The sequence below is a fragment of the Simochromis diagramma genome, unplaced genomic scaffold (assembly GCF_900408965.1).
Source record: "Simochromis diagramma unplaced genomic scaffold, fSimDia1.1 OVJJ01000680.1, whole genome shotgun sequence".
Classification (NCBI taxonomy): Eukaryota; Metazoa; Chordata; class Actinopteri; order Cichliformes; family Cichlidae; genus Simochromis; species Simochromis diagramma.
In genome coordinates this window covers 166515-238603 of record NW_024387470.1, presented here as the reverse complement: position 1 = coordinate 238603, position 72089 = coordinate 166515, and the positions used below count along the sequence as shown (strand labels likewise).

At 40.4% G+C, this 72089-nt stretch overlaps 2 protein-coding genes across 4 annotated transcripts; both read left to right on the top strand.

The window, feature by feature from the left end:
• The first annotated feature begins 2628 nt into the window (after positions 1 to 2628).
• Positions 2629 to 10176, top strand: lig4 (ligase IV, DNA, ATP-dependent). 3 transcript variants are annotated; one of them, XM_040014987.1, is made up of 4 exons: positions 2642 to 2771; positions 2941 to 3031; positions 4502 to 6572; positions 7674 to 10176. In XM_040014987.1, the coding sequence occupies exons 3-4, from the start codon at positions 4510 to 4512 to the stop codon at positions 8341 to 8343; spliced, it is 2733 nt and encodes a 910-aa protein (XP_039870921.1). In that variant the 5' UTR covers positions 2642 to 2771; positions 2941 to 3031; positions 4502 to 4509; the 3' UTR covers positions 8344 to 10176. The 3 variants fall into 3 exon arrangements, with proteins under 3 accessions (XP_039870922.1, XP_039870921.1, XP_039870920.1); XM_040014988.1 differs by lacking the exon at positions 2941 to 3031 and having other exon boundaries at positions 2629 to 2720; XM_040014986.1 differs by lacking the exon at positions 2941 to 3031.
• Positions 10177 to 15937: 5761 nt separating this feature from the next.
• On the top strand, positions 15938 to 70744 carry LOC120723490 (transmembrane protein FAM155A-like). Its single transcript, XM_040014964.1, has 3 exons — positions 15938 to 16844; positions 62768 to 62939; positions 67252 to 70744. The coding sequence occupies exons 1-3, from the start codon at positions 16158 to 16160 to the stop codon at positions 67548 to 67550; spliced, it is 1158 nt and encodes a 385-aa protein (XP_039870898.1). The 5' UTR covers positions 15938 to 16157; the 3' UTR covers positions 67551 to 70744.
• The last annotated feature ends 1345 nt before the right edge of the window (positions 70745 to 72089 follow it).

Genomic DNA, 72089 nt, shown 5'->3' with positions numbered 1-72089 from the left:
GCAGGAAAATCAGAGCACTCAAGTTTAGGCTTTTTAATCAGACAGTGAATCTGTGTATGATAACCAGGGAGGTTATGACAATTCATTAAAACTTCCCTTGCATCCATCAAGGTCCTCAAGGTCAATTTAATGATTTCTTAGTTGAAAATTGACAAAAGGTCTTACAAGTTTGGTGTGTATAGTTGACATATAGAAACTACCACATAAAGATTTTAAATATCACATCACATTTGATCAATGACCTCATTTTTACAGCTGTAAAAATCCTTTGAAGTAAAAACAACAACAACAACAACAACAACAACAAGGAAAACAAAATGAATATATAGAAAATAGAATTGGAGGTGGAGGTTTGTATTCTCAGAGTGCTTCTTGTTATATTATACTGTGAAATGTCATTTACAGCTAAATGAATCATAATAAATAAAACTGGGTTTTGAGTATTGTAATAAAGTTCACAGTGCTGGAGGGCAACTACCTGGTGCAGGGCAAATTGTGGTATTCAGGGATTGGTTATGGGTTAGGTTGAATTTAAGATCATGAAGCTCTTTAGTATCATCTTTTCTTGCTTTACACTGGATAGGGGTTGTGAAGCAGCCATTCTGGCTAATGTTATATCTTCTTATTTACTGCAGAATGCTGTTGGGAAAATCCACAAAGAGCAGTAAATCTCAGAGCAGCAGCAGAAGTGCAGGTCACCTGATCACAGCGTGTACACAAAGAAAACTAATCTTAGCTTACTAAGTTTACAGCTCAAATTGTTCTGTGAGTCGTTTCCACATGCATGCTGCACCGCTACATGGTTCTCCCAGTGTTCTTAGAGCCAGCCCAGTCATAATTTAACCCCTACATTCTGTATGTGTTAGGAGGTGCTTAGAATAAAGAGGAGGCAAGGCTTTCAGTTTTTGCAGAATTCTGCAGAACACGGCCTCAACACGGCAGATTACTGATCAACAACTTGTTGTTGTTGTTAATACCTGGCAAAGTTTTGCAGTAGGGCTAAAAGTGCTTCCTTGTTCTGATATTGTTTGCACTACAACCACCAAAGTACAATGAATCACACTTCTCCCACTTACATGTGCTGCACGTGACACCTGACATGCCAGGTAAAGATAAGACCATACAGATTCCGCACAGTGGAAAAAGACAATAACACCATTTATCTTGGAAAGCTTCCAGGGGCTTTTATTTATTTTCTATTTATATAGCTGGGACTCTGGAAAGTACTGCACTCTCTGAGTAAACACTGGTAAATCCCAAATACTGTAAACTGAAACTTGAGAACACTGCACGTAGTTACAATCTATTAAATTATCAGAAAACATAAACATTCCTCCTTCCGGTGGACTCTGGTCAGTGATTACACAAACTCTATAGTGAGGAGAATGGCCTCATGGTTACCAGTAAGTATGAATGCATAATTACCTTTTACTTTTGCTTCGGACTCAGCTGCCCCAAGATCAGAGTAGTAAACAACCTCCACCTGTACCTCCATCAGCACTGCAGCGTTTCATTTCTGCCCTCTGCTGGTGAATACAGGAAAAAGAAAATGATATCGAGGGAAATTTAAAGGAGAAGATGTTTATGTCAAATAAAAATAAGAACATGTCCACAGTTTGATAATCACATTAACTAAGATAGCAACAAATGTTATAAGCAGCCCTGTAGTTATGAAAAAAGCATTCCTAATACTGAAACTATTCATGTGTTTAATGTTTAAACCAACCTCTTGATCAAATGAGTCACACAAAGATCCTTTAATTTATTTGAATCTTTAATTGCAATGGAGGAAGGGTTATCCTGTGTGGTATATATGGTGCATTCACTGGATTTAACCAAAACCTGCTGTTCAAATATAGAAAAATGATTTTGGCTTTATTTTATTTTATTTTTACAATACAACATCATATGATACTATATCCTTTGTCTCTTTAGCCAAATTTGTTGAGCATTAAAAGAAAGGACAAAAACCATATTTTTTTCTTGTGTTTTTAAAGCAGACGTTAATCTGCAATCACAAACAAGAAACAAATCACCGCTGAGCCCAATATAAAAAAATAAAACTTGAACTGAGGAAGAGTTATCGGTGAAGAAAAACCACAAACCAGGTCAAATAATAATAATAACAATAATAATAATAATAATAATAATAATAATAATAATAATAATAAAACAAATAAATACATACATACATTAGATAACAAAGCACAATAAAGAATCAAAACAAAGATAAAGAGTAGAAATGATTACCAATCCAAATAAAAGCCAGGAGGACTACCCCTTCTGTTCTGACCTCTGTTTTTCACGCGTTGTTAGGTTCGTCACGTATGCACAAACACAGCTTTTCACCCAATGACTCATCCCATGAATACAGTGTCTGAACAGCAGTGACTTTAAATACAGGACGGAGACACTTTTCGACAAAAGTCGGTTTGATGAATGAATACGTCTTATTATTGACATGGCGTTTCACGTTTTCAGAAATAATTCACGTCTCTCAGTTTCTTGCACTACCAAGAGAACAAACTTTTGATGCACTTCCTGTCCTGTTTGAATGCTAAACCTGTGGGTTTTTAGCAAATTTGTAATTATTTTTCATAATTCTTTCAAAGGCAGGAAACATTGTCTCTAGGAACCAAGTTTCCATTTCGGTTTCTATGGGAAGGGTTTCCTTGAAGCTCCCCACCTAAAGTTTGAGGAAGCGTAAACATGTATTTGTGGTGAGGAAAATCAGTCTTTTACTGCCGTTTTTGAGGATATAAGCAAACACGGTAAATCTTTAACCTTTTATTTTTCACTATTTTTGCTAATATGTGTCATTACTCTCTCAAACGGAACCGGCATTACAGTGTTTGCTGCGCTTAGTTCACGTTTAGCTTTGTGTGAACGGAATATTTCACTCAGATAATTAAAACACAAAATGACTCGTATCTGTTTTAGCTTTTGTCACTAAGGGTCTTGAACTCATTGTGAGCAGACATGCCCCGACGAACACAAATGTGAAACGACAACAGTACTTTTATTTTGAAACGTAAGCGGAATTACTTCTTTTTTCAAACACTTTAAAAGGCTTTTCTTTATTGTACCAGACATCAAGTTCTCAGTATATATAGCTATTATTAACTAAATACTTACAAGGTAGGTAGGTAAAGACAGTTTTCCGGTTATGTAGGAGTGTCTGCTGCTTAACTAGTTTATAGTCAGTGTGAGACATGTCAGAGCATGTTTGATCTGTGTGGAACAATAATCAGCGATTGTGCAGCTGTAAACTTACAGTAGCAGTTAAGTCATTTTAAAATTTCTTTTTACCCACAAGTATTTAGCAGTGGTTTAAGTTGATTGCTTATTTCTGAATTAAGTTTTATTTTGTAGTTGAGCTAAAAAAAAAAAACTACAAAAAACAAGTTGTTAAAAACAAGTTGTTCTATTGAAAGTGAGAGAGAACAAATTATTATTATTAGCAGTAATATTATTATCATTATTATTACAAATGTGTTGATTTTATTTCAGCAATGTATTGCGTTTTTATAGTCATGCTTTATTCCAACTTATACCTTGGCTTTATATATTTGCTGATTTCAAGTACCAGTTAATACCGCTATCACATTAACATACTATTTCTCACTGTGATGAGAAGATGTGCAATCATTTTTTTTATCACATGGTAGCAAGTGCATTTAGGCATGCACACATGGTCAAGGTGACCTGCTGGAATTGAAACCAAGCATGGTAGGGTTAGAATTTGGTGAGGCCATGAATTCATCCTGCCTTGTACCAGTGGTTCAAGCTGGAGCTGATGGTGTAATAATGTAGGGGATATTTTCATGGCCCACTTTAGGCCCCATTGTTTAAACTCCACAGCTTATCTGAGTGTTATCACTGACCATGTCCATCCCTTTATGACCACAATGTATCAATCTTCTGAATGCTGAATGCATCATCTCCAACTACTCAAATTGCCTTCATAGTCATCAGTCCCATCCTGGATGTGCAGCCAAGAATTCTGTGATGCTATCAAGTCTAAACATGTTATCATAGCAAGTGCAAAAGATCTTTTAACTTTTGATCTTTTACTTTAATGACGAGTGGTGTAGTAAACATGGAATACCACAGGATGAAATGGAACAGTTTGGCTCATTATCACTGACATTCAGTGTTTTTTTTGTGTGTGTGTTGGACTTGTCAACATCTAGTCTAGATACTGGATTGTTGCGCTCCTGAGCATGTCAAGTCTTGGCTTCATCTTGTTTTGTCTGAATGTCTAAAAATATATATTCAGCTTCACACAAAATGGGGAAAGCATTAAGTCCTCACATGTGGTACCAGATTTAATTCCCTCTTTTAAAGTTGTATTATTAAAAGAATCTGTTTCTTTTGTTGTTGTTGTTGAATAACTAATTTCTCAAATGACTCATTTTATTTGTTAAATGCTGGTAAATAGAGGAATTCAAGGAAGGGCTAAACTGAGCAGACTTTTTCTTTCTTTTAACTGGTCTTACAGATTTCACCATGGACAGCACTTCCAAAACTGATGCTTCCAGTCAGTTATCTGTTGCTTCTCAGGTTCCTTTCCTTCACTTGTGTACCACATTAGAAAAAATTCAAAAGTCCAAACTCCGTCCAGAGAAATCCAAGATCCTTGGGTACTTCGTTGAGAAATGGCGGGAATTTCATTCTGCCCTCCACAAAGACAACTCCAAAACTACAGACTCTTTCTATCCTGCCATGCGCCTCATAGTCCCGCCTTTTGAACGAGAGCGAGTGGCATATGGCATCAAAGAGAGCATGCTGGCTAAACTCTACATTGATGTATTAGGCCTCCCAAAGAATGGCCCTGAGGCTAATAAGCTGTTGAATTACCGTGCACCGACCACGTCCCAAGGAGAAGCTGGAGACTTTGCTGGCATGGCGTATTTTGTGCTGAAGAAACGATGCACCAGCCAAGGAAATCTCAGTATTAAAGAGGTCAACGACTTCCTGGATTCAGTAGCCACCAGCAATGCCACCAAGCAGAAAGATCTTGTCAAAAAGAGTCTGCTGCACCTCATCACCCAGAGCTCAGCTCTTGAGCAAAAGTGGCTCATTAGAATGATTCTGAAGGACATGAAGCTCGGGATCAGCAAAGAAACCGTTCTCCAAGTTTTCCACCCAGATGCTGCTGAGCTCTACAACGTCAACACAGACTTGAACAAGGTGTGCCAGCAGTTACACAATCCAGCCGTGTCCTTAAGTGAAGTCTCTATTGGACTTTTTTCTGCTTTCAAACCTATGCTGGCAGCTGTGGCTAACATCCGCAACGTGGAGAAACAGATGGGAAACAGCACTTTTTACATTGAGACAAAGCTGGATGGAGAGCGCATTCAGCTGCACAAAGATGGGGATGTGTACAAGTACTTCAGCCGAAATGCTTTTGAGTACACGCAGCAGTTTGGAGGATCCCCGTTGGAAGGATCACTGACGCCTTATATCCACAATGTTTTTAAAAGCAATGTGGTGAACTGCATTCTTGATGGTGAGATGATGGCATACAACCCGGCAGCAGACACCTTCATGCAGAAAGGGAGCAAATTTGACATCAAGAGGCTGATGGATGACTCAGAGTTGCAGACATGCTTCTGTGTGTTTGACGTGCTTTTAATAAATGATCAGAAGTTAGGCAAAGAAACTCTCAAGAAGCGACATGAGATTCTTCAGACAGTTTTCACTCCAGCCAAGGGAAGGCTGCATCTGGTGCCAAAGGCTGAAGCCAGAACCATGCAGGAGGTGGTGAATGCTCTCAACGATGCTATTGACAGCAGAGAAGAGGGGATCATGGTGAAGGATCCTTTATCCATCTACAAACCTGACAAGCGAGGGGAAGGCTGGCTGAAGATAAAACCAGAATATGTGGATGGCTTGATGGATGAGCTTGACCTGCTGATTGTTGGTGGCTACTGGGGAAAAGGGAGAAGGGGTGGCATGATGTCCCATTTCTTATGTGCTGTGGCCGAAGCTCCAGAGCCTGGCGAGAAACCTTCAGTTTTCCATACCCTTTGCCGCATTGGCTCCGGCTACACCATGAAAGAATTGTATGACCTTGGTTTAAAGCTCACCAAACACTGGAAGGTCTACCGGAAAAACAACCCACCAGCATCCATCCTGTGTGGAACAGAGAAACCGGAAGTCTACATTGAACCCTGCAACTCCGTTATCATCCAGGTTAAAGCGGCTGAGATAGTCGGAAGCGACATGTATAAAACCAACTGTACTCTGCGCTTCCCCAGGATTGAGAAGATTCGAGATGACAAAGAATGGTACCAGTGCATGACACTGGCAGAGCTGGATCAGTTCCGCAGCAAGGCGTCTGGGAAACTTGCCTCTCGGCACCTTCACATTGACAACGATGAACCGCAAAAGAAGAAGCGCAAGCTGCCAGTCAAACCCAAGAAAGTGATCGGCGTCATTGACCAATTTAAGCCCCAGGACCTTTCCGGGGTGACCAAGGAAACAGATATGTTTGAGGACGTGGAGTTCTGCATCCTGAATGGCACCGAAGATCATCCCAAGTCTGAACTGGAAAAGGGTGTGGCCAGGTAACAGAAGTTTTTTTTTTTTTTCTAGTAAAGTAAATGTTAGTTTGGTATTTTAGTTAAAGAAAAAAATGTGACTGAATTAGAAATTTTGGGCAGACAACATTTTTCTTACGTATTTAGTATTTTAATGAAATTTTTATGATTAAGTCAATTCTATCTTAAAGTAAAGCGCTGATATCGTGGCTGAGTTCTCACTTTAATAAAGTTGTTAATAAATACATTTTATAATGTGTCTACAGGATGAAGACACATTGTAAGAAAATGTAAATGGATAAACTTTTAATAAATGTAAACATGTGACAGCCCTGGCAGAGATACAGCTTTACTGCTTTAGCTAACAGTAGGGACTTTAATGGTGTGTTAGCCAAGCCCTGTGAAGAAACAGGGAACATCTGTTTCAACTTTTGTTATTATGATCACTTTTTCTGTGTTTATGTTTGAGTAAACAACATCTGGATAAGTAGAACTGTGGTGGTGCAAGTGGCACTGGCATTCAGGAGGCACTCCCTCGCTTTCTTAAATGAATTGTAATTCCAAAAGGTTCTCAACCAGTTAGAGGACTCCAATTCGACTATCTTGGACTATAGCTGGAAACAATATTATTTGTTCTGCTCTACAGCCATGGTAAGCTATAGCATAGCAGCACTAGCTTTCCATGTGTTTTAAGTTTGGTTAGAGAGGCAACAACAGGACAAGGACTTTCATTATCCACTGGATTCCAAGAGTTGGAGTCTATCCAGCTGTTGGAGGAAAGTCTCAAATGTTCTCTTTATATAGCGCTATATCACAACAATAATCACCTCAAGGCACTTTAACCCTTTCACGCATAGGGGTCACTCTTTTTTTCATGCCTAAAGATGAATAAAAATACTCAAGAAAAAAATCCTGATTGTGGTTGTCATAATTCATGCATGAAAGGGTTAATTTGGAAGCCAAAGACCCTATAATACAGAGAATAGTGAGAACCCCGACGACCCCTTGTGAGCAAGCGATTGGTAAAACTGGTAAGGAAAAACTCCTTTTTAACAGGAAGAAACTTCAGGTGGTGGTTATGACTGAGTGTCTAATAATTAATAATTTCTTATGTAATTCCCACTTTAGGTGTGGAGGTTTTGTAGTTCAGAACCCTGGACGGGACACCTACTGCGTGGTTGCCGGTGTGGAGAACATGCGCGTGAAGAACCTGATTTCATCCAACCAGCATGACATAGTTTGGGCCACCTGGCTGCTGGAGTGCCTGGACCAGAAGGAGGTGGTTCCATGGCAACCCCGCCACATGATCCACATGTCGCCTTCCACCAGGGAGCACTTTGCCAAGGAGTACGACAACTATGGTGACAGCTACTTTGTTGACACAGACGAGCAGCAGCTGCGGGAAGTGTTCAACAGGATCAGCAGCGCAGACGCAGCAAACGAGGTGAATGTCACGCAGGTGGAGGGACGCTACGGCTGGGATGACCTTCCAACCAGCATGTTCAGACCGTTCACAGCATATATGGACAGATTTGCTGACATAGGAGACCCTAAAAGTGCCATACCTGCCACCTGCCTGGACACCAGGGCATTGGAGTTTTGTTACCATGGAGGAAAAGTGGTGGAAGAGCTGGAGGAAGGCGTTTCACATGTTATTATTGCAGAGGCAACAAGACTTCTGGATTTGAGAACTCTGAGGCGCTGCTTTAGGAGGAAGTTTAAGATAGTAAAAGAGACATGGGTGACTGATTCAATCAAAGCAGGGCACGTGATGAATGACACTGAATATCTGGCTTGAAGAGGCTCTAGTACATTTAAATGGACACTCAGCATTTTTAATTTGTTCCTAATACGATTAGGAATAAACTCTTTAATAAAATCTACAGCATGAAAACTCCAACGACACTAATTCTCAGGGTTTTCAGTTTCTGTGAGTTTTGTCTTTTGTGTTCTTAACGAGACAGCTTATTATTAATTTTAAATGAATAGGCTGCTGACTGGTTTTTCAATTTTCAAACTCAGAATCATTATGAAGGGTTCAGATGCTTTTTGGGGGAATGGGGGTGGGGGTCGGTCCTTCCTTCCTTTCAGATTTTTAGCCAAGCAGTTATTAAAACAGTTTCTGCAGCAGAAAGGAGACTTGCCAATTAACCAGAAATGGAAGGTTTAATTCTGACAGTAATTTCGGTGAATGATCCACATTAGAGAGCAGCAGCAAGGGAATGCTCTGCCATAATAATCTGTCCATTGTGAAGGGGCGCTCCAGTGGTTTCATGTTTCACTTTAGCTAAGCTGACGGACTTGTGAGAGAGAGATTAAGAAAATAATGGTTCAAATTGAACCTGGAAAAACTGACTCGTGTTTCCCATGATTCCACAGTGTATTTGATTTGATCGACCTTAGCCTCTAAATATCCATTTTCTCCAAACCCATTGGGAAAACATCAAATCTGAGGTTGTTTAGCCAGTTAAGTTTGGAGCCTTCCCTCCAGAGCCTAAGAAGACACTCAACGTGATCATAGACTGTAAATGAAAGATGTGCATGGCCACTGTGATTTTTACTCATTGGTATCTAAAGTTCACAGCAAGCCACATTATTTTCCAGATAATAATATTGCTCCAAAAGGAACCAGCAGCAGGATTCTTTCAGTTACATACATGAATGAAGTTTTTGGCGATAGCTATATGTGTCACGTCTTACCCATATCCAGGCTAGTGAGTTACTGAAACATTTACCTCCTGTTCAGTTGTCATAGAGGGAAAGAGTATCCATAGTAGACCCAAACACTTTGTGCACCAGGATGAAAGCATGATTTTTAATAATGTAGAGTTATAAATTTTAGATTTGAAGTTTATGGCGAGTTACCAAGAGGCAAAATCCAGGGTTTAAAGATTAAGCTGGAGTGAAAATGCCGAAAACTACAGTTCATCTAATGGCCATTTGACGCTGGCTCCAAAAGTCCACACTGACGCCCATGTTAAAATGCCCAACTTTACAGAATTACCACAGCCTAGTAGAAAAATTTTATATAAATTTAATATAATCAATTCATTTGGATACTTGAATTAGAGGTGTCCAGATACAAGCCATCTGCTACCGTCTCGCTTTCATTAATTGGACTTGTGTTTGCGTGTTACTGTCTGTGCCCTTTGTAATAGAAAGATATGACAGGTAATACAACCTGCTCTGTGGTGCAAACTATCAAAGTTTGTGCTTCGGTTTTATTAGCCTGCTACTTGTGTGTTTGTGAATACAGCCGGTTAACTAAGCCTGCTACCATTAGCTAAAAACGTCTTCCTTTTGTCCAAGTACAGTAACTTCTGGCTCCACAAAAGTGATAGCCAGATGCTAATGTTGAGGCATCACAGCAGCTATATTCATCTTTGGGATTGATTTGCTTTTGGAACAAGTCCCACGTGGCTTTAGAGGAACTGTAGTTTTTGGCACTTTCACATGGCCTTCAATTTTCACCCTGGAGGTCGTTGCGTGTTCATGACAAGTGAAGACAATTTCACGTGGTGTCCTTTAATGTAAGAAAAATGTCTTGAACTGTTCCTTTTTTTTGTGCTCTTGTGTCATTATGTATGAAGTACGACTCTAATAAATAATCCTGAAGGGGTTTGAAATACAATTTGTTAATAATTTTCTTAAAGACAACATCTGTGTGAAGTGATGGCCTTTGCCTCAGCTCTTCAACAAGGGACCACACGGGGGGTACGTTAAAATTGGCTCAGCTCAAGGCCCTCCAACAAAGATGTGGCCATGTTTTCCTGCCTTCAAAAATGTCACTGATGAGTCTTGGGAGTCTTTGATATGTTCTAACCTTCATTAGCATCATCTCTAAGGTGCAGGCAGCTGCCTGTGGCGCCCTGGGCTTTGTTATGTGTAAATGCCGCATGAATACATTTTTAAAGTATAAGTGATGAGACACCTCTTCCTAATCATATACTGTGAATAATGGCCTGTTGTTAACACGTTGTTAGATTCCCTGTAGAGTTGTTGCATAGTTTTGCGATTAAAATTCTATGCTTAAGATATTGATAAAGATTAAGGCATGTTTTTCAGCAGTCTTCTGCCAAATTTGTCAAAATAAGAGATAAAAACTGTCTTCATTAGTAGTTAAAAAAATATTATGTACTTCAATGTGCACTCTGTAACCCAACGCCCACTCGGCACTATTTCCAGGTGATGCTGAGTGAGCGTTTGAGTGACAAGCTTTAATTAGAGGTACTCAACCAGCTCTTTTTCCCTGTGCAGTTTTGTGAGTACGAAGTGCTGCCGTTGGTCCCCTAAAAGGACTCACAGGAGCAGATTATCAGTCCCGACGATCTGGAGATGCAAACATCTGCTGTAAATCCAGCATTGCTGAAATATGATGTCCCTAATGGGATAAATGCTCTCATTAGGCTGGCTGCAGCTTTTGGAGAGCTGCTACCAGCAGCAGCACCCAGGACAGAAGCAGAAGACAAATGGTTTGGAAGCAACTCCTGGACCACCAGCACTGCACGCACTCAGGGGAAGTTAATGAGCTAGTAATAAGACCATACACAGGTTCACGGCTGCAGGGAGGGTTTGTATGAGTCTGCAATTAGTACGGCCTGCCCTCAGTGAAAGTAACAGCCAAACACGGCAGTAAATCAAACTTGGGTTGGTGCTTCCTAAGGATGGCATTTGACTGCTAGTAGGTAAATTAGGAGACACAAATGCCTTGTGTCTGGACAAAGCATCCAGTGTAAAAGTCTGCCCAATCAAATGTGCACTGTGGTGAATCCTTGTGAATAAGGGAGCAGCCAAAATAGGTTTGGGTAAATACAAACTATAGAGCACAGAGTAATGTGTGGTTTGATTAAGAAGAAAAAAATTGTAGACACATGCGTATGATGTCATAGAAAGCAGATCCCTAATATGGTCAGGTCAAGCACACATACAGCTACAGCTGTGAGCACAGACGGTTTGCTGTTCTGACCAGGGCTGGACTGGGACAAAAAATCGGCCCGGGCATTTTGACTAGAGACCAGCCCACCAGGAATATTATAGGAAAAGCCATAAAGCCTTTGAATGAAAACAGACGCTGTTGTGACAGTCATGTACACTGTCTTGTTGGTATATGTATGATTTCTATACATTTTATGTCAGATAAAAACTTTGGTTGTAAGATTCAGATAATTATTTAATAAAAGGTAGACATTTTAAATGAGAATAAGAAAGAAAAGTATTTCTTTATGCCCTCCTTTCGCTGTTAATGCCCTACTTGACCCCCTGACAGAACTTTGCTAGACCCGCCCCTGCACAGTTACCAGCTGTCAGCTACACCGAAAAGGATCCTGGTGTTATTTCTCAGAAACCGTTCATAACTTCCCTTCAACTCATTCAAACCACCTAAAAAGGTAAACCTGTTTCTCCATCACCTGTTCAGCTCTGATGATTCAGTAACGACATCTCCTGGTTTCATCTTCATGTTTCCCTCTCACCACATATCCAAACTGATACCATGACCAGCAGCTTTTACAGCTGTGGCTCCAGCAAACATCAGCTGATACTAGAAATTAATATTAAATAAATTCTAACAACAGCTGATCAAGCTTAAACGTGCTGCTGTTGTTTAACGCGACATCCACTGGTTTCCTCTTTCTGGCGCAAAGTGGGCGATAAACAAAAAAGAGAGACGGGAGTTGCGACAGAAAAGCCGATCAGCTGATCATTGATCAGTTTCATGATTGAAGTAGCAACAGGAGAGGGAGGGAGAGAGAATGAGAGAAGAAAAAAAAGCTGACAGCGTAAAGACAGAATAACTCCAGCTTTGTGTCTTTTTCCATTCTAGCTGAAGTCCGGGACAAACTGTGTTCCTTTTCACCTCAATACGAAACCCGTAATATTTTCTCTGAATACAGGACGATTCCATTTTTTAAGGGACGGTTGGCAACTCTACTAACTAACCTTATGAATGAAATAAAGTTCACTATCAGTAACATCATTGCACCCACCCAGCAGCTCTATGTAAGCTCTGTCATGCTAGCTAGTATGCAGTATGAGTTACTGTAACTGACTGTAAAATGTCAGCATAACGAAAATAAACTCCACCTAAACTTGGTTTATATCTGACCCAGATAGACTGCAGGTCATAACTTCTTACCTGAAGTTCAGTTCACCTGATACTCACACCGGCAGCCGCCTCGGATCTCTCCTCCTCCTGCCTCCCCTTTCCCTCATCCACCTGCTGGCCTCTGTTGAAGCTCCGCCATAGCCACCACCAAACAATTGAGTTATTTTTACACATCTGCCAGCATCTGGCCAATTCACCACCTTTCATTGTTTATACCGTTACTACAAAAAAAATCAAAAATCAAAAATCATTGGCCCATAAAAACGAAAAATCACCATTTGCCCGGTGGGCCAATGGCCAGTCCAGCTATGGTTCTGACCTGCTGTTTGCAAGAATTGGCCAATCAGAAGAAAGTTGGCAAGGGATTGAAATGCATTGAGGACTTATTTAAATAGATGACAAATTTGTGTCTTTCCTTCAACTTCAACAAAAGTTTCAGTTACCTCAATCACATTTTTTTCGTTATCTTCAAATAAGGAATTTTGTTCAACGAAACTTTTTAGAATTTCCACTGAAGCCACTAAGTCATACTTACTTTGATATAATTCAGAAAGCAGATTTTAAACATCTGATATCTCAGTTTGTCAAGTGCTTTACAATCACAGTTGATTCTGATTGAATTAAGAGTACATGGGCTGAAGACCTCGGTGTTCCTCTGTCTGAGGACCAATGGTCAAACTGTTTGTCCAATATTCATAAAGGCTCAATAAATGCCAGATATAAATTAATCCAGTTTAAAGTCATTCACAGATTACATTTTTCTAAACTTAAACTTAACCGGATCTATAATTCTGTATCCTCCTTATGTGATAGATGTAATATCGGTGAAGGTTCCCTTGCACATCTATTTTGGCATTGCCCTGTCTTGAAAACTTTTTGGAGCCAAATTTTTACGTGGTTTTCAAACCAATTTAGGAAAAAGGTACCACTTGATGGTACACTGGCTATGGATCATTTGCATCAATCGAATCTTTTTCCTTTTCACAAAAACAGATAATTACAATGGGTATGCTGGTGGCAAGGAAACTTATTCTTTTACAGTGGCGGTCTTCTTCGGCCCCGTGTTTTAAAAGGTGGCTTAATGAGATGATGACTGTGGCCAGGGGGGAACAGATAAGCTTTGATAGAAAGGGGAAACTGGTGAGTTTTTGTACGATTTGGCAGCCATTTCTAGAATTCTTAAAAATTAACTGATCATAATTCATGCCTCACACCCCGCATGAATTTTCTTATTTTATTTTATTTTATTCTTTATTTAGTTAATATTGCTATAATTTTTTTCTTCCTCTTTTTTCTCCTTTTTTTCCCCATGCTTATAAGTTCACAACTGCTAAATGTAGTAATTGTCCTCAGTTGAATCTGTATAAGCATGATGTGTTTAATTTAAAAGCAAAAAATAAAATAATTTAAAAAAAAGAAGAAAGTTGGCTTACAGGAGAGTAGCTACAAGACAATAGATGAACCACTTGCTTTGACGCTTAATTATGCAAAGCTACTCTAGTGAAGTAGAGCATAAACATACTGAGAACAAAGGCACCAATAAGTCATCGATAAGTTAGAGGTTTAGACAAAAAAGATCAGTTATTAATGTATTCTGAATTAAAAGCTACAACCAAGTTCAGTTAGCTTTTTTCATTATTTGTTTACTGTGTGTTTTAGTAGGCTTTAGAGTTTTTTGTTGGCGGTTTAGCCTTAAGACGCATGTCAGCGGTTTCTTGTCAGAGGATAAAAACCACGTGACCAACCTGTCTGAAATGTCCAGTCCAATAAGAAATAAAATAGTTTTCAGAAAAGCTTCTGAACGACTTATAATTGATACAGAACACTCACACATAAAATGCTAAGTCCCTATACTTATATTTATTTAGTTACATTTCTATGAATTTTATGCCCAGCAATATTCTTTTCTTTAAAGAGTTTCATTTCAGAGCTTTAATTCTGAAGTCACACTTTGAATATTTCTGGTGAAATTTTGGCACGGTCTGTTTGACTTGATGCGCCCTTGCACAGAGAGATGCGGCGACTGTGGTGCGCGCGCATAACGTCAGAGCTGAAGATGTTTGGTCAAATCACGTTAATTAAGTAGCACCATACCGGATGTTAATCGAAATTACCGACAAAATAAAACACATGCTAGGTTTCAACGTTTAAATGTGATATTCTGTATTTGTAATGTACTACTAATAATAATGATAATAATAATAATATAATTGTGCCTTGGTTTGTTAGATAACTTTTCAAATTATTGTGTTATTTTTTGACTGTCATTATTTTGCTTGAAACATTCTTTTCCTGCTTCATTTCATTTAAATAAAGAGGTTGGGTATTGGTAGTTTAACATTTTCTGAATAATAATAATGGATTGGATTTATATATTTTACAATTCCACTATTCATTTAGTCTCACATTCACACACTGGTGGAGGCAAGCTACAATTGTAGCCACAGCTGCCCTGGGGCAGACTGACAGAAGCGAGGCTGCCATATCGCGCCATCGGCCTCTCACCAGTAGGCGGCAGGTGAAGTGTCTTGCCCAAGGACACAACGACCGAAACTGTCCGAGCCGGGGCTCGAACCGGCAACCTTGCGATTACAAGACAAACTGCCAACTCTTGAGCCACGATCGCTCACGAGCGAATGTGTGGTTGAAGGCTTCCAGAATAAATCTAAAGTGGATCCAAGGTAGAAGACTTTATTTTCTTTAATTAATTTTACTTCTTTTTTTCTTGTTTTAATTTATTAATTCATTTATTTTTTGATATTTTTTTTTAAGTTGTGTTGATTTATAAACATTTTCTTAAAAAAAATCAGTAGCCTTAAAAATAAAACAAAAAACTCTCATTTTGGAAGCATCGCGTGTCATGAATGTCTAAAAAGCGGGAAAGCTGTTAAAACGAATCACTAGGAACGACTAAAACGAGCCTTTATTTTGAGCGGCGTGACCGGAAATGCCGCCCGTTATCGTCGCCGCCTTTACCCAGCTTCCAGCAAACACACAGCATCTCTTAGCGAACATGGCGGCAACTTGACAACGGCAGCGAGCTGAGGATGGTGAGGGCTTGAAAAAGAAAAAAAGAGGTCTCTCACAGGCTGTAGGCCCATCCGCCGACACAAAGGCATACAGCTTCGCCATGTTGGAAGAGGATAGCGCCTTTGTCCCTGCACGACCGAGGCCGGGGGAAACGTAAACGCGTCGGGAAGTGTTTCTAAAAACGGAGTCGAGGCTACGCAGAGGAGCGGAGCGGCGCGGCGCGGAGGAGAGCTCGGGGCGGGCGGGCGGGAGGACAGCGGCTTCACCGGTCAGCCATGGAGGATGCGGCCCGTGGTCGCCAGCGTTTGATTTCCCAACCGACCCACGCTCCTTTTAATGGGAATTACCGCTGATAGCAAAGGCAAGCCGGGACAACCCACCGCCCGACACTTGAGGGGAGGAAAACGCGAAGCGGACCCGACGTCAATGACTGTTGCGGCAGAGGAGCCCCCACGGTGGAGTCGGCCGGTTCCCAAAATATGACCAGGGGTGCTGGGACGTGTTGGCAGCAAGAAGATGACGACGGCTTCCAAATCTGGCTAGAGCCCCCCCGCGACAACCAAAAGCCATTCACCGACTCAGAGAGGGCGCAGAGATGGCGACTGTCCTTGGCATCCCTCTTGTTCTTAACCATCCTCCTCTCTGATCACCTGTGGTTCTGCGCCGAGGCCACGCTGGCCCGGACCCGGGACAAGTTCGCATCCACCCACCCTTTGTCACCTCAGACATACTCAGCACACAGCAGCCTCAGAGGAAACCCAGATGATATTTTTATAGGAAACTCTACCAAACATTTGTGGCGGCTCGAAACTTGCCACCGGGATAGTTTATCTAACGACTGCTTTACTTTCTTGGATGCCGACGAGTTGTGCAGGGGCCTTTCCGACAGAGAGGGGACGCGGGCTGTAAATATGAGCAATTTGTACCTTTCCTTTTGTAACTCCTACTCCCTGCTGGATTTGTTGTACGGCTCGACGAGTCCGGACAATTTGAACTGCAGCCTCGACGCGCTCGGCGACGGCGACGCGAACCGCTGCAGTCTGTGCGTCCAGGCGTACCAGCGCTACGACCAGCACGCCCAGGAGAAATACGAGGACTTTGAGCTCCTCACTCAAAAATACGAGCCGGGGGCATATTCGGTGAGGACGTGCATGGAGCAGTGCAAGGTAGGCTGCAAACAAACAAATAAAACCTGCAAGAAAAGACAGGAAAAAAACAAACAAACAAACAAAAGGGATGGGGTGGGAGGGTGTTGGGGAGAGGGGGGTGATGTGGTGGTGGCCATCTGTTGATTTGGGCCCGGATAGATGCCAGTTTGTGGTCCTCCTCCTCCTCCTCCTCTTGTCGCCATGGAGACGGATGACAGATTCAAGGAGACTCCCGGCTCCGGGCCTCATGTTCATTCATCTCCTCATCGTGTTTAGGCCCCATGCTAATGTGCAGATGGAGGCCCTACTCGTGTGTGCGCGCCCCATCCCCACAGTCCTCCCTTTTACAAGCTTGTGCACTTCATAATACCAAAGAACGCATATGGTTAAGTAAGACCACTGGATAATTTAATGCAGTGGTCCAATTTACCCACCCCTCCAAAAACAATGTGTCTGCTCTTTAAATGTACAGGTGCCCTTGTAGCTCACCTGGTTGAGCAGGTGGCTCAGTCCGCTGCTGATCATTGTCTTCTGGTCTCCCTTATTGGCTCCCCCCCAGGAAATGCACATTTAATTAGTCCTGCGTTTTCTAACATCCCAGGTTGTCTTTGTCTGTTCTGTTAATCAGTTGAAATCAAAATCGCATAAGTCTTTGGAACTACACAGCAGTATTTTACTACTTGAAGTCTAGAAGTGCTTTAAATTTCCAGATGCTGCCAGCATGTTTAGCAGCTCATTTGACCAAAAAATTGGAGTAATTATGTACCAGCCATCAAGCAGGGCCAGATCAGACCCTTCCTCGGCCCTTTTTTGGCCACTGTGCCGCATGGTTGACACTCCAGTTTTATGGCCTTCTAACAGTTTAATGATCAGGAATGAGGCAGGCACCTTATGCAAACAACTCTAGGATCCCCGTGTGTGTGTTTGTGTGTTGCTGCAGTCTGCCAGGTGTTCACCACCACTGCCCCACTCCATATCAAGAGTGTTTCATTACAGTCAAGAGGTGGTTTCCCTGCCTAATGTGCCGGAAGTCTCCTTTCCGCTGCTGTTTGCTTATCTCCATATCCGCACACACACACACACACACACACACGCAAACGGCCTCGCGTTGGCTCCACTGTTTGATCGTTTACCATCTCCTGACAGAGCACGGCGAGGTTAATGTGGGCTGTAATGGGTGCCCGGTTAAGAGCTGCCTCTGACAGTCAGTCGGTTCAGCACCATGGAGCTGTCCACAGTGCTGAATGGCGCTCCCCAGCTCCATTCACAGAAGCCCTGGCCAATCCCAGATGGCCTCCATTCACCCAACCAGCGGCAGAGACACAAGCACAGGCGTCAAGTGAAAAATCTAACCAGGCCATCTGCCTGCTTATACAGACCCAATGTGTGGCATGCACAGGAGCGGGGCCTAGTTTGGAAAAAGTAGCTAGGATCTAGGGGAAGGAAATGTGAAAAGGCAAACCAAATCCCTTTTGTGTGCATTTGCAGTCAGCAAACTATGATTCACTTTCTTCTTTATGTCTCTGTTCTATTGAATGTCTTAATGCTGGTAAAGACAGAAGCCTTTTTTAGGTACGATAATGCATATTGTTGCATATAAACACTCTGATTCTTTGAGTGCAGAAAGGCGTTGGAGGAAGCTGCTCTTGAATTTATCTCCTGCACAACAGTGGATCAGGATTTATTTTCTTTCTTGACAGTTTTGCTGTCAGTGTTTAAAGCCAGGCTCCATATTCAGTCTGCTGTTACATGTCTCTTTATATTTCGAGTATTTGTGGGATCTCGATACATATTTGGATTAGCTACAAAAATACATACAAAAAATGCATCTGATAGATTTTTTTTGCTGAGCAAGACACTTAAAGACACATTGGGTGTTTTTTGGATAAAAGATACAAGTAGCACAGAGACCAATTCCAAGTCTCAAAGCCTGTATCAGAGGCTAGTTTATGACAATATAAGAACAAACTGAATGGATTTATTGTTCTGCTTAGTATTTTTAGCTGGACAAAATTTATGCATTTTTAGTGCACGTGAGGATCAACAAAAGCTACACACAATTGTTTGACAACAAGCATCTTGAGGTTAACCACACTGGAATGTGATCCAGGAAAAACAAAAAAGTCAGGTTTCATCATCTGCAGTTAAAACTCTTACAATACTTACAATAAGGGGAACAATAGCAAACATGCCTAAAAAACATTAGTACGAAGCTGTTCATTAAAATATATTTGAGCAGTTTGTATAAATAGATGTACAAATGTACAGTAAATGCAAACTCATATACAGAATAACATTCTGACCCTGTGCAGCCAACCGAGTCTATACAAGTGAGCAAAATGCACAATGTTTAAATTGAATGGCATCAAATTTAATCCGTGAAAGCGGCATCCATAAAATGGAAATCCCAGTAGGCGGTTATTATAATAGGCTACAGGAAGCAGTTCAACATTCATTCTTCAATTCTTCAATTTCTAGTGTATGAATCCAAAATGCTCTTCTTTTTAACAGTAATCTGTCTGCATTCCCACCACTTTTAGGAGTAATTGTAACCACTATTTCTATTTCTGTATGTATGCTAGGTAAATGTACCAGGGTACACTGAAAAATTTACAATGTGTGAAAATTTAACCATTCACACATGGGTAATAACTTAGTTATGTAAAATTATACTGTTCTTGACTCTTAACAGCCAGTGGAGTGACTTTTCTACAAAGGATTCAGGTCGAACTTCCAAAGGATGCAAAACTTATGCTCATTACTAAGTGCCCTGCTGCACTGCCTCTTTGTTGATGCCAGCATCAACAGTGAGCGTTACTAGCTAATCGTAGCGTAGAAAGAGTCCACTAACCTGAGTGACAAATGGCTGACTCGCAGCGCCAACAATTGGCTTCAAAGTGCTACTGACAGTATCAGTTGCTAAGTTGGGTATCAAGTCTGCGTTAGCAGTCAAGCTAATGTTAGCTACAGGGATGTGCAGAACTAGTTGACTAAGCGACTAATGGTTGCTGTTGTCAGTAGTCGGGACCAGACGTACTAGTCGTTAAATCTAATTGTTAACATTTGAATTGATGCCCAGCCTTAAATGTTATGCAGCCAGCTGCCACCAGATAGAGCACTTAATTTAAGAAACACCATGAATAGATCTTTTTGTCAACAGTATTAGAGATCACAGATACAAGCGGTGAAAATGAGCTTTTTCTGAAGGGTGGATGGGCTCTCCCTCAGCGATAGGGTGAGGAGTTCAGTCAATCGGGAGATGCTCAGAATAGAGCAGAGTAGTCCTCCACATTGAAAGGAGCCAGCTGAGGCTGTTGCCTCCTGATTTTTTGTTTTTTTTTCAAAAAATATTTCAGTAATACACGAGCATCTTTTGTAGTAATATCTTTTCATATATTTAACATCAGCTTATTTTATGTGTTTTTCTTCTTCCCTGTCTGTTTGGAGTATTATGTACAACACTCATAATGGGCCAGTCGCATAGTTCATTATTGAAGAAGTCATATATTAATGGATTCAAATGCCTTTGTTTAAACAGTTTTTGGCATTAAATTATTTTCAAATTGAACGTTATATCTGAATGTTTCTTAGTGTAAGACTAGTCGTTTAGCCTAATTGATTTTTTCAAGTAAAAGATTAGTTGCCAGGATTATCCCTAGTGATCTAATATTAGCTAAAAGAAAGCCAGTTTTATCTACCAAAACCGGTTTGACCTAACCGCTAAACCCGGCTAAACCAACAGCAACATCAGCAGTGTGTTTCATTCATATAGAATTTTTTTTCTCTCCCGGCTCAGAACCGACTCAGTGCTGTTGTTTTTCAGACTAATGTTAGCTAAAGCTAGTGTGCTTGCTCACATGGAAAAATACTGTCTTGAGTGGACAAAGCTAGCTGTTTTATCCAAACACCCAGGGCTGATCTGGCATCTTGGCTGTCCATTTTCACATTACTTTATGAGTTTAATGTTACTAACCAACCATCACCAGATTTGTGCAGTGTAGATAAGTTACAGCAGACTCACTGTATGTCACTAGCAAAATCATATCTGAGTATAAAGGCTAGTTGACTAGTCTGCCATATTTGCTTCATCAGCCAGGCTGTGGGTGTCATTGATAATACGAGTGTTAAGGAGGTTGTTAGGTCCACGAGTTGGACTAAATGATATCTGGAGAAAATAAGAATGTAGAGTCACAGTGTAAAGGAAAATAAACAGCTGAACTTGCTGGAATATTGAAGTTTCCTGCCATAAGTGTGAGACGGCTGTGCGTTTTACTCCAGCCGCCATGTCTGACATTCTTTCTTCTCCCCTGCTGAACTCAAGCCCTGCTCATGATTTCATGTTTTAGCCACTGCCAGTCTTCAGGCCGATTCTTCACACTCACCTCTTGGCATTTGAAGGGAAAACAGTCATTTAGTCAAGCTGCTAATTTCTTTAACAATGACCCTTCTCAGTCACCTTCTAGATTATAGGGTTGCCTGAGTCCTCCGTATGGTACAGAAAGAGCAGCATGACTCAAAGGATAATATCGAGCTCTTGTTGAGTTAATGGCTACCTGCCTCGGAGAAACCTAGCGGTTCAACTTGTGTGCCCGCTCAGACGGAAAAGTGTGAAAACATTAAACAAACAGAGGCCTGAATCACTGTCTGGTGCACGGTTAACAGTGCAGACAGGTACAGCAGGCGTTTGCTGCAGGACAGTCTCTGACATTTCGAGCGAGGATATTTGAGAGTCGCGTTTGTTGTGCAGGAGTGTCTCCAGTGGTCCGCAGGTGGTGCTTTGATTCCTCTCGCCTGAGGTGAAACATCACACAGCAGACACGGCCAGTGTGCTGTTCCTCACAATGGGATCCTCCATCATCGGACTCTGTGAAAACCCACCATTCATCCTGACAGCAGGGCGGGCTTAGAACATACAAACCGGGGCAGATGCACTGAGCAGCGGTATTTTCCAGCTTTTGTTTTTTTCTTTTTTTTTCATCTCGAGCGTGAACCAAAATGTCAGACTCAGTCAGAGTTTTACAGGAAACAGCGAAGCTCTCCAGAAAGCATTTGACTGGAAAATGACTGTTAGCTAACAAAGGCAAGGGGTCACATTAATTAGGGTGTTCCCTACTCTGGAAGCAGGTGCACGAAACTCACGGTTTGCTATGAGCCTTGTTTTTAAAGTGGTGTTCAGTAAGTTTTGTAAAAGCTGGGAAAATGAGAAGACCGGTTGTCTGTCTCTGTGTTAGCCCTGTGAGACTGGCGACCTGTCCAGGGTGTACCCTGTCTCCTTCCCTCCCAGTGCTGGGACACGCTCCAGCCTCCTCGCAACTCGATTCTGGACAGTATTTAAAAAAGAAATCATGCTATGTTCAGTGAGAGTTGAAACTAGAGATTAACTCTGTGAACTCGTCAGAAAAATCTTTACTGAGGTCACAGTTTGAGGGAGCCAGAGACTCATTGTAACCATAGATCTCTATAAAACCAGACTTCTTATTGAAACCAGAGGAATTCTCAAGAAAGTTGTGTGACATATTTTAAATGACCTCAATTGACCAAAGTGCTGTAAAAGCTATACAGAATGTACACTGTAAATGTGTATATATATATATATATATATATATATGTATGACAGTCATCAAAGCAACCATAAAGATACACTGTAAGTCAAACAAAATAAGTAAATAAAACAGTTTGCATAAGAAGAGCCAGAGTAATCTGCTCAACTAGACCTGAAAGCAAGTGAGAACAAATGGGTTTTTTAAAGTGATTTAAAACGATTAAGAGACTTGGCAGCTCTTATGTGAAAAGATAAGTTGTTCCAAAGATTAGGAGCCACCACCGAAAAGGCTCTCTCGCCTCTGCTTTCAAGCCTGCATCTAGAAAGAGCACAGACCTCGGTGCTACTGCAGGATTGTATGCCTTCAAAAGTTCTGTTAAGTGAGGGAGCGCCAAACTACTGAGATCCTTAAAAACAAGCAATAAAATTTTAAACTGGATCCTGAAGTGTACTGGAAGCCAGAGGAAGGAGGCCAGTATAGGTGAGCTGCTGCTTGGAGGTGATAATGACTGGATTATTCTCTCAAAATCATGTGGCACGACGTAGGTAAAGGAGGAGCCTGAACTTGATATAGACTTCTGCAGGAAATCAACGTCTTTCTCAGGAAGTGCACGAGAGGTTATTTGGAAGTTTACAGCTTTACAGCCAAAAGGAGTTTCCCGTTATGTCACAATTACAGTACAGTTTCCAGTTAAAGCATAATTCATGCATTAGTTGAAAGAAGCTGATCTTAACAAGAGAGCTAATCTGTTTATCACACTGTCAAAAATCACAAGGTTCCTTGCAACCGGATGACAGTAATCGGCTAAGGGTGTTTCCTCCAAGTTTGTGTTTTGCTTTTGTTCAGATTGAGGAATTTCATCTTCAGCCATCATTCTTACTTTTGATCTTTTAAAAAGATTGCAGGTTAGCAACACTTCTGTATTGGCATTGCTTTAGAGGCTCAGAAGCTCCAAATATCTTTCATGGATTAGAGATATTTCGGGTTCTGGCTTCACCAGTTATGGCCAATTACGTTGTTTGTTTAATCAAATACGGCTGGACCATATCATACTGTTCACGGTAATAATATTGGGCAATGATAAGAAAATGAAATATCGCGATAGAATATGGGTAAAACGCTCATGCGCAGTGCCTTTGTTTTCATACGCACATGGCGGAAAAAGCATGGCGGCGACGGAGAATGAGAAGGGCGGAAGCGGATCGTTGAATGAAACAGATGAACCAGAATTGGTTTGTCAAAATGCTGCAACTACAGTGGTGTGGAACTGGTTTGGCTTTCTTCCGTCAGATACCCAACAAAGCACTATTTTTGGTAGAGCATGCTAGCGAGCCGTCGTTATTACCCTGTTTTTCGGAAAATGCGGCACACTTAAAATCAGTCCTTTGATTTTCTGAAAAATCGACCGTGCCCCTTATAATCCCGAGTGCCTTATTTATGTAATTCTGGTTGTGTTTACTGACCCCGAATCAATTTTATGTGGTAAAAAATCTGTCAAAAATGTTTTAGTACGACTTTGCTAAGCTACAAAGCCGCACTGCTTGGTGGATTGTCGGAGCATTACTGCTACCATAGTCGGGAGCCTCGCGGAGTGATACGTACTGTGCTTCAACATAATATTACCGTATTGTGTGTGTATAACCTCTTTTTAAGTTTTGGGTATATTATACATGGTTAGGATATGCTCAGGATATGATGGCCCATTTCCCCTGGAAATGTCTTTTGGTTAAATTATCAGCAAGGAATTTGCATTTGCATTGTTAAATTTGTATATAGCTTTAATGCACATAAACCAGCTGCTTGTTTAAGTGAAAATACATTGATGGGATTTTTTTGCACTAATAAAGTCGTGAAGTTGTAAAGTATTTTGTCTTGCGTCAATTATATCGTCAGTTATATTGTTATCGCAAATTTGCAAATATATATCGTGATAAATATTTTTGGCCATATTGCGCTGCCCTATAATCAAATTTGAATTCTTCTTACACTGTCCTAACAAGCATCATGTTGGATTCAGTAAGACTGCAAACTTGTGTCTGAGCCCATAAACATTTCACTGTAAACATCTATACAACTTTTTGTAATAAGAATGCTGGTTTTAGGCATTTAAGGAGCTTGGAAAGCAAAGCATTTAAGTTTCTTGAAGACGTTTCATCTGAGAAGCTTCTTCAGTTCTAAGAGCAACTGGTAGAGAGTCCCCGATTTTGATCATCTTCCTAATCACACGAGCCAGGTTGTGAAAACAGGTGTAGGTCACAATCAGCCAAGGTTTCGGGTGAACCCATTGTGAAACCTAGCCCCACCCTATCATGTGAGGTCAAATGGCCCGGGATGTGAGTGGGTGTTAAGGTGTCTTGGAAGGGATCTCAAAACTGGATTATAGATGGCAGACAGTTGGTGTCGCAAGCCACCTCCTCTGTTCAAAGATAGTCGTTCACAGTGGAAATAGATGGCTTTTTTAGGCACTTTCACAATGGCTTCACTTGTCAGGCCTTGATCCAGAGGCTAAAGTTGGCTCGAACGTTAAAGACGTGCAAATTACTGTTGAATGCGTTAATTTTAATGAGCCTGGCCTTATTTCCAGTTGCATGGAGTTACTTGCTCAGTAATAAGAAAATAATACCCACAGCATGGTTACACACTTTTTCCCCCTTCTCATCTCTGCGATGCCTTCATGGGGCAGATGTAAATAAAGCTGGAGTTGTGGTATTCCGCATGTACCCTGGAATATAGAAGAGGAGCAAGCATTAATGGATTAGTGTTTTCTTAAGTGGCAGGTCATTTCAAATGTAACATTTCAAACAGCTCAACAAATAAATCACCAAACACACAAACTCTTTCTGCGCAGTGTGTCTGCTCAAAACGTTAATGTGCTCCACTCTAAGAGATAAAGATGCAAGAAAGCCAGGACAGGAGAGGAAGAGGAGATTATTTTCAAAGCTTATGGAGTCTCAGCAAGTGAAGTTTGATAAACTGGAAAATGAAAGCTTACAAGCGACGTATTATTTCACTTTGGAGATTTTCAATTCAGATGTGTTGTGGAATTATTATACAAACTCATACTAAGCTGGAGTTTTGCAAAGCTTGCATGGATATAGTGTACCAGGCAGTTTTGTGCAGGTTAGTTTGCAGTACTGTGGAGAAGTTTACTGCAGTGACTGGTACAGAGCTGGCTGTGGTTCTCAGGTCAGTGCTAGGCTACATCAAGGGTAGCGGACACTAACTTATATTTAAGGTGGTGATGTTAATTAGATTCACCCAGTTTTTATAGAGCTTATTAATTGAAAAATCAGCAATGTGATTCTTGTTGAATGCAGCTGGCTGAATGCACAAAGAGCAGTGAATATGCAGTATTATCACAGGTTAACTGATCACAGCCCAGACAAAGAAAAATCTACTGGAGATCACAAAACAAATTATTATGCGACTTACTTACTTAGAATTACTACTAAGTAATTCTTTGCCCCACCTGATGTAGGGTTCCCCCACCTTCCTATTTGTTGGTAGTCAACGATTTCACTAAAACCACAAAGGGCTACATCTACATCTTTTATACACAGTGTTCAAGTCTGGATTTGGCACTGTTTGAATTTGGTGATATGTGATGGGTTATTTTGTCACTGTAAGTACAGTCTGGTTTGCCTTAGACGTGTTTAGAAGTTGTTTTTCACCTTTATAGCCACACAGGGGACGTTAAACTGGGACTTTAAACAGTAATGTTGGCATTTTTGCTTAAAATATACTAACATAATGATAGGATGCATGGTTTGATTCAGAATCCTGATGTTTTGCTGTTTGTAATGAAAGGTAATCCAACTGAGCAAAATAGGAAGCATCCCAGTGGGGCCGCACACCTCTCGGAAGGGCTCTATTATCTTCATTTCCAGCTTTTATACATGTTTTTAATCTTCAATTCTGCGATTTCCCACCAGAAATGATGAGCCTGCATCCAAGTGCATAGTTTAAGCCTGAAACTTAAGTAAAAGGATGCGTTATATTCACCCAAATAATGCTCCATTAAGAATTCTTTAATACAATTAAATACTGCTTTTCAGGTAGTTTTCATGTATTACGTTGAACAGTGCTGGAAGTGAAAGCAATTATGAACCATAATGATATATCCACCGGGTAGCATGGTAGTGGCACAGTGGTTAGCACTGTTGCCTCACAGCAAGAAGGTCCTGAGTTCAATTCATAATAATAATAATAATGTATACTTTATTAATCCCATAGGGGATTAGTCCTCTGCATTAACCCCATTGACTCAGTGAGCTGCCACCAATCCAGCGCCCAGGGAGCAGTGTGTAGAGACAGTACTTTGTTCAGGGGTACCTCAGGGTAGCCGTTCAGTGGATTTGAACCCCCAACCTTCTCAAACCTGGGGCAAACACTCTACCTACAGAGCTATCTCTGCCCCGAAAATATGTTGCCACGGGTAACCTTCAAACTCACGCCTCCTTTTCTTAGAACACCTGCTCATCTCATTGAGCTGAAGCTAAACCAGTGCTCCACCATGAGGCTGGGGTCTTTCTGTGTGGACTTTGCACGTTCTCCCCGTCATTGCATGAGTTTTCTCTAGGTACTTTGATTTACTCCCACAGACTAAAGGCAAGCAGGTAGTGGGGTTAGGTTAACTGGTCATTTGAAACTGCCCAGAGGTGTGAATCTGAATGCGAATGGCTGTCTGTCTCTGTGTTAGCGCTGTGACAGACTGGTGACGTGTACCCTGCCTCTCACCCTAAGACAGCTGGAATAGGTTCCAGCCACTCCATGACCCTGAAAAGGAGAAGAGGAAGAGCTTCAGGGAACGAACTGATGGCTGGACTTTCTCCTTGAGTTTCTGGTAGAGTGCAGAATAAATAGTTCCATTCCATTAGTTAAACTAAGTCCTCCAAGTCCTGAAGTAGCAAAGCAACCACCATGTTAGTCTGATGTTCTTTTTATGAAGTGCTGTGTTAGCTTTTTACCAGATGCAACGGGACTCAAACCTTCCAAAAAGTTCAGCTTTTGTCTCATCAGTTTATGGAATATTTTCCCCAAACGTCTAAAATATGAGACGAGCCTTTGCGTTGCTTTTTGGTCAGCAGTGGTTTTCACTTTGCAGTCCTTTAGATGTTGTCCTGGGTAGATGAGTAGATGAGTCGTCGCAGAGTCCTTGGAGTAATTGGAGATCGGTCACTCCTGAAAAGGTTTGCCAATAATCCAAGTTTTTTCCATTTCTGGATTTGTGGCTCCATCTGTGGTTTGCTCGAGTCCCAAAGCCTTAGAAGTGGCTTTGTAACCCTTTCCAGACTGATAGATGTCACACACTTTGTTCCTCAGCTTCTTCAGATTGTGGTGTGATGTGTTACTTTTTGAGGCCTTTCTAAATGTTAACAGATGTTTTTACCTGAAAACCATAAAGTCATGCACTTCACACATCTGCAGTGCTTTTATTATTGAGCCTTATCAGCTCACAACAATAACTCAGTCAGCTGGCTAGTTACACACACTCAGTAGTCTGTTTGTGTTTTTTATTATTACTGTAATCACAATCATCCAAAAAGATGCAAAATGTGTAAGTGATAAATGAAATAAAATTTTCTTGAGGAGGCCCTCAATAAAAAAGCCCTTAGGCTAATCTCATCTTAATTTGGACCTCTGCATCTTCAAAATTTCCTCTGTTCTTGATGCAACGACACAAAAGTATCTGCTGTTTTTTACTGAATCGCTGGGAAATATGCTTCGGGAAGAATAATGAATTAACGGCACAGGTGTCTGCACCGTTGTTCCTCCTGGGTAATTTTACTCATTTGTGGATTTGAAAGCAGAACTCTCGGCACCTGCATGGAAAGTAATCACAGAGTCTGTGGAAGTAAAAAACTTTTCCTGCTTGTACTAGGGTTTCTGTTATTGCTCTGTTGCTGCTGGTTATTTGGCTGCTTTTTGTACTACACCTCATTTCGGAACACAATCCCTGACCAGTCCTTCCACAAATTCATCTCCTCCGCCCCTCCCTTCAGGTCCGATTGAAAGTCTAATCTTAGCCGGTGTTGTGTGCAAATGGAAAGGAGGACAGCATCCACAGCATCCTCCCTCTTTACATCCTTGTCAACCGCACACATCTGCATTGATCTCAGGGACGGGTGGCAGCGATATCAAGAGGTTGATCCCTATTGATTTGAGCCTAGTGCTGCATGTTCACACGTCCTTCATTTGATAGTGGGCAGCTCCTCTGACCAAAATAGGGCAGCTGCTGAGCTCAGTGAAGACATCACGTTATTATCTGAACCTGTCTGATTGTGCCATTCGATCTGGGAACAAACATGTGTTTCAGAGGAGGGCATGTACAATTTATAAAGAGACCGGTGTTAGAGTATCAGCCACCTCATCTGATATCTCTCAACCTGCAACATGGACAGCTATGCAATTGTGCAGCAAATGATGTGTAACAACAAGGATATCAGCTCTCAGATGGGGGGGCCTTGAAACTAAACCTAAACACAGATGGAGCTCAGTGAAGTAATGTGTTTTCCTGTTAGGGTTTGGAAAAGGCTTATGCACTACATTTTGAAGAAGAAATCAGCAAAATCTCATCACAGTTGAATATACAGTGGGGCAAAAAAGTATTTAGTCAGCCACCGATTGTGCAAGTTCCCCCACCTAAAATGATGACAGAGGTCAGTAATTTGCACCAGAGGTACACTTCAACTGTGAGAGACAGAATGTGAAAAAAAAAAATCCATGAATCCACATGGTAGGATTTGTAAAGAATTTATTCGTAAATCAGGGTGGAAAATAAGTATTTGGTCAATAACAAAAATACAACTCAATACTTTGTAACATAACCTTTGTTGGCAATAACAGAGGTCAAACATTTACTATAGGTCTTTACCAGGTTTGCACACACAGTAGCTGGTATTTTGGCCCATTCCTCCATGCAGATCTTCTCGAGAGCAGTGATGTTTTGGGGCTGTCGCCGAGCAACACGGACTTTCAACTCCCACCACAGATTTTCTATGGGGTTGAGGTCTGGAGACTGGCTAGGCCACTCCAGGACTTTCAAATGCTTCTTACGGAGCCACTCCTTTGTTGCCCGGGCGGTGTGTTTTGGATCATTGTCATGTTGGAAGACCCAGCCTCGTTTCATCTTCAAAGTTCTCACTGATGGAAGGAGGTTTTGGCTCAAAATCTCACGATACATGGCCCCATTCATTCTGTCCTTAACACGGATCAGTCGTCCTGTCCCCTTGGCAGAAAAACAGCCCCATAGCATGATGTTTCCATCCCCATGCTTCACAGTAGGTATGGTGTTCTTGGGATGCAACTCAGTATTCTTCTTCCTCCAAACACGACGAGTTGAGTTTATACCAAAAAGTTCTACTTTGGTTTCATCTGACCACATGACATTCTCCCAATCCTCTGCTGTATCATCCATGTGCTCTCTGGCAAACTTCAGACGGGCCTGGACATGCACTGGCTTCAGCAGCGGAACACGTCTGGCACTGCGGGATTTGATTCCCTGCCGTTGTAGTGTGTTACTGATGGTGACCTTTGTTGCTTTGGTCCCAGCTCTCTGCAGGTCATTCACCAGGTCCCCCCGTGTGGTTCTGGGATCTTTGCTCACCGTTCTCATGATCATTTTGACCCCACGGGATGAGATCTTGCGTGGAGCCCCAGATCGTGGGAGATTATCAGTGGTCTTGTATGTCTTCCATTTTCTGATGATTGCTCCCACAGTTGATTTTTTCACACCAAGCTGCTTGCCTATTGTAGATTCACTCTTCCCAGTCTGGTGCAGGTCTACAATACTTTTCCTGGTGTCCTTCGAAAGCTCTTTGGTCTTGGCCATGGCGGAGTTTGGAGTCTGACTGTTTGAGGCTGTGGACAGGTGTCTTTTATACAGATGATGAGTTCAAACAGGTGCCATTCATACAGGTAACGAGTGGGGGACAGAAAAGCGTCTTACAGAAGACGTTACAGGTCTGTGAGAGCCAGAGATTTTCCATGTTTGAGGTGACCAAATACTTATTTTCCACCCTAATTTACAAATAAATTCTTTACAAATCCTACCATGTGAATTCATGGATTTTTTTTTCACATTCTGTCTCTCACAGTTGAAGTGTACCTCTGGTGCAAATTACTGACCTCTGTCATCATTTTAAGTGGGGGAACTTGCACAATCGGTGGCTGACTAAATACTTTTTTGCCCCACTGTACATTAAAACCAGTGTGATACTTTTACTTTACTATATGTTGGATGGACTTCTCCTTTCACACAGTCATCTGATTTTAAGATGAAATTGTCCTGTAAAGACTGTCCCACCTATCTTAGCTGTTGTTTTTCATAATTAGCTTGCTCAATTGAGAATGATCCATATTGCATGTAATTTATCATATTATTTCTCTTGATTGCAGGCATGGTTGTAAAAGTATCTGGTCAGCTGTGTCCCTGTGTTAGCCCTTAGACAGCAAAACAAGACCAATTTCTCTGCAGGCCGATAATATTAGCTGATCTTAGCTATTTGCCAGTTTACTGGTATCTGCATTTACACCAGTGAATACATGAAAATTAAAGAAGTGACAGGATAAAAACCCTTCAACTATGTTATGAGTATTGACTTTGCATAGTTTGTCCACCAGAGGCACTCCTGTTAGCAACATATATGTTTGGACAAACACAACCAGCTGATCCAGGCCGAGCGTAAATGAGTATATAAATAATTACATTTATATGCAGGAAAATCTTTTTATTTTTTGTGCATCTGAAAGAAAAACAAATGTTAGCCAATATATTGACATATCTAATTTTTAATCACAAAATTGGGATTAAAAATCCTATATCGATCGGGATCTATTACAGTGTAACAGATGGATGTAGATTCCTGTTCTGAAAGTGAAGCCATCGTGGGAGTCTTTAAAGACAGCATACTTTTTAATGGTGAACAGGGGCGATCCAAATATTCCCTTCCCTAGTGCTCAATCGCTAGTTTCAGGTCATGTTGAATAAAACTTGATTTGTTTTCTAAATCCTCAGAGTCAGAATGGAGGGTTATTAATGTTATGCTGAATAGCCAACAACTTGCCTCTGAGCTTCGCAGTCAGATCCTCTCAGTTGTCCTGTCCGGTTTCAAAATGAGAAGATGGTGACAGCAAAGCAAAAATGTTGACTGACTACTGCCTTTGCTTTAGTTGGATAACTGGTGGACAAATGGACACATGGACTAAGAATGCTGATATTTGGAAAGGATATTCTGATCCCAATCCAGAAATCTCAATATGGGTGATAACGGATTGCTAGCACTAGCACTAGCATTGTATAGTGAAGGCAAAGCACAGGATCGTTGTATGTTTGCAGCAGAATCTGACTTAACCGCTAAATCTGGTCATGTGAGTCGGCATTAATGAAAGGCTCCGTCGGTGCCTCTACCATTGACTTCTCTTACTCTGCCTCACTCACATGTTTTTGAGTGGCATTTGTGCATCTGTGTGAAAGCACAGACAAGACAAACTAGCTTACCTAAATGACAGCAGCATGCAAAGTTAAGACTCTCACACTGAGCTGAAGTGAAACTGGGGCAAATAAAGTAGGTAGAAACTGCAAATACAAGTTTAAATTATTTATTTTGTTCCCGTTGGCATTTATTATTTAGAGTAACTAACATTTCAGTGGAATTTGAAGTATTTATTTGCTGCATTGTACTGTGCAAAGTGGAGCCTTTCTTGAACAAATGACCCCTGGAACTGGCAAAAAAGATGCATTGCTATCTTTCCAAGGATGGCTGGGACACCAAGACATCTGTGGGAAAAAAGGAACTATTCTTTACTGTGCTTATTATTTTCTCTTGTAATGAATTACTCATTTAGTCTTCAATAAATGTGATAAAATGTCTGATGCAGTTTCCCAGTAATTGAGGCTTGGGCTGGGCCATATTATACCCTTCACGATAATACCGGTATAATGTTAGGCAACGATAAGAAAATAAAATATCGCGATAGAATATGGGTAAAATGCGCATGCGCAGTGCCTTTGTTTACATACGCACGTGTTCCGAAAAAGCATGGCGGCAACGGAGAATGAGAAGGGGGAAAGCAGATCGTTGAGTGCAATGGCTGAACCAGAATAGGTTTGTAAAAATGGTGCAACTTCAGTGATGTGGAACTGGTTTGGTGTTTGTCCGTCAGATACCCACCAAAGGACATTTTTTTGTAGAACATGCAAGCGGCCGTCGTTATTGTCGTATTTGTCTGACTAAGGTGCTCGTAAATCTGGGAGTAATCTGGGTCCCAAACTCCGTCCACTTCAGGTCCCAAAGTCAAACGAACACTGTGGCACATTGAGAGTTCAAAACTGTCTAAATTATTTCACCTTTAATAAAATGATCAGCATTGCTGCTTTACCAGGTGTAACAATTAAGTTTAACATCCAAGCATCCATGAAAACAGAACTTATTACATTTAACGGAGTTGGAAGTTAGCGGAAGTTAGCTCGCTAGTTTCGCTAGCTACCTAAGCATGATATAGCATGTTCTGACTGAGAGATTTCTGAAAAAATTAAAATGTACAGCTCTGCTATCACTTCGAACATAAATGAAGACAGGAAACTAAACAGCAGTGACGTTTGTAGGGTTACTGAAGTTGGGCTAGCTGGTATATAATGATGTGCTACGTGATCGCTAGCGACACAGCTATGTTAGCATAGTAAAAACAGTGAAGCTGCAGGATGAACGCTAACACTTTTCCACTCGATAAACGTAAGGGTTTCTGATGGTTAGAGACAAATGCAATCGCATGGCAGGATGCTGTAAACGGACCAAACTTCAGTCTGAGATAATCCAGCCACAATACGAGGTTAGTCATTAATATACTGCAACAACATGGGAATAGAGCAGCTGTGATAGAATACAGCATTAAGGAATCAATGGTACAGAAGCAAGAAGTATGAGTTGAATAAAGTTTGATTTATCTGACTGCTTTGTTTCGCTTAATGTGCCTTATAATCCTGTGCACCTTGTGGTCCGAAAAATACGTATTTGACTTTTTTATTTGGCACACTGCAGTTAAATGTTGCAAAGCACCTCTTTTTAACTTCAGTGGATATTGTACATGGTTATGCTCAGGATATATCCGCCCATTTCTACTGGAAATTTCAGCAAGAAATTTGCATTTGTACTGTTAATTTTTTATATAGCTTTAATGCACATAAAAAACAGCTGCTTGTTTAAGTGAAAATAAATGGATGGGTTTTTTTGCGCTAGTAAAGTTGTGGAGTTGTATTTTGTCTCCCATTAATTATATCGTCAGTTATACTGTATTGTTATCGCAAATTTTCAAATATATATCGTGATAAATATTTTTGGCCATATCACCCTGCTCTAATTGAGGCTGTCTCTTGAATTGTCTTATTTTGTACAAAATAAGATTTTACAGAAATATGGGAAAAAGGGGGAAAACTCCAGCCAGACACTGCATCACCTGTCACCTAATTTTCTGTGAAAAATCGTTATCCTTTCATCAGGTAAGGGCCAGTATCACTGTGCAGATCCCTTACTGTGTTGGCTTTATTTTGAAATCAGCTTACAGATAGATTCTTTGTGTAGCGGTGACTCGTGCGTATACATCAAACCAGCAGTGATTATGACGGCTCTCAGAGTGGAAGTGGCTCACATACGGGTGCTGCTGCAGCTCTGACTCGCTCTCTCGCTCAGCCCACAGTACCTCCTACTTGACAGCAAGACATAGATACAGACTCTCTCATCCACAGATCTCTCCCTTATGTTGCAGTGTTAATGTGCTTTAACTCATCTGCATGAATATCCTGTGATCACACATGCTTTTTTCCCCCTTTGTTAGCCTTTATTTATTATTCATATTAGCCAACACGGTGCGTGTGAGTCTGTTACAGTCTCACTGAGCCTCCTGTGCATTGACGAATGATAGACTGTTGCAGTGCATTGCATTGTTCGCCTGTCTAGGTTGCACTAAAGCCACGGATGGAAGCGCTCACGAGTGATTTCCGCCATTGTGCCTTCCTGCGGTCGTTGTGAATGCTGACCTTGGAGAGGTTTTGTCCCTTCAAGATGCCTGGCCCACTCCACGACGCCCCCTTTTATGAATGGGCTGATCCCTGAGCAGAATGCTAATGAGCCAGGGAGAGGAGAGAGGGGAGGCCAGCTGCTGCAGTGCACAGCGGCGCTTCCATATTGTTTTTGAGTGTCCAGGGAGCAGATCTGATGAGATCACAAGAGATAGCGGCAGGGCTGGGAAAGAGGAGAAACTGCACTGGGCTAAACGGGGCTCACGTGGATTACCCACTCAATAGGCCTCATTCAACCTCTGTGGCATTTCAATTAGATATGACACATGGAGTCATTTCTCTGACATAACCTAATGTTGTCAAATCAAGGGCAAAGGCTTAAAATAATCATAGCTAGATCATGTTTGATTACGGGAGTGGAAATTTAAATATTTCAGTGCTTTGGTTTGGAGCACTATAAATTTACTATAACACCAGTTCTCGTTACACCGGCTCTAGCCCCAGTTTGGACCCCTGGCATTTAAAAGGGTCTTTGAACAACACCTGGGTTCTAATAAACCTAAAGGGTGTTGTAAATATTTACTGTTGTTCTGAAGGCATCACCCATGTCTCTTACAGATCCCTGTTACTTTTTTAAATGTATTTTAATTTTTTGTAATTTTGGCTGTAAAATTAAAAAATAATTCTGATCTTTCAGGAACAATTAGAATTTTCTCTCAAAAGAGTTGAGGAGTTACAGTAATCTGAGACACACATGGTAAAATCTGGGCAGAGCTGATTTTTCTGTTTATCTGTTCAGATAAACATACCTTGTGAATGCTTTGTGCTACCATGATACACCGAATATCCCTGTAAAGCTCGCCTTGTCTTTTTCCCCAAAACATTTAATTTTTGACTCTAGCACAAACAGTACTGGAGTTAATGCCAGTTAAAGAGTGCTTGTAAAATGAGCCGCCCGCCCATGGTCAGTAGCTTAAAAATAAAAAAGGGTTAACAGTCTTTTGTCAGTCTCATTGATGCTCATTTTACATTGTGGGCCTCATGCAGCCCACTTTGATCTTAAGTGGGCTGAACCAAAGAAAGTCCCCTTTCTGTCGGTGTGAAGATGTTTAACTACGCATTTAATCCCATTTAATATAAAAAGAAGTGCAATTTCAGCCGTACATATCAGCAAATGCTGCTGTAGTAAGTAGAGATGGCACGATACCACTTTTTTATGTCCGATACCGATACCGATATCATAAATTTGGATATCTGCCGATACCGATATGAATCCGATATAGTGTTTTTTAATCAACAAAACTGTTTTTTAAAATATCTTGCTGCATTTTGCAAGTCTGCAAGTTCATACTCAAGTTTAAAACAACAACTACACTAAAGCTATTCTGTTATACCTGTATGCAAAAAAAATATTTCATAGTTCAGCAATACTGATCAATCTAATAAACTTAAACCTACACCATCCTCACTATTCTGGTATTTTAAAGAGTACTTAGCGTAAATATAAAGCAACCTAACTAATAGGGTTCCAACTCCCAGCAACAACAAAAATAAATAAATAAAAAATAGGGAACCACCCCTCATGCTCCACCTCATGATGCTTAATCGACGTAATCAACCTTAATTTGATGAAGTGTGAAAAAAATGCACAGAAATCAATTATTTTTCAAGAAATATTAAATAGATTCAACATCTTTCTTCAACAAAATTGCAGACTGCACAGATGGTACCTTCCCAAAGTAAAAAGTACTATAGCTTACTAGGGTATATATATATATATATATATATATATATATATATATATATATATATATATATATATAGACTTAATAGTCACTATATACAGTAATTGACTTCTATTCATTTTACATCAAATTAAAACTTTGGGTGTCAGATAATTATTTATTAAAAGCTCGACATTTTAAATGAGAATAAGAAAGAAAAGTATGTCTTTGTGCCCCCTTTTCCCTGTTCATGCCCTATCGGCCCCCCTGGCTAAACTTTGCTAGATCCGCCCCTGCACAGTTACAGCCGTCAGCTACGTAGAAAAAGATCCTCGAGTAGAAAGTAATATTAAATAAATTCTAACAACAGCTTATCAAGCTTAAACGTGCTGCTGTTGTTCAGCCGCTGGTTTCCTCTTTCTGGTGCAAAGTGGGCCAAAAACAAACAAGAGAGACGGACTCGCGACAGAAAAGCCGATCAGCTGATCATTAAGCAGTTTCATGATTGAAGTAGCAGCCGGAGAGCGAGAGGCAGTCGCTTGTTAAGCTTAACGCAGGAATGCTTTACAAACATTCAGAGATGGACTTACACACTTGCTTTACTTCTCTCGGGGATAACTTTGTCGGAGATGAAATGCCGGGTTGCTAGCGAAGCTCCAAATGCTATCCAGACCACCACAGGTCCCGCATGCCACAGCCGCTCTATCACATGATGCATACTGCTCCGACGTGCTAACGTTCTGAGGTGAGTTACGGCGTGTTGCAAGTTTTGTGAGGTGCTTTCGTGATATTTAATGGATCGGATTACATTTTTTATTTTTCTCCGATATCCGATCCAGTAATTTAGGTCAGTATCGGACCGATACCGATACGTAATATCGGATCGGTCCATCTCTAGTAGTAAGTGCAAAAAATCTGTCATAAGTAAATAAATACCTGTATTAAACTACAGATAAAGTTCTGGTAGTTCACTGCCCAGAAAATGTTCTTTTTCTCTAAAAAGCAGAAATTTCTAAAGTAGAAACAGGAACTTTCCTGTGATTCCATTGTTTTTGTTTATCTGTTACTTAATTGTTTTGGTGTAGAATGAATGGTAATGGTGGAGGTCTTCAGTAGGAAACACTGTAAAAATTATGAAAATATAGTTAAAAGTCCAAAATCTATGTCCGCTATATTTTCCATACAAGGCCCTGGAGGTCTGATTCTGGCCCCGGGGCGTCGTATTTGACACCCCTGGTCTATTTTAGTGCAAAGATAACAAAAGGTAAAAAGTTTCTTTTGCTGCTTGTGTTTTCTGTTTTGACTGTGGGCAGGTCGCCATCTTTGTTTCGACTTTCAAAGAGAGACTCAACATGATGCATAATAATCTGAAAGTCCTGCTGTGAGCGGTTGGGGGTTGAGGGGAAAGAGAATATGAGGTTTTTGGAATGATAGTTTGAAAAAAACAAAACAGATCTAACCTTTTATTTATTTAATTAAATGTAAATATAAATGTAAATATTCAAGGAAGGAACCACAGCGGCCACAGTGCACTAAATGAACACTGCATGCTAGCCTATTAGCTTCAGTTAGCTTATTTATAATGTAATCAAATGACAGACTGAAGAGACCGGAGTGCACCTACCCACAGAGGCAGCTTCATTTTAAATTGGGCCAACGTCCCCTTTAGAGTCATCTTCCCATGCACCTCTGGATTGATTTCAGTGCTGCTCCTGTTGAAATCCCATTTTGCCTGTTTCCACTTGCACCTCTGTGGTGAGTGTTGGATTTCTCCCAGTGTGTCAAAACATCAAAAGGGATGGAATTTTGTTTTTGTGGCTGCAAAACCCATTTAAAGTTCAACATGTGCTGGGTCACAGCGGCACAATGGTCACTAAGATGCCTTGGCACTTGGATGATCTGTGCAAGAGAAATTCACAGTGCACAACCTCATAAATGTGGAAAACATCTGCCTGGTCGCTCTCCTGATCTGATGAGCAATCTTCGGACTTGGAAAGTGTGAACTCTTTGAATGCATCCATTTGCTCTCTGGGTGGTTTCCAGAAATCCACCAGTCAGGTCAGTTTAACAAAAAAGCTGATATTTTCTCTGCTCAGCTTTAACATCCATGTTACATTTGCAGATCACACCTACAAACCATTCAAAGTCCCAAGCACCAAGTTGTCTGAACATCCTAGCGATGCTAGTCTGTTTTTAGATGATATGTTGGTGGTTGATGCCCTGATACACAAACTGGTGGGTTCTTTTTGCAAAGTTTAGACTTGATATTTTTCAGTTGTCTGTTTTAACAAGATGCAACGAGCAACTTTTCTGATATGGTGTTAGTGAATTTTGAGCCAACCGTGCAAAGCTTTAAGTTAGAAGTTAGACCTTGCAGTCCCCACAAGGTAGGATTAATTTAAGGGTATTGGAATATGTGGGGGGGGGTTTGTAACAGGTGCTTAGTCTCTTCCTCCCACTGCAAAAAAAAAAAAAAGACTAAAGCTTGGAAAGCTATTAATGTAATGGTTTTCTCCTGTATTCTAATAAATAAGAATGATTCCAGATCAGCACTTATTGGCCAACAATTGACCAGATGACCTGGAGCCCTAGTTGTTTGGTTATAGTCAAGTCCGGATCAGATGGACACTTTGGAGTTATTCAATGTGAAAATGATCTGCTACTTCCAGTTTAAAGATTAAAAAAAAAAGTGTATGCCCCAAAGAAAAGACAGATGCGTTATAGTGACACATCAAAAATCCTCCCTGGAGATGGATTGCATTTACTTGCCAAGCTGTTCTCCTGATTAAGCAATAATGGAACAACCAAAATTTAATTATAGTAAAAACATTCATTAGTTTGGCTAAGTAATTATGAGAAAATGAAGACATTTCAAGCAGGATGTTCTTTTCCTGTGAAACACCTAAGGGTCAGGCAAATGCCTCCATTCATTTAAGCGCATGGCATCAATTAGTCTAACAGAGCTATTGTCTGCATAGGTATTTAAATGGATTATTTTTACAGGGGCTGATATAAGCCTGAATGCATATCCCAGTCCCTTTGTGCTATATTACATTATGGTATTTAACTAATCTGGAAAATGCCTGTTTGGTGCAGGGTAGTGGGGGTGGTGGTGCCCTTGTTTATGAAGCACTCAGCGGTGTTTTCTGTGGTGGTGTCATATATGAAGACTGATGACAAGCGATCCTGAGTGCTGCCTTCAGATGATCACATCTTAAGTTCCCCACCACTTGGCACTAATGGAATTATCTGCCTTTCCCTTTAGTCAGGTACTGCTCTCTTTAGCTGCCACCCCCCCTTCTTTTTTTAAAGCCAGGTGTGCATGTATATACAGTACAGTGAACTGGGTAAAAGGCTCTGTTAAGCTCTGTGTGGCCCATTAGGATGATTGAGGATCATGTCTGTCCCGGTAAATGAATTGTCAGTCTCTGGACATGAGTTTTGTTTATTAGAGCATAGTGTGACAGTGAGCAACAGTTTCTTTTTTTCTTTTTTACAGTAAGGTGGTTTACAGTATCACAGAGTACACTGCCAGCCTGTGAGTTATAGGATTGCATAATGGTTTTTGTGTTTTTAAAAATGCAGCCCTGTAGGATACAGTGAAACCTAATTTACTTAGCTTTACTATCTGCAGTGACGGCACATGCCATGTTCGGAAGAACCAGCAGCTTTTCATTCAGGATTTGCTGCAGTGGTGATTTCATCAGCTTCCCTCGCTGCTCTGAAATGAACTATATTATGCACAGTACAAAAGGTGGCAGAAAAGCCAAGGAGAGGTGGGGAAAACACAAAACAGGAAGTGACAGAGGGGAAAAAACGCTTTGGCAGAAATTGGTGGATGTGGGCATGAGCAACTGGCCATAGAGTCCTTTTTATCATGTATACTTTTTCAAGTCTACTTGGAGTTTGCTGCAAAGGGTGCATGGGTAGTTGGTGCACCGTGGCATAGTGTGTCCGTGGACGAGTCAGTGAATTTGCAAAAAAAGGTGGGAGACGCGAGCACGTCCGCTTGGAGCCTTTGATGACGAAATTTAGGTCGCTCAGACTTAAGCGGACCTTTGCATACTTGCGCGTGTGGAAAGCATAACATGAACCCAGCTACATTCAGACTGACAGCTCAAAGAGTTTAGTGAAGAATCCTGGACACTTCTCACCCTTAATGGACAGTTCGGGCAGGTCGCAACTTCGCATTAACAAAGTAGCAGCCTTCGCTAAAAGCACGCCCAGTTTATCGTATGTTTTAACCTAAATTGGACCATAATTAACAACATGAACATGAAGAAATCTCGACCTTATTAGGGATATATTTAATAAGGTTAGTGAGAAACAAGGTCATTGCTTTTTATACAGTTCAACCTCTTTTAGCAGCCAGAACAGATGCCATCTGCTGGCCACTCTGAAGGATGCAACAGACTTTTTGCATTGGCTTCACTTTTTTACACGTGGAGGTGTGAATATGAGTGTGAATTGTTGTCTGTCTCTGTGTGTTAGCCTTGCAGTAGACTGAGATTTAATCAACCTGAGATCTCTCATCAATGTGTTCTTTTTGAACTGATGCTTTACCTGTTAGGGCTAATATTTAGATATGGCACCTGGACTTTGTGTTACACATTTAACAGTGTGGTGCATTTAAGGAGGTTTTTTTAATCATTACCGGTGAACATGTTAGAACTGTTCTTTTACAGTGAAGCCTGGAATACCAGTTTAAGGATATGTCAAAACAAGCACAAAACATGTGAAATTACAATTAATCTATTCAGTCAATATAACATGTACTGGTTGAGGGATGGGAGCTTTGTTGTGAGACTTTAGTGGGACTCAAACAAATCTTTGTAAGTATCTGAAATAGCATTTCATATTTCACTGTATATTAGTACTGTCTGCAAACTAATCTGTTAAACTGGTCTCTTAGTAAAAGCAGTATCTCCTTGACATCAGTGGTTTTCACAGAAAGTATTTTCTGTGGTCTGGTTAAGATAAGATGCGACTGATATCTTGTCCTTGGGTGTTGCACCCAGTGACTGAAAGAAAAGGCTATCTGTGGTATCCCATCCACAGTTACAAGTCCACTTAAAATAAAACCGTCTGTAATCAAACATCCTCCATCCATTTTACCCTACAAAAAAAGCCCTGATGATTCCAATATGAGATAAATCTCCTGTAAATGTGTAATGACACCATTTTGAAACTACCCCAAGTGACTTTTCCTGTGTTATAATTCATAATGATGCACAGCCAGTATGGTAATTGCCAAAAACAATCCTGCAATAAACCAATATAGACAGGTAATATAGGCCAACCATTGTCTCCTCTGACTACATCTATCATTCAGGTAAATGTAATTTGCTATAAAAATTCAGTATAGTTGTTAAGAAGTACAAATTCCATTGATAATTCTGTTAATCTGTGTTTCTGTGCGCTAATAGTTAATTTGTCGGAGAGAAATAGAGAATTATTCGTTATGGATGGTTAATAACAGCTTTAACATTCAATTTCTTGACTTGAAGTTCACTATAATGTCAAAAAGTTAAAAATGTCTGCAAATTCCACTGTTAAAACTCTAATTCTGAGATTTTGGTCCAATGATAGCATCACAGAATTACAGCAGATTTGTGCATGATACGAATCTAATGTTCCACCACATCCCAAAGGTTCTCAGTAGCACTGAAATGTGGTGACCGTGCATCCCATTTGGTAACAGTGAACTCATTGCATTGTTAAAGAAGAAGTACTTTAAGATAAGCTGAGCTTTGCGACATGGTGCATTATCCTGGGAGCAGCCGTCAAAAGATGAGTACACAGGTCACGAAGGGATGGACACGGTCAGCAACAATAGTGTTGCTGTTATCATTAAATGATAGGGCCCAAAGTGAACATCTCCCCCCAACACACACACACACACACACACACACACACACACACACACACACACTAATAGTATGATGTCATACTATATACTATGGTGTAATACCCCCTTGAATCATTGATGCAAGGAAGAATGGATAGATCCATGTCGCGGAAATCACCAATCATCAGACCAGGCAGGTTTTCCAAGCTCCTGTGTTTTTTTTGTTTTTGTTTGTTTGTTTGTTTTTTTTGAGAACTGGGACGTTTTTCTTTGTTTGACCAGAACAGATCTCTGTAAACCTTAAACAAGGCTTTGATGCAAAATCCCAGCAAATCAGAAATACCACAGATCAGAAATACTCAGACCAGCCCATCTGGCACCGCACCAGTACCTGGCTACATTCAGAGTTACTTTACATCACCTTTCTTCATGAATCTGGTGCTTGGTTTGAACTTCAGCAGATGGTCTTGAATAGGGTTTTTAATACTCAGGTACTAATCAATACTAATAATTGCTATCAGATTAGAAAGTCATTTGCAGTAGCACTGATACAAACAGTGCTGTTTGTGCCTCTTCCAACTCATGCACAACTTCATACAGCACCACTGCAGAGAGTCTTGCACACAGCCCTTCCCATCACTACAGACTAAAGTAGTTGACACTCACGTCACTGAATTTTGGTTCAATAACACTGAAACATTAAACTGTTATAAATAAAGTTTATAATACATTAATGTTAACTGCTTAACTCTTAGCAATTACGTGATAGCTGCAAACTCTTCCTCAGGGGGTCATAAGCTAGTGTAGTGTGGTCCCAAACATGCGTAATTAGGAGGGTTTTATCAGGAAGGGCATCCGTCATAAAATCTTGCCAAATCGACCATGAGGATCCATCTGCTGTGGAAATAGAAAAGTTGAAAATACTTTTATTGGATAGCCACACTGGCTGTCTGTTAAGTTATCATTAAGGTAGCGGCTAGTGGCTATGGCTAATAGTAAGGGAAGTGGGATTGTCTTTAATCACTCTGTGGCAAATTTCCAATCCAGGGATGGAAGGAGAAAGATCGACCGATCGATTAAGAGAAATGGAACAACTTTGAAAGCAGTTAAATGATCATATTTAAAGTAAGAAAGCGTGTCGTTTGAATTTTTGTGTTCATTTAACACTAAAGATATTTTAGTCAGTGGTGTTAAATTATTTTTTTCAGTTGGGTTGTTGATTTTTAGCTCGAGTTTAAAAGCATAAGCACTAATGAATGTATTTTTTTGCGAACTGTTCAGGAAGCAGTGTCATTAATTATTTGTTTAAACTCATGTCTCAAGGGCCAAAATGTGTTGTTTTCACATAAGAATTATTCATGCTTTTCTTTTTCTTTTCACAGATCTATGCTATATACACCTACAAATACAGGTCTCATATAAATCCCTTCATGACCTTGTGCTGCCTACTCACTAGCCTTAGTGCAAAGCAGAAAATATTTTATTTATATTTTATTTGCTGAAAGATTAACATGTGCTGCTGTAATTACTAACGGTAAAAATAACATCTGCCCTCAGATACACACCAAGATTATGAATTAATGGGTATTTTTTACTGAGTAAAGACCTGTGGCATAAGCAGTGTGAATGTAAATCATGCGAGTACAGGGATTTTATTCCGGTAAGTCACAAACAGTTGAAGCTGCAGTTTGTAGCCTCCGTTGACTTTCTCACTTCATTAAGTCCAGTAAAAACACAGAGCAATCCCACAGTCTCTACCTGTTTTTCATTAGTATTCAAGGCACAGAATAACAGCCTACAGTAATAACCCACTAATAATCCTCATTGTCAGTTTTTATTTTTACTTTTTTGGGAGCGGTTGGTGTCACCAGAGACCATAAATATACATGGGAAGTATTAAAACTCAGACAGTCCTGCTGTCAGTCACCAGAATCTGATTTTCCCTCATTGCCTTGAGCAATGAGCTGGTGATGCAGGATGATGTCACTAAATCTCAGCTAATTATGATATTTGTTTTCTAGTATTTTTCATCCTTTTCATGTATTGAAACTTCCTGAAAATGTATCCCAATAGCCACTGTGTTATTTTAAAATGAACCCCAATACTTCCCCCTTAGACCGTCATTAATAATCATTATTAATAATAAAATAATTTCCCCCAGGGATCAATAAAGTATTCTGATTCTGATTCTGATTATCAAAGGGAAATAGCTATAGCTGGATACAGTCCAGATCAAAAGTTTAAGAGCACTTGAAAAATGGCAACAAATCATATTTTGCATGATTGGATCTTAACAAGGTTCCAAGTAGAACTTTAACGTGCAACAAGAAGAAATGGGAGTGAGACAAAACATTTTTTTGTTTCTCAGTATTGAGTAGCTCCACTGTTATTGTTGATCACTTCAAAAATTCGTTGCTTGATATTTCCATGAGGTGAGCGGGAACAGCCGGCCGCATGAAGGGCATCTACTGTCCAGAACTGTTGTCCATTTTTGTAAACGTCCCTTGCCATCCATCCCAAAGGGTCCTCAGTTGAATTTAGATCAGGGGAAGACACAGGATGGTCCAGAAGTGTGATGTTATTCTCCTGGAAGAAGTCCTTTGTCCTGCGGGCATTGTGTACTGCAGTGCTGTCCTGTTGGAAAAACCCAGTCGTTACCACACAGATGAGGGCCCTCAGTCATGAGGGACGTTGTCAGCAACATCTGGACACAGCCAGTGGCCGTTTGACGCCCCTGCACCTCCTGAAGCTCCATCGTTCCACTGAAGGAAAAAGCACCCCAGACCATTATGGCGCCCCCTCCACTGTGGCGTGTAGAAAACATCTCAGGTGGAATCTGCTTGTTATGCCAGTAACGTTGGAAACCATCAGGACCATCAAGGTTACGTTTTTTTCTCATCTGAGAATAAAATTTTCTTCCACCTTTCAATATCCCATGTTCAAAGTCCAAGCGGTCAGTTCTGTGGCGCTCAAGCAGACGAGGCCTTTGAAGACCTTCAGTCTCAGATGCCGTCTGATGGTTACAGGGCTGCGGTCGGCACCAGTAACAGCCTTCATTTGGGTCGAGGATCGTCCAGTGTCTCGACAGACAGCCAATTGGATCCTCCAGCTCAGTGCTGGTGACATTTCTTGGGTCTTCCACTTGACTTTTTTTTCCATAACACTCAGGATCATTTAAGAAATTCCAAATGATTGTTTTTCTGCGTCCCACCTCAGCAGTGATGGCGTGCTGCGAGAAACCCTGCTTATGCAGCTCAACAACCCGATCACATTCAGGGAAAGTTGTTTTGACTTTGCCATCACAAGGTCAGTGTGACTACCTGACAGAAAATGACAATGAATCCACATTTTTGCACAGACTTGGCCTTTTAAAGGCATGAGATCCTAAACTTTTGATCAGCTGTAAAACAGCCTGTATCAGTTTAAGCGCTGTTTTCAATAAGTTGCATGCTCCAAAAAATGTTTTGTCTCACTCCCATTTCTTCTTGTTGCATGTCGAAGCTCTACGTGGAACCTTGGGGTGGCTGTAGCTCAGGTGGCAGAGCAGGTCAGCCACTAATCAGAAGGTCGGTGGTTTGATCCCAGGCTGCCTCCTGGCTGCATGCCAAATATCCTTGGGCAAGATACTAACCCCGTGTTTGCCTACTGGTGGTGGTCAGAGGGCCCGGTGGCACCAGTGTCTGGCGGCCTCGCCTCTGTCCGCACTCCCCAGGGCAGCTGTGGCTACAATATAGCTTGCCATCGCCAGTGTGTGAATGTGTGTGTGAATGACTGAATGTAGTGTGAAGCGCTTTAGGGTCCTTAGGGACTAGAAAAAGCGCTATACAAATGCAGGCCATTTACCATTTGTTAAGATCCAACCATGCAAAATATGATTTTTTGCCATTTTTCACCTTTTAAACTTTTGATCTGGACTGTACAAAGCACTTTTTTTTTTTTACCCCTTTGGGATTTTCCCCCTAAAAATTTCTTTAAGAAAGCTGCACCATTGTTAACCACCTAAATAACTACCTGCCTGTCTACGTGTAAACATGTTTACATGTTTACCTGTTGGGGCTGGGTTTGTGTCTCCTCCCACAAACCAGGAATCTTTCACATGTAGGGTGAAATATGTTAACCGCTACATCATGCTCATTAATGAATATTAGAAAGGCACTAAAGACAAACGAATAGCACTGCAACATAAACCCAACTCGGGCTTCCTCCTTGATGTTGAAACAAGTTGCATCCATTTAAATTTGCATACAAAAAACTTAAAGCAATACATTTGATCATATTTCTAATTTTTCAATATTATTTCTCATTTAGCTGTAATCCTAACCATATCATTAGCAAGGGAGTTTCAAACTTTATTTTTCAAAGTATTGTAGGATTTTGCAGACTGCTCCAGTTTGAGCATCCTTGTCTGGCGATAGATCAGTGCAGATCATGCACCTCTATCTAAGAGAGCTGCTCCATTTAGCACGAATAGAGAGAATGTCAAGCCATTATCAGAGGCACCTGGTACACCCACAGTCCCGGTGCCGTTCCCACGTGACCTCCCCTCCAAATCCTCCCCTCATCTAAACTGCTAAGTGGCCACCTGAGTTGAGAGCCACTTTGGTGCGTTTCGAGGAGCTGCACACTGCTGTGGAGACCCTCTCCCACCTCTTCAGCAGTGTTCAGCTCTGTTAGAACAATAGATGTTAAATGGGAAATCGCGCTCCTCAGCTTTGTCTCATTTCTAATAGATGCTCTTTCACACTCGACTGCTACTGTAATATGTCCCAGAGATATTAACAAATTTCTTTCGCAGTTAGCTCTCAAGGCTGCAGAGATGGCAGGAGGAGGGGGTGTATGAACGCAGGAGCTTGTGTCAGGCTCCTGGTGTGGGCGGAACGGGAGGCCTCTTGGACGTTTAACTTCCACTTAGTTGTTATATACACTAATAAACACACATACAGTGCATACCTTTAGTGACATTTCTGTGTGTGCTATACCAGAGGTCTGTAAGCACTCATTTTTAACTTTATGAAGATCATCTTATTTTTTGACCAGCAGGTGGATTCTTTCATTTTTCCTTATAAATTCTATGCCTACAACGCTTTGCATCAGTTATCTGATTTCTAGTTACTTAAGAGACGTGTATGTCTTCACTTTTCTCTGAGGTCTCTGGGAGATTAGAACAGTAACACAGTTAACACACACTTAACTTTATAATGCATTCATAACAATGTCTTCTACTCTTAAGAGGCTTGAAAATAACCAAAAGATCTTGTCTCTGTAATAATCCTGTAATAATACTGCGAGGATGCTGCTCTACTAGCATTAGCTTTTAGTGCAACACATCACCATGTCTACATACTACATCGAAGAGCTCTTAGCATGGCTTTTGGTATTCATGTTCTAGTTACAAAGTTTTTTTTTAATTATTAAATGTCTTAGAAGAGGAAAGATGAACAACTTTAATAATTGACCAACGCCTTTCGGCTTGTGGCCTTCATCAGGGTCATAGTAAAACATTGTAAAAATTGCTTAAATACAAGACAGGAAACAGAAAAAAAATTCAAATTAACCAGTCAAAACTTCATAGATAGGTCAGCTGACATATAATAGGTAGGTATTGGTTAATTGGCTAAGATACGCCCAAGTGAATACCGGACTAGATCATTACTGATGAGAGGGGGGGGTAACATAACCCCCATTTGTCTGAAAATAACACATGCATGAAATGCATAAGAAGGAGTGCTATGAACCCCCCCCCCCCTCCCCCCCCCCGCTTTGTGAATTCTTTCATCCTCTCCATGCACCTTGGAAGCAGGTGAAGTTGTGCCAGAATTTTCTTAGAAGAGGAAAGGACAATAGCATGATAACAGCAAAAAAGCTGTTCATCTGATAAACTAATCACACATAAACTAATCACATTATATTATATATTATGTAACTATAGTGTGTGTGTGTGTGTGTGTGTGTGTAATAGACAAGCATTTATATAGTTACAGGTTGTTGTGTTTTTTAATTCAAAAATACATGTCTTTTGGCTAATAGCAGGGAGTTAAAAGTTAATGTTAGCCTAGTAAGCTTTTTGTTTTTAAAGTTAACTTTATCTGCGGCTTGCTAGCTTGGTTAACGAGGTGTGTCCATAATTCACTGTGATATTAAATGGCGTCTTAACGTTCAGTAGTGAAAAACAGGAAAAATTAGCTCTGGAGACTCAAGATATACCAGTGGGTTGGTTGTTGACTGGAGTAAGTTGGTACATTTACCTGTTATTAAAGTTTACCTATGTAGAAATGTAATTACATATCAACAATACAACACTTGTTTGTGCTGTTAGTTGAAATTCTTAGAAAGTTAGACAAAATTAAAATTGGTGATCTTAAAAACTGGATTTAATAAATTGGAAATGCAAAGTAAATTGGAATTGTTGCATCTCAATATAGCGCAAAGGGCAGCAAACCACACTAACTGATCATCAACATCAACAACTTTGTGAACATGCTAGCGTTTAGTCTAAATCTGTACTCTGTCTTAATCGAGCCATAAAAAGTGGGCAGAGTGACGACAGACTGTGAGAAATTTATTCTATGATGAATCTTTATTTTGTTTTCTTTTTCTTTCTTTGTTTTCTTTTTTCTTGCGAACAGTAAAAGGTACATATTTGCACTGTTTCTGATTTTTCTTAGATTTTAGGGGTTTACTAGGCAGAGGCTAGAATCTTCTTACAGACATGTGATAGGTAATAAAAACAGAAATGAACCAACTTTACACCTTTTCTTAAAAAAATCTAGTTTTGTTGCTTTGTTGTAGAAAAAAGAAACTACAAGGGTCAAAAATAAGCAATTTACCCCTAAAGGAGTAATACTTTTTTTCCTGACTGTGTTCAGATTACAGTTTTAACATCTATATGCTGATTGCTCTCCTCTCGCACACTGGCCCTTCCTTCTCATTCCCTCTCTGTCATTATTCCCAACACTTGGATGTGATGATCACCGTTTACACTTTCTACCTTGAAAAGCGATCATCTGTGATGACGTCAGTCACCTTGAATTTATTTTCTGCAGACCTCAAAAACTCAGTGTGTAGAAATGGATGGAATCCAGAGATTAATGTTGCCAACTTGTATTAGCTGTCTGGATATTTAATGATCTGTCTGTCCCTTTGTTTCTTTCCAGTATTCCCACCTTTGAACCTTGTCTTTTTCTAGAGTCCTGTCATGTTAGTACTTACCTGGACTCCAGTTCTTTCATCCTCATGTTAGCGTACACATAAACAACCAGGTGTTTTAGACGTCATGTTTCATTGCTGATAAGAGTGATGTAGCCAAGCTCAGTTTTGTGGTTCCTGTGTGTCACAGCGACAAGGTCCCTACTCAGCATTTATCCCACTGTGTTTATCATGGAGCGCCATCTCGGGGGTTGGATGGTTCAGTCGATATGTCCCAGGCTTATGTCAAGCCACCTGCAGTCAGCAGGGTCTGCATCGATGAAGAAAGCAGAGCCACACTGACCTATTCAGCAGCCTCGCTGTTCTCTGATCCAGCTGAAAATGATTTCTTTAAAACTTGGGAGAGGAGAGCTGCAGAGCTGGCTCCAAGCCAAGAGGGATTCTGCGACCAGAGCACGGCTTAATCTACTCACCGTGAAAACCAAACCTGGGAAACAACCTCGTGCCTAAAGAAATTAGGTTTGTTTTTCACAGCAGATAGCATTTTTACATGGGCTGAATGCCAATTGTTAGACCTGCCTGCTTTGTAAATGGAGCCAGGCTGAAAACAAATCCCGCCATGCACATTCATGATCATGTTTTCTCAGAAATGACGAACAAAACACGGTTCAGGGAAATGATGCTATGTTTGCATCTACGTCCTGATAAGTGGATCCAATCTTGCAGCATTGGGTGCAAAGCAGGAGCAGATAGCGTTGAGTCGGATTGTAAAAATCTTCCCGTTCGTGTCAGTCAAGCCTAATGGGTCAGACGTCTCATAAAGCTGTGTCCTCTAGAGAGGCTTTCCAGCTAAAAGGGTCAAGATTTCTAGAAGCCTGTCAATATGATTGATCTTTAAAGCATAATGTTTTCACCTTTAAACATTGTTCTTTTGGGCTTGTTTACTTCTGAGAAACTGGAAAACCGACAATTTGTCAGCATTTACACTCGGTTTCAGTTCAGAGGTTTATCAGAGCTGCTTTACTGGCAAATGTTGACATTTCAAAAATAATAAAATAGATTAAAATCTCATTTTTCGTAGATTTTTTTTAAATGTTTTATTTGTTGAACAGTTTAAATGATTGTATAAAAATAGACAGTACTGAGCAAATGTTGTGAGCCAACCTTCATTTCCTTATATTTTACTTTCAAGGAGCCAGCCTTTCTTATTCTTACACTTTTTCAGTGGACTTGAGCATTAAGTCTCCAGCCTTTCTGAAGGTCTTTCCAAGCTTTTCACTCATTTTCAATCTAGTTCTTGTACCTGCTCATTGTTAGAAGAATGTTTTGGGGGTTTTTTTTGTCTTTGTTAAGCCACTTAACACTGACCTATGAATAATTCCTGTGTGAAAAAGGCCCCTAACTAGACGGATGAACCAGTGTTGTCCCTTCACATAACAGACAATTGTAAATGATATCTTTAGGGACTTTGTTATGGGCAGCCTGTAACAGAAACACAGAATTTGTTTCCGTTTCTTTGGTTCAATCCACCAAAAATGTCAATGGTAACATAGTTTGACAGGCATAAAATAGTATTTTTGCAACACCGAGGTGATTGCCAAAGAGCTATTAGCTGAAAATTTGGCATATCTTGACATAATTCAGCAAAGACCTGACACAGGGTCTAAGAAATATATGTGACCTAGACCCGTCTGAAATACTAGTAATAACTTTTTTTTGTATAGCACTTTTTAAAACACACAGTAGTAAAGTTTCTCACAGTTATAGAAGCCACACATTAAATACAGACACAATCAACATACTGCTTGGGTCCAGCTGATCACATAGGCTGAGAAGGCTTTATAAAAACGAGATCACCTCTGGTTTTAAAATAAGGATGTAGGAATGTTAGGAGACCTGATGATTGGAGAGGCTGGCTGCTGTTACAAGTTATTAGTATTTCTGCTATATAAGCAGAGCCATGTATCTATGTAAGTTAATAGAATTTTAATTCTGAATTTCACTCGAAGGTAATGAAGGGAAGCAAGAATCGGGGAGATATGCAGATGTCTGCTGGTTCTTATTGGCAGCCTAGATGCTCCAACTGCCTTCTGGACCAGTTGAAGTCAGGCTAAAGAAGACTGAAAGACGCACGTTGAATAGTTACAATAATCAACACAGTCCTAACAGTGATGATGTCCTCTGAAAGTCTCATTAGGAAATTAGGAAATTAAGGTTCTTTAATATATCTGTGAATTGCTGTATATTTATTTTTATGCTTTTATTCTTTTTTAAGTCCTTACTTGCTGTCATCTTGGTGTGATGGTGTCTTGGGCTTAATTTCTCCTCTATGACATTAACTGCTAGCATATTGTTATTGAAAAGTAATGGAGGTAAGTGTTTAGTCTTTATGTGGTTAAAAATTTTTTTTTTCTTTGTTCACTCGATTTTTCCCAAGTGAGCGCTTGTCGGTAGAGGCTGACACGGTCAAGGTAGGAACAAGGGTCGCACTGAAATTGCAAACCATCTAATTTGGTGAGAGCGCCCTGCCTCAGTGTCACACACAGAAGCTCTGCCTGGATGTGTTACATCACCAGAGGATGGGATGCAATAAGTGCACACGTCAATGCAGGAAAACAGGCAACCGTGTGTTTGCCTGTCCTGCTGGATTATCCAAGTGTTGCATCATTGACCCAAGGCGACCGCTGAGATTTAAGCTTTGAATGATCAAAGTCCTATCAACAAAATTTTGCCAGTATTGATGGTGTCTTTTTTTATGTCCTGCTCTGTGTGGTTTATACAATTCTTTTTCCTGAATGAAACAGATCATATTCGCTTGTTGATTTCCACTTCAAATGTGAGCTCTTCAGTATCGTGAATCTAGCCCTATTTTGCACACTGGGTACTGTACGGTACTTAAAAAAAGCCTTGTCAAACCGCGAAACACAGCAGAAAATAGCACAGGTAGTGTAAGAGCCCCTTCCTGTTCTAACGCAGCCATGATTTGTGTGAGTGGTAATGATCTGTGTCATTCAGCTTCTAACTGGGATCTCACTCTGCTGCTGACTCATATGCTTTTTATAGCCGTCTCTGTCATTCCACTTTATAGCCGCCGCGTGTGTGTGCGCGCGTGTGTGTGTGTGTATGTGTGACAACACCGTCCTGCTGGGAAAGAAACAGAGTGTTGATACTTCACAGCATGTTGAGTTAAAGTTTTTTACATACCCGGGAGCTTTAAGCCAATATGAGTACAGTTAACGTGGCACTTCATTTATGAGCCAGAACTTGGGGATACACTCGTTGTGGCTCAAGACATCATTTCATGGCCTGTGTTTAGTATTATATTAAGGCTAATAAAAAAAATATGCACACTTAATGAGTAATGTTTGAAGCTTCCTACTCAAAAGCAGCCATTTTACTGTTTTATGAGCCCCATTTTAGAAAACACACTCATTCACTTCAACAAGAGTTGAAAAGATAAAAAAATTAACACATAATATCTCCACATATATACACATAGTAGTATAGCATAAAAACCTGAAACAGGAGAAGGGGCTAGCTTGACTCTTAACAAGAACTAAAGGGTATGGGATAAAACATGATATAAGACATCCGGTATTTGGTCAGTTCTTTAGTAAATTGGTAAATAAGTTATTAGTTATTAAGAATGAATTAGAGTAGTTGAAAAACAGCAGTGCATATGGGAGCTGCTGTAACAGGCTGCTGCTCAGGAACAAAATAAATAGATTATTTACTCTTTTCAAATGTAAAGCTACATTAGCTTATCATAAAATCTAAAAAGCAGCTCTCTTGCTTTTTTGTTCTTTTTTTTGGAAAGAAGAAAATTAACAGTTTAAGTCAATTCTGTAACATAAATAGTAATTTAGCTTAGTTTAGCATCACAGCTGGAGCTGAAGTGGGCTAGCTTGGCTTCTTTTAACAAAATTAAAACAATATTCTTCATCTTTCTAAGATAAATGTGAAGTTAGACTATGTTAGCATATGAAACAGAAAAAGGGGGGAATCTAGCTTTAATTTTTCTGAATTTAACAATATTAACACAATTTATTTCATGTCTCTAAATTAAATATGAAGCTAGATTAGCTTAGCATTAGCATAAAAGCTAGGACACAGGGAGGGGACGCTAAATGTTAGCTACCTTTCATGTTTGAACTATTACCAGTACCTGGAATTTTTTTACACTTTCTTCACGTTAATAGTATTGTATAATAATACATAATAAACAAATTATAAATAATAAAAAAATACATCAATAATTCTTGAATGAATTTTTTAAATTTGCACACCATAATAGCTGTGTTGGTCACTGTCTGACTATGTCTGTGATGTCAACACCACTGTCACAGTGTCTGCGTACTTCAATATTAAATAATAATGTTAGATTATTATTGGTTATGGTTACGTGCTAAGGTTTTGGACATCTTACATAATATGTTTGTTTGCAACAAGTTTCTCTGACAACAACTTATCCCACGGCCTAATTGAAATTACTAATTAAGGATAAAGAAATTAACAATAGCAATGGATAAACATGACAACAATTTAGTTCCCTAATAGTCAGATTTTTTTTCATCATAAAGAAGCAGAATTTAGTGTCTTCTATATTTGACAAAGAATACGTACAGCCATTTATTTATTTATTTATTTATTTTTGCCTGTCCCATTGGTTCTTTAGCCGTCAGAATTGTTGTCTGAGGACCAACAAGGATACCCAATGGATTTATTTTGCCAAATGGATCATCGTGTCATTGCTGTATTGGTCCATTTGATCGACCTTTGTTTTTATTATTTATTTTATTTTATTTTCAGTTGTTACAGACGGGACAGACATGAGTGAGGGATAGGAAAGGGAGAAAGAAAGAGGAAGGAAAAGAAAAACAGAAGGGGAGAGGGACAGTGAGAAAGGGGAAAAAAAAATAAAAATACAGCCATTTATTTCTTTAGATCATCATAATGTAGCTCCACAAAGTATCTTTGGGCAGTCATCTTCCCCATTTTTTTCCTCTTTTTGGTCTGCACTTGAAAGTAGAAAATAAAGGCACAGTGGGGTTTTTTATGAGTGCTAGTTTGATGTTGAACGTGTATATATATTGTTGATTTTTGTGCTATGCTACCAAATGAGTACCGAGCAAACAATTACATGTGTCTGCAATTCAGCAGCTCCTCTTGTCTGCAGACAAGCTCTCCCACAGTCCTCTCTGTGTTAGATGACAGGCATGCAAATGGGAATGGTGAGGGGAAGCCCGGCAGCCCGGGAAAGCAGAATGGAGGATGAGCTGCTTTGCATGTCAGATTTACAGGAGCTGTCAACCTGAGAGCCGCTTCTTGTGAACAGCTCTTGGTTTTAGTGGAATGACCAAAAACTGACCTTTTTTACAATACAGAAGTCACCAGGAGTGTGTGATATCCATTTGAGCTGAGGAGTGGATCCCCTTTTAGCCAAGCAGAGAGAAGTTATTTGTAGGGTCTTTTTTATTACATCGTAAATGTGACTTTTTTCCTTTCTGGCTGCTAACTTTTGCAGCATGTAGCACCAGAATAGCTCCGTTAATCTTTATCTTTCAATATACAGCACAGTTGTAACGCTACCTGCTGGCTGCAAAACCAGTGACCACCCCCCCACACGCATTCCCTGCAGAGACACAGTTGCTCCGCTGTTTGATTTGAGTGTGTTTTTTGCTATCCGATTGATTGATGCTACATGACAGCACACAGGCAGAAAACCTCCCCTGAAGGCATCAGATGCACTTTTTTCCAACCTGCCAATTATTTCATGTGGCAAACAAAAGCATTAGAACTAAAATCATTAAAATCAAATTGAGTTTACAATTAAAATACACATTATATTCTCCCTTGGCTTTGAATTCCATTCAATTCAATTTGATTTTATTTATATAGTGCCAAATCGCAGCAATAGTTACATCAAGGCACTTTATATTGTAAGGTGAAGACTTTACAATAAGGCTGAGAAAACAGTGAAAACACCAACTATCAGATGACCCCTATGAGCAAGTGCTTTGGCAACAGTGGGAAGGAAGAACTCCCTTTTAAGGAAGAAACCTACGGTAGAACCAAGCTCGGGCCATTAGGCTTGTGTTTGTTAGTTGTGATTGTAGATGCCAGTTGTTTGTAATTATTCAGTAATAAATGCATCCCTGCATTACGACAGTTAGCTCCTCGGCTATTAACCCTTTAGAGCCGATCGGAGCGGGCACGCTCTGTTTTGCGTAACTATTTTTAAATCCCGGTAGCACTGCAACCACGTAAGCTAGCGCAAAAATTTTTTTTGCACATGAAACCGGAGGAGTTGTACTTACATCTTATGCCATCAGCTTGTCCTAGGTCACGGTTTCCTTCCACATAAAGCTTTGCAAAAACTGCATAAAAAGCGCTTGCAGGAACAAAAACATAATATTCCAGAAACACGCTTTGCCGATCCGATCAGCTGTTCATAACACTTCCTACGTTGGAATAGACGTCAGCGCGAACTTTTGCATTTCCGCCATTACCTGCCCGAAACCGGAAGTGACGTCATTTTCGCGGAAATGTAGTCTTTTTTACCATCAGGGCCTCAGGGCCTATACTGGTCTTTTTAAAAGTTATCTTTGACTTTATGACTTTCTGTGTCGTTTCTAGGATGCTTAGGACTCATATTGCACTGCTGGAAATAGTTTATTTTGATGCATATGCTGCTTTTTTGCAAATTTGCAGTATAATATTTATTTTCGTTTTTCCTGCAGTGTATAAAAATTGGTGTATTTCAAAAATAAAACTATGAAGACACTCAAAATAAATTTCCTGTGGTGGGAAACTATTTTGTGCAACTTTTTTGTATTTACAGTTTTGAGGGATAAGCCTCTTAAATTTCTCTAACTACAAATATATGTTAAAAAAGCAAAAACGATTTTCAATTTTTTTGTAGTTTATTGCATTTTGCAATTTATGTAATTACTATGCACTTAATGAATACATATTATTAGAATCTGGGCTATAATGGTTGTATTGATGTATAGCAACTTGAAATGCTCCCAAAAATGGCTCCACAGCATGTAAAAATATAATATAAGCTCTGGCGGACTTGGTTCTATGGTAGGTCTTAAAGGGTTAAATGCCTTTAACACATCTACAGTCTTGATGGTTGTGAGGTCAGGACTCCACAATGAAGTTCTGTCATTGTTAGGTTGTAAAAAGCTGGTTAGTCAGTAACAGACAGGAACACTTCTTCATCATCCTGCTGTCCATTGTCTGTGTTTTCTATTCCCTGCATTACAGTTTTTCAAGTTTCACTACAACTTCGAGAGCAGTTGGCAAGTGGCTGCAGACATGCCAGCTTTTCAGTGACTGATGGTTGCCAGATGGTCGATGGCTGCTCTCTAGACCCGTGTGACCCCTAACAATAGTTGATTCGTACTTTGCAATTAGGAGCCTTTACCCAGAAATAGTAGATAAAATAGTACTTATGCATTGAGTCTCATTTACCCAATCACACAGATTCATGTAATGCTTTTATCTGTACCTAGGCGCTTTGATCTAGCATTCATGCTCTCAATAACACTGATTGATGGATCTGGAACAGTTCGGGGTTCAGTATCCTTCCCAAGGACACTTCGATACATAGACTGTAAGTGTCACGGTTCTGGGTCCGTTGGACCCAGTATTTTGAGTTCATTATGTTTTGGTACTTTTGCATCATGGATTTTCCTTTATGTTTCTCTGGTACTTGATGTTTCAGTTATCTTGGTGTTTTTTCTATATTATGATTTATGATTTGATACTGTTGTGATTATGATTATCATTTAGTAGCCTTTGGTCAGTGTCAAGTCTGTCTATTTCATGTCTGTGGCTTATGTTGTCAAGTTCAGGTTGTCATGTCTATATCTCACTCTGTTTCCTGTTTTATTGTGAAGAGGTCTGGCGTTTCTGTGTTCATCGTGTTCAGTTTTACTCTCCCACTGTGACGTCATTATGTTCATGTGTGCCAGCTGTTTCCCCAGGTGTTGCCACTTCCCTCATTATCCTCCTGTGTCCATTTAGTCTGTGTGTTCTCAGTCATTCTTTGTCAGGTCGTCCATTGTACTGGTCCGTTGTATTTGTCTGTTGTACTGCTCAGCCATGTCTCGGCTCCAGGTATCCCTGTCAGTTCGTTATGTTTAGAGTTTTGTATGTTTCGTTTTAGTTCACCCAGTTTAGGTCATTGTTTAGTTTTCATCGATTCCTTATTATTTTGTACCCTCGTTTTTTGCCTTAATAAACGGCTTGTTTTGTTATTCATACCTCATTTCGGTCTGCGCTTGAGTCCTTCCCTGCAACATACGGTCTGCCCTAGCCAGACCGTAACAGTAAGGACGTTTTCCCAAATATAGTTTGTTTCCTCTGGTCCGAATAAGTTGATGAATTTGTAGCTTTTTCCTGTGGTTTGGTTTGTTTTAGCACAGAGAAAAATCCAAGTCAAGTCCAAGTGAACCAAAATGTGTTGAGAATTTATGTTCATTTCACAGCTAGTGCTTACCCATACTGACCCTTGCACTTTTATCATAACTTGCCGCATCCCAGAATACAAAGCATATGTGGTTACGAGACCTCTCTTTTTTTTTTTTTTTTTTTAGCTCACACTTGTAAGGTAGACCTCGTAGTAAGTTTGGATCAAGGTCAGATCACATTCACACCATAAACAAACCGCTCTGGAGTTGAAATCAACGAAAACAACTGCACCAAGACTCTTTGGAGGAGGTGGTCGCGGTGTGGTTCTTTTGGTCCGCATTTCAGCGATTACTGTATTCACACCTGCACAAACAAACCGCACCGAGCTTGATTGCAATGGACTAAACACCACAGGTATGAAAAGACCTTAAAAAAATCCTAAAATCCTATTTTTAGACTGCCCGTTCTACCACCTAAGTCAACCTTAAAGAAAGAAAGAAAAGCTAACTAGCTTTTCCCAAGTGAATGTGCACCATGAAAATGAACAGGTGGCCTTACTTTTTTAAACAGCAAAAGACCAAACCCACAGTAGTCAGTGCTATAGAAGTTAAGTGTCTTGTGTAATAGTTAACAAGTTGTGAAGTTTAAAAACAATTAATGCACTGCATACTGTAAACAACCATTGGTTGTTCTAGCATTAAACCTCAACCTGTCTCATATAATAGTCATCACTGCTGACACTTATCTGGCAGAACATTAGCACTTAAATGGGATTTTTATTCTTATTTATTCTTCAGCTTTAAATAATTGGCTTGGGAGAAAATTACTTAAATTTCTAGAGTTAATACCCAAAACACGGCGACTAACCGACACATGATGTGTTGTCAGGTGTGGCATCTAAACAGGACTGAAGCTCTTTGTGCAAATAGATGGGCTTTTGCTGAAATCAGCTGCAGGGAGTAAAGCCCTGGTGGAAGCAGTTGCCAGCTTGGTGTCTTTCCTGTCTGTGTCTCTGGGCTTCAGTAAATTGTACGAAGCAGACTAAGCTGCATGGCGACAGAGGCTTTTTGAGTGCCAGGTTCCCATTCACACTGATCACACATTAGACTGATCAAATCAGACTCCAGGCCTGCTTCCTGACTAACTCAATTTGCTCTTGTACGTTTCCCTTTTCACGCTGAGCATACGCACGCACACATTTACACACACACACGCAGACACACACAGACCTGCTTGCACGCTTGAACATGTGCACACAAACAGACAAACCGACAGAGAGTGGGGCAGTACCCATTGAGCTCTAATGAAAAGCAGAAAAAGCCGTTACCTTGGCAACTGCCAGCATACATCTTCAGGAGGACCCAGATTTCCTGTCTCACTGCGATCGTATTGTTTTGGCTCTCTTTTGATAGCCGCGGTATCCCTAGACGGATTATCTCACGGCGGTGAGAATTTATATAAAATGATCGCAAATTAAACAGCAGCATATGCGCAGACAAGAAGCCGGCACAGTGAAAATCCTCGGTCACGGATTTAACACGTCACACTCCAACAAACTCTTGAAAGATAAACCCCCATTCATTGATCTGTCTGATTTTTATCTTGGCCCTGAGCTTGTTTTTTCCTCTGTACGTTGAGCTGTTGAGCCACTTCACTGTAACAACGCTTTTACCAAAAACAGAGAATCATGGGAATTACACTGTTGGTGTGGTCTATCTAAATTACCCTCCAACAAACAAAGAGGTGTAGTCACTATAGTCCACAGCAGTTTGTTGTTGTTTTTGCAAGTGTGAGCTTGGATTTAAACAGAGACAGATTTTCCCTCTAAATCCCAAACAGCATTGACTTTTTTTCCCCTCTCCTTTTGCTTTGACGGATGAGTGTATTTCCTGGAAATAAGCCCAACAGTACAGTATGTTGCAGATGCATGTAGAGTGAACATGAAGTCATACGTGTCTGGAATATATTAGATTTTACAAAGCACATTGTTCTCATCATTATGATTCCCATCATCCTAATCAGATTATTATAATTAATATAATTGCCTGTGCACTGTTTGTTATCTTTGTATATTGGCATAAATAGGAAATGAGACGCACATGTGGGAGGCCAGTGCTAGAGGTGAAGATTTACCTGGGTGCAATTTAAACAAACATCTAAAACCACGAGGAGTCGAACCACAATGACAGCCCCGCCTCCAAAGCATGGATGTCTCTGTGTGGTTAAATAACACGGAGGGATAATTAACTGTGCCTGCACCGTTTTGTCTTTCCCTTTGGATTTTTTTGTTAGTTTTGTTTGTTTCATTTCGGAGGTTTATGACTATCATTACACATACAAAATTTTTGATTTTATTCACATCTATTATTTAAAGGCCCCATCACGTTTGTTTACTTTTGAACAGTTTTGTATTTATTTAGTTTGCCTAAATTGTTAAAGTTGTTTACTTAGTTTTTCACTTAAATATTTAAAATCAGATTCATTTTCATGATTAAATTGAGTTTAAGTAAGTTTAATTTTTGAAAAAAGAAGACAAAAAGCTAAAGTTTGCTACTTTGTTATTTATTAAAGTCTGAAGGTGGATGCTTCTGGAAACTGGCCAATCATAATGGAGGAGGGGGAAGGCCTTAAAGAGACAGGCACAGGCTTACATTATCACATGTATCAAGGGATCAATTCTAGATTAAAAATCATTTCGTAAATTCAAAAGATGATGGCGCAAAAATCAATATATAACACTGCCATATTATTAGATTGTATTGATACTGGTGAGCATCTACACGGTAACTGACAGTTTTAAGGTTAACAATAAAGAATAGTTTTAGTGCTAAAAATATAAAACCACATTTTAAAAAATGATTAAAATAGAAATAAAAGAAGAATGCAGTGATTTGCAAATCTTATTAACTGACAAAATGTACAATTTGAAGAAAAATATATGATGCCAGAAACACACTTCAGAGAAGTTGGGGCAGACCCATGTTTAACACTGTGTAGTATCGCCTCTTCTTTTAACAGCATTAAAGCTGCTGCAGCAGTCCTGAGTCTTCTTTGTCATGGTTTTTGTCTCATGATGCTCCAATGTTTTCAATAGGTAAATGGCCTGAAATGCATGAAGGCCAGTTCACCACCTGGACTCTTCCACTACCAAGCCATGCTTTTGTAATAGATACAGTATGTAGTTTGACATGGTCTCCCTTGAAAAAGATTTCATTTGGATGGGACCATATGTTCCTCTAAAACGTGTATATACCATTCAATCCCCCCCCATGCATTCAGCGACACAGGTTTTTTAAGTGTGTGCCAGTGACAAGCCGGATGGTCAACATCCAGTTTGTCTGGCCACAGGGTAGTTTTTTTGCTTTGCATTAATCCATTTTAAATGAGCGTTGGCTCAGAGAAGATGGATTGTATTCACATATTGCATAATAGAGTTTTATTTTGTTTGCCTACAAAGCGGGGTTTTCAGCATGCACAAGCATGTTCCCGTGCAGTCCTCCAAAAACGCAACATCGTGTAGCTAGAATGGGCATAGGTCAAATGCTGATTGGTTGAGAAGTGGGTTGGAACGGGGAAGAGAGCGACAGTTTACCAGGAAAGGGAGAAGTGTGAAGCAACATTAAAGATAAAAAAAAAAAAAAAATAGCATATCACAGGCTCCACCACGCCCAAGATGGGCTTTTATTTTCATTTTCGCAACTTTAAAAGGCTTCATACTAATGTGGAACCCTTAAAACTCAGATTGCGTTATTGCGCCATTCATTAGTAAGTGCAAAACTTTGCTCATGGCAAGATTTTAGCATTGTACTATTTGGTAATTACATGACTGTTGGTAATGGTTTGTTTTGTCTTTGATTCATCACTTGAAAATTGCTGTTGTACCTCTATTGCTTAAATGTGTCAGGCAGCCTAATGACTCTTTTAGTGGCTTTCATCACTTAATAGCAGCACATTTCCGCTGTTATTTAACTGACACAGCTTTTCATTGTGTGTCTTTGTGGCTTCCGTGAGACAATAATTGAAAAATTGTGTTGCCAACTCCAGGTAGAGTGAAGAAAGCTGGCTCATAGGAAGCATGTAACAATGTAAGCAGTCCAAGGAAACAAAGGCATCCGGTGTGTGTCCCATCATGCCAACTCTTTTTTTTGAGGCATAGGTTTATTCAGCTTAAAGGTTCAACAAGTGTTCTCCCCATCCCAGCTAGCTACAAAGGTAGATGCGATGGGGGGAAAGTGCCTGTCCACCTTTAAAGACTGTGTTAGAGGGCACTTATCGAACTTACAGTCATCTTTGGTCCCACCGGGTTGGCGCAGTAGGCGGTGGGGTCCTAAACAAATCTGATTTCAGTCTCTGCTTGATATCGTCTGTGCTCTTTCCCCTCTCCTGTGTTAATCCCAATAAAAACACACAAAGAAATGGCTAAGAATGAAAATGAATCCAGACTGTGGTATGCCCTTGGTTCATTTAGTTTTGCTAAGCTTTTCAAGCTCGAGGCTTTGGCTATTACATATCACCATCTGTCTCCTTATGCACATAAGTCTGTGCGTTTTGTATTACATCCTGCCTCACAGTGAACTAAAGCAAATTTAACTTGGAAGAAGACGCAGGATGAAATGTGGTGAGTTTATTTTGTGCCATTTGGTTTTGATTGCACTGGCATGCAGCAAGCAGCCAAACACACCACAGCAGATTAAAAACACCCCTTTGCTTTGAAATAAAGTCTCGTACATTTTTGTCATGACTGTTTTTTTTCTTCTGTTAAACGATTTTCCATTTGGCTGTTTCAAACACGCAAAAAGTCCCTCAGAAGGGGGGCAGATGTTAACCAAACCCTGCCCCTAATCCTAGATGAGTCACTGATGACATCGTGGATATTAAGATATTTAGTGCCTTTAATGGCTTTATTGGAAAAAAAGTCCTGCCTGCCAATGATTACTCTGTATTTGGCGTAGCTTTGATTAGCTAATCTTTGAACAGTAACCTCTAATATCCCAGTGGCTGTTAGATTGATGTGTGAAGTGTTGCTGTTCTATTTTGGTGGAAAAAACACAAGTGACGCTTAGTGGACCTCTAGATATTTATTTGTTATTGTGAAGAAAGCTATTTGAACCAAGGGGAGGGCCAATACCCAGCAGAGACAAATGCAGTAACGTCCTCCAATCCTCTAGTGGACCATGAACCTGCATCTATTTATGTAATTTTCTTGCCTTATTCTTCTTCCTCCTCCTCCTTCTCCTCCTCAGGCGGCCTATAAGCCCTGGCTGTGTGCTCAGTATTTCCCCACCACCCAGCAGTCCTGCCAGAAGAAGGTGCCGTGCCACCAGTACTGCCTGGAGGTCCAGCAGAGCTGTCCGTTCATCCTGCCCGATAACGACGACCTGATCCACGGTGGCAGCCCCAGCTTCATCTGCACAGGTTAATACCCACTTCCTGCCTAGTGCCACTTCGTGTATCCTGGAGATGAGTGCAGATTGTGTGTTTGCATGCGTGGGTGTTCATGGGGCCTTGTATCCTCTTCACAGAAAAACCTTCTAATTTAATTTATGCTAGTGAATAGCTGGTGAGTAGCATTTTGCAAAAGGACAGACAGTAATAAATCATCCAGTGTGTGTTTCTCTGTATTGACTGAATGGTGTCTCACCAGGAAAACAGTGAAGTGGTTCTAAAGGCTTTCTGATGACATCTAGTGGTGTTTTTGAGCACTGCAGTCCTCATGCAAGGACGTTTTAAGAACACATTTAGTCCTTCTCTCAGTATCTGCTGCAGATTTGTTTTATTCTGTAATAAAGGTCAGCTTCACGGGTTACCTGGATGAGACTGACAACATAAAACATTTCAACACCTAAAGGCTTAGAGGTTTGTGCATGCTTATAATGGATGGAAGTCATGATTTTATTTTTAGTCACCTCAAATTTTGATTTTCAACTTTCGCTGTGTGAAAGTATACTGGGGTTAAACAGCTGAAAACAATTCCTGCAGTGCTAAATGAGACTGTTGGGTCAACTACAACCAGATTCCAAAATAGTTGGAATGCTGCATGAAACTGAATTAAAAACAGAAAGCAGTTATTTGCTTTTAAAGCCTGTATTGAACTGAAAATTATACAAAACATATCTTATCAAATTATAGCAAAAAGTTTTCAAAACATTGTGACAGAGGCATGTTTCCCTTTTGACAGCAAATTTTAATTAAGTGTCGTCAAAATTTAGGCATTGAAATTATTTTAGTTTTAGTTGACTAAATATCATTAGATAGACTACATCCAAAGTTGATGAAGCTGAATAAAATAGAAAGTGTGAAAGTTAAAGTGTTAAAGTGCTGACATTTGTCTCGTTTTCTACCTGGTCCTGGGGGGAGATCAGATGTGCGTATTTGACCTGCACAACAAGATGACTTCCGATTGGATTACTTTGAAACTCGTCCCGCCTTTCTACACACCTTAATTATTTGTTATTGGATCTCATCTCTCCAGAGTATTTTAATCTTGTTTTTATTAGTTGATGAAGGTGTCGATGCATTTCATCGTACGTTAGTTTTTATTCAATTATCGCCTTGTTTCTGTTATAAAAAAAAAAGGTTACTGAGGAAAACTGTGATGTGAATTATTTTTGGTTTTTACAAAGCTTTTCCTGCCCTTTTGGTGTCCCTTTCCAACTATTTTTTAAAAATACCATTTGGGCATTAGCACTCTCACCTCTGAGCAGGAACGTTTGACGTCCTGCTTGACCGTGTTCCCTCCTGTGAGTCTCCGTGGATTTCCAAAGTTCAAAGACATGCATGTTAGGTTAATGTGAGTGAATTAAAGATTTCCTAATAGTTATAATAAGTTAGTTTGCCATAAATTTAAAAATATGCCATCAAAAATATTAATGGCTGCTGTAAGCAAACTGTGAGCCACAGTGAGATACTTTGTGAAGAGAAAGGGGCAGGTGTTCTAGAATCAACAGGAAGTTAGTCATGCTAGTTTAGTGCCTGATTTGTGTCGGTAACAGTCAGCAGTTTCAGCAACACGGCTGTCTGCGGCGCTCAGCTTTTGGAGCCAATTAAGTGACTTCCAATCCTCTTTGCCTGCCCTTCCGTGTTTTGCTTTAAAAAACTGCTTTAACATCTCAGCTAAATGTAAACACCCAGCGGTGATACTCACAGTTTTAGTGTGGCTTGCACTATTCAAACATATCATTATCCTAGAACTCCTTCGTAGCTACAATCTAGATATTATTAAATTTCTAAGCCATCTTCAGTGTTGAACTAATCCAGCGCTACACTATATTGCCAAAAGTACTCACTTGTCTGCCATCAAACGCATATGAACTTGAGTGACATCCCAGTTTAATATGATGTCACCCAGCTTCAACTATTCTGGGAAGGTTTTCTATAAAGTTTAGGAGTGTTTATAAGAATTTTTGACCATTTTCCCAGAAGCATATTTGTGAGGTCAGATACTGATGTTGACCTGGCTCAGTTTCTACTCTGTTTCATTCCAAATGTGTCCTGTCGGGTTGAGGTCAGGATTCTGTGCAGGCCAGTCAAGTTCTTCTACACGAAACTGACTCATCCATGTCTTTGTGGACCTTGCTCTGTCTACGGGTGTGCAGTCACATCCTATCACGGTACCACGCTAGAATTTACTGAGCTCCTGAGAGCGACCCATTCATTTATGTATGTTTGTAGAAGCAGTCTGCATGGCTAGGTGCTTGATTTTATACATCTATGGCCATGGAAGGGATCGGAACACCTGATTTAAATGATTTGGATGGGTGAGTGAATCGGCAATTTAGTGTAGTCGTCCATAAACTTATTGGTGCATTGCAACCAGGAGCTGCTAAAATCAAATTGGCAGTGCTCTTTGCAACAACAAATAGGGCTCACATTATGGCACAAATCTATGTGAATCCACCATAATCCAGTCTGCATCTTTCAATGCACCATGGGAGCAGATCCAAAAAGATAATCCCCCAGTTCAAAGTGACAAAAAGCTACTTGTGGTACACTTTAAATATTTTACCTACACTACCAGCATGGCAACAAAAGCAGCATGACCTCTTACATTAGTGGAATATCGACGTAGGAAGGGTCGATACCTCAGGTTGGAAGGGTTGCAGGTGGAAATGAGTGGTACCAATTTAAGATTCAACAGCAAACTCAAACCTAATCGTTTTCATAATGTCTCTTAAAGATGATAAAAGGGTAAATCATCTCACTTGTCACAGGTGCAACAGACGAGTCAGGTGAGGTGTCAGTCCACACAGAGAAGGGGTCTAATCCAGCAGCCCCATCAGTCCTCAATCTGCTCTCATCATCAATCACATGCTCTCTACTTATGCTTTGCTTTAGTTAGAACTAAGTGAGCTTCTCTCTCTGCAGTTTAAGCTTCCCTGTGCAGATGATCACAGCAGCCATGGTGTTTTTGTTCTTTCTTTCTTTTTTTTTTTTATAAACATGCTGGCAAGTTAAGACTTCCAGAACCATCAACTGATGCAGCAATGCGCTCCCTCTGTGCCGTGGTGAGCTCTAATTGGAGTTCATTTGAGGGTCACCGTGTCTGGTTGTGATTAGAGCCACACGCTGAGGTCTAGTGCGTTTGATCCGTTTACCGAGGCAGCAGATGAGCAACAAGGTGGCTGGTGTTAGACAGATCATTGTCGTTTGTGCTCCATGTGAGCTGTTTATTGCCTGTAAGGTTATTTTTTTCAACTTTTTAAAATTATTATTAAGCAACTTCACAGAAAGCCACCATAGAGATGTATCAGATTTAGCTAAAAAGGCTAAATGGAAAACAGTCTCTCTTTACTCTTTTTGTCTCTTTGCATTAGATAATTACTGTTAACGTTTGACACATACTGATAACATTACCTACAGCCTCTAAAAATAACCAAAACATGCTGAGGACTCTCTTTGCATCCTTGAGCAATCAATAAAAATTTCAGTTCATGTCCTTCTCAGCTAAAAAACCTTTTTTCGCATCTTGTTGTTATGTTGGTTTTTCTTCTATCTAGATCTAGTATTGATGGGTGAAGCTGAACTGTCTGATATCACTGGCTGCTGTTGGAAAATCGCAGATATTAATGGATTAGTGAGGTATGCTGATCCTAATGCACAAATTTGACCCCCTTTTACATTGGCTGGTTCATTATAACTTGGGCTGAGCACATTACTTTTATTGCAGGAGCCCTACAATAAGCCGCAAATGCGTAAATATGTTTTGCACAGTTGGAATAACAGCAAACAAAATTGTTCATTTTGTCAGCTCATTTATCACCAAGAAAAATCAATCAGCGTAATTCATTTGTCTTTGATTTGGAAAGAAACGAACTCCTTCACCAGGCTACAAGACGGCGTGAGACCTGAATGCACCGGTTAGCTTAAATGTTTAAAAGTCACATTAATGATGTTAAAATGTGTTAGTGTCACATCTTGAAGCAATTATGGTGTCACGACTTTAGTTTCTTGTGTTTCAAAGTTTGCAAAGCACTGAATGCACTTTTACATTTAATGGCATATTTATGTATTTATGAGCCATTTCTTATTTTTGGTTTGGTTCCTTCTGGCCTTCCATATGAGCGTGTGAACAGCTGATTGTGCAGAAAAACAGTGGAATACAGAACACAGTTGGTATATCTGTAATATCTGCTGTGAGAACACCAAACTACCAGTGACCCCCTGTTATAAATACAAGTGCACAGCAGGGGAACCTCAGCTTTTTCATCCAGTGTCTTCTCTTTCTCAGGTCTCTTGGGAAACCATCCATCAGACAGTGAGGCGGAGTGCTGCGACGTCCGATGGGACTCCAAAATGGACAACCCTTCAGGGGGCACGCTAAAAAGAACTGCTTCTTCCTGCCAGCCCGTGGGGGCTTCGGTCACTTCCGCCGCCACCCCGAGACTGTGCAGCGGGCGACTGAAGATCTGCCTGCTGGCCCTTGTCCTCCTACACACTGTCATTATCATTTCAGCCTCCCATAATTCTTCGTTGGTGGGCGTGGCTGCCATTTTCTCGCCAGAGGAAAGTGCTTCTAATGAGGAGTGAACCTTGGGGTTTAATCAGGGCTGGAGCTTGCGTAGAGCGATTGTTGACAGGGAGGAAGACGAAGGCTTGTCATGGCTGCCAGGGACACAGCTGGTGAGATGTGCTGGAAATGCCTCCACAAGCCTGCTGCCGATGAACCGCCAACCACAGGAAGTGGGAAGGTTTTAATTGGAGCGGAGGGTGCTGGAATTGGACATCAACTGGAGAGAGATGTTTGAGAACCACCACCCCTAAAAGAACTGACCTCTTGCCACTTGAAACCTGCTCATTGTTTCTATTCCATCCAAATGTTTTCTAGCATATTGTCCCCCCCCCCCCCCCCCCCCCCCCCTTCCCCCTCCCTTCTCTCCACCCTCCTCCGTCTGTTTTCGATGTGTGTGTACGGATAGCATGTCAGAGGAAAAAATGGACATCGATGAGGTGTGCACTCTCATTCGTTACTTTTAGATTTTTGCTGCACTTTCTTTCAGGTGCCAGAATGTTTTTGACATATCAGCTGTTTCCCACTTCTTGCTCTCCATCACCTTAGACGGATCTTCTTTACTACCTTGTATGTGATGTTGCTCGAGGGCCGGCTGGGACCAGCTCCATCTATCACTTGTGGATCTTGTTTCCCAGAAAACAAAATGTATGTGATTCTGTATTCTGATGTTCAGCTTGTGTTTCTGTCAGACCGGACCTTTCCTCAACCCCTTATGACAGTACATGCCTACATATTTTAGGACCTTAAGTGCTCTGAGACTGGCTCACTTTCTCCTCTAGCTTGTTGGGTTGTTAAGCAAGTTAGGAGAGGTGGAGTGGTTACAAAAAAAAAGAAAAGGTGGTGACAACTCAGCTCACGATTGCATGGTGTTGCAGGAACAGTAAGCTCAGATTAGTCACCGTGTAGCGCTCCTGGGCAGGGGGAAATGGTGTTTTCTGGTTTCTAAAGTGTTCAGTTTACCTCATACAGTGGTGTTGGTGTTGCAGACAGGCAGCACGGCGAGTACTTAGACTTGCAGGGACAACCCAGGGACACTAGAGGACAGTTGCATGAAGCCAAAACACCAGGGGCCTCATTTATCAGCCAAGCGTAAGCTATCAAATTATCAGTTACACTTGTCAAGACCTTAGTGGTAACCTTAATGAGGGACTACATAACAACATGACTGCACTTAAGCTTAGCTTATGGACATTATAAACTGTGACATCACCACAGCCCTGTATCCATTTACTGATGCTCAAGGCACGCCAGACTCACTGTAATATTCTCCTGAGCGGCAGATGTTGCCTCTCAGGGAAAAACAAAGAAATCATATCAGTGCTGGTGGGATTAAAAGAAATCCAAACTGGAATCAAAAGGATTGCAGACTTTGTTTTGTAGAAAGTCTCGCCGTTTCCAGCTGTAGTAGTCTCCGTCTTTGTAATCTCGGAATCACAGCACTATTCCACTGATATATCATGGAAGCGACCCGCTCGTACAGCAGGTTACAAAAATCAAGAAGTACACGACAATCTGAAACACCAAAGTGTAGCGCACGCCGGCAGTTTTGATGTCACTTTTACTGCACACGGTTGTTTGTGAGGCCAACAGCAGGCTCTATTCTAATAGGCATCAAGCTTTTCTCCAGGATGTTTGGGTTACTTGTCATTAATTATGACCCCAAAAAAGTTCCGTTTTATCTCAGTACCTCCTAAAAAGTCATTAAAAAAATAGAAACAGAAATTTCGCTGTCAGAATTGTTATGTAGCATTATTTCTGCCATTGCACTTACAGTTACAGTTATGACGGGTAGCTACAGTAATATTATACGTGCATTGTGGACACAACTACTACGGTGGTCTCGAGTGGTCAAATGCAAATCAACTTTTGAGAGAACACCAGGAAATAGAGAGACACTGCAGAGACACACAAAATACAACTAAAGTACAAAAATAACACTTTAAAAAAGAGATACACTTCAAAGATGTTGAGGGTTCATCAGTGTTGTGAGGAAGAAAAAGATGCAGATGAAGCGTTTTAATAGTGAGTCATATAATGCTGTAGCTACATTTTTGCTGTTTAATGTTAGCTTGTCACTTCCGCCACTGTTCCGTGAAGTTATCGTCTCTTTTTTCTATTTACATTGTTTTTTTAATTTAACTTCATTGGTTTTTGTGAGATTTTGCAGCTGCTGTGTTCTTTTTTGAGAGAACATGAAAAAAATTCAAATGATAAAGTTTTTAAAATTTATTAAATGGTTGAAGGTTCAAGTTACACATGGCGCCATAGGCATCCCTCTTTCCTGTATTTGGTCTGGTGTCCGGCTCATGCTTCATCTCTGCTCCAATCACAGGTCTTCTTCCTGTAAAGGAAAACTCCTTCCTATCTCCCTGTTGCTATGCAGTCTAGTAACTTTCCACGGCAGCCTCTCAATGACTTCACATGCATGTGGGTCCTGCGCCACACCCTACACAAAGCACAAATGTGTAATTTAAAGATAAAAAGTAAATTCCTGACACATAATTTTTCTGTTATGCTGTTTTCTTAAGTTGCAGGGCCACCGTACAATACCAATGTTTACTTGTGAAATATTGGTGTAAACAGTTCATGGTTATTGCGACACCCATTGTGGGACAAAAGATTACCGTTTTTATAACAAGTCAGTGTTCACTTCACCAGACGACTGGGGATGGCAACCGTCTTAATAACTAGCTAAAATCAAGGAGAATGGCACTGATGTTACTAGCTAGCTGGAAAACAGAAAATTAAAATGACAAGCAAAGTGTACGAAAGTTCAACAGTGTCAAATGCCCCTAAATGTTCACAAAAATCTTCAGTCAATTGGTTCTAAAATCTTTTTTCTCCACATTCACATGCTCCTCGGATGGTCCGAGTAATTTAGATCTGACATCATTCTTCAGACTTCAATGTGCAAGAAAGATGTTGAAAAAATGGAAGCGCTGAAAGCATTTAAACACATTGCATTATTGATCATTGTCAGTATTAACCAACAACAATATGGCGAGTGAGCAAATGTCTCCTTTCTGATTTTCAAGTTAGTTGTCTATTAAATTACTACAGAAAACACTAACGTGCCTACAACTCTCAGTGCTGCAGGCCCCATTCCATGCATCCCACAGAACGTCATTTTTAGTTCTGATAAATGAGGCCCCGAGATCTTTGAGTGCCTCTGCTGCATAAATCTAATGAGGCAAAAGTGCAATATAGGAGGGAAAAAACAAACAGCTGGGGTTAGTGTCCTACTTTGTGACATCTTCACTACTGATGGCTCAGCTTGTCAGTATCACAGAGTTGGTGCATGTGACTAGCCAGCCACCCAATCTATCAAACCGTTGACTCTTACATCACCCTTAGACAAGCTGATCAACCGCTATCTTTCACAGACTAGCAAAGGGCTGTGTTACTGTCAGCGTGTGAGGAGTGTGAGGAGTTTTCAAGGGCTGATCCGTGTGATTTTTTTTTCTGTTTTTTTTTTCTTTTTTCCTTTTTTTTTTTTTTTTTTTTTTTGCATGGCTGCTGCTAGTAAAGTACACATTTACATGAGGATGGATCATGCAGGGATTAAGATTAGTTTGAACTCGCCTATTAGGCAGCAGAAATAGGGATTTGAACCACCCGTGAGCAAATACTGACAAAAAACGTACACTAAGTACACCAAATCTAAATGAAGACATTCTTGTTTTGCTGATGGTGAACTTTGTTTCCAGATTGGCTTTTTCCTCATTTACAGCCTCACATTATTTACCACCCATCGATTTGCTCTTCGCTCACATGTCAGAGCGAAACGATAAAGTCCAAAAGTAAGTCAGGTTTTTAAGATGTCCATAGTTTTGCCCCTACATCTACCACCACCACAACCATTGCACATTGGCTCTATTTTTTATTTTATTTTTTTTGAGATTTGTTTTGATTTCCTTGACAAACTCTGTTGACAAGAACTTACATTCCCTTGAAGACAGCAGTGGATGTAATAGACCCACACTTTGTGCTCCCTCCTTCCTTCAATCTCTAGCTGTTCATGATACGAGTCCTGTGGATCTATGCAGATGAACCCCACCCCGAATCAACATACCACTTTCCAGCACCGCCCCCACGCCAACCCATCCACTGGCTCCCTGTCCTTTATGTTGTAAATATGTCCTGAGGATGTGGAATCCCAAATATCTTCTCTAACCTCTCCCTACTTCCCCCACTGTTGGAATCTCACTGTGTTTTCTGTTTGGCTCCTTGGTTTTTGTCTGTTTTTTGAGACCTTTGCTGCATTTTTCTGTTGTCTAAAGCTGTGGTGTGAGTTGAGGAGATGAAAGAGGTCTTAAAGGAAAATATACAAAAAATGAAGCTTGGATTGAGAAAGGGTTCAAATATAGAGGAAAAAAATCTGATAAAGTTGTCATATTGTCATACTAGAGATGCTTTAGTTTGCTAATTTACTTTCTTTTTTTTCTACAAAAGACTTGGATGAAATTATTTATAAAATGCGTCCCACGAGTCATGACCTTTTTTGGACGTAAAACAAATACATTTATTAACATTTTGTTCAAAAGAAAATAAATATA

Bases quoted from the DNA above. Each gene is read 5' to 3' on its own strand.
- lig4 (XM_040014988.1), top strand. From the start codon at position 4,510: ATGGACAGCACTTCCAAAACTGATGCTTCCAGTCAGTTATCTGTTGCT. The intron at 6,573-7,673 runs GTAACAGAAGTT...TTCCCACTTTAG, and splicing joins CTGGAAAAGGGTGTGGCCAG to GTGTGGAGGTTTTGTAGTTC.
- LOC120723490 (XM_040014964.1), top strand. From the start codon at position 16,158: ATGACCAGGGGTGCTGGGACGTGTTGGCAGCAAGAAGATGACGACGGC. The intron at 16,845-62,767 runs GTAGGCTGCAAA...TCTCCTCCTCAG, and splicing joins CGTGCATGGAGCAGTGCAAG to GCGGCCTATAAGCCCTGGCT. The intron at 62,940-67,251 runs GTTAATACCCAC...TCTCTTTCTCAG, and splicing joins CCCCAGCTTCATCTGCACAG to GTCTCTTGGGAAACCATCCA.